Genomic DNA, 72089 nt, shown 5'->3' with positions numbered 1-72089 from the left:
GAACGTTAAGACTCTGTGTGGATTACAGAGGTCTCAACCAGCTGACAATTAAGAATAAATATCCTATCCCCAGAATTGATGAGCTTCTGGGGGACAGGCTGAATGGAGCCCAGATCTTCACAAAGATAGATCTCAAATCAGGGTATTACCAGATCAAATCAGGATTAATGAGCAAGATATCCCGAAGACAGCCATCAATACTCGCTATGGGCATTATGAATTCACTGTCATGCCGTTTGGATTGACCAATGCCCTAGCTACATTCAATCGCCTAATGCAGGACATTCTCAGGGAATACTTGGATGATTTTGTCCTTGTTTTCTTTGATGATATTCTGATTTACTCAAAGAATGCAGCTGACCATGAAGCTCATGTCCGAAAAGTTCTTGAGATTCTAAGGAAGCACCAACTCTTTGCAAAAAAGAGCAAATGCACTTTCTCTGTCGACCATGTTGAATACTTGTGTAAAACAGAAAGGGTAAACCAAGTAATCAAAGATATACTTCGGTCATGCTGTGGGGCAGGGAACCCAAGACAGAAGCAGTGTGTGCAAATAAGAAGAGGACAGATAGAAAATTCGAAGAAGCAAATATGGTCTTCATTCGAGTACGTCCCAAAAGAAGTTCTCTATCTCTTGGGAAGTACAAGAAGTTATCCCCCAGGTATTGTGGGCCATATCTGATTACAAAGAAAGTAGGTGACTTAGCCTACGAGATTTTTCTGCCTCCTCATCTCAAAGTACATAATGTATTTCATGTCAGCCTTCTTAAAAAGTATGTACCAAGCCCGAATCATGTGCTTGATGATGAAATCTTAACTTCTTCAACCCAAGGGCAAATGGAACTCCAACCTGAAGAAATCCTTGATGTGTGAGAGAAGATTCTCAGGAACAGAATTCTGAGAGAATTATTGGTCAAATGGAAGTTCTATCCTTTTGAAGATACCACCTGGGAGAGAAAGAAGCCGAACTGTTGCGGGATTACCCCCAGTTTGCGAGATGAGGACATCTCACGTTTTTCAAGTGGGAGAGAGTGTAAGATTCCTCCCCAGCCCTCAAGATGTCCAGTATCTTTCCCTGTAATCAAACCCCTCTTCAGAATAATAAAAGATCTTGTTTCTACCTGTTTTGGCCTAGAGAGAGAAAATGTTCTAGAGGGAGGTTATTCAGATTTTAGATATTTTTGGATGGAAAAATATCTCTTCTTATTAAAATAAATTCCCCCAAAATAGAAATTCAAAAAAAAAATCAAAAGGTGCATTAGGAATAAATTATAATCTATTCAAAAGGCCTTATCCTAAGGGTCCAGATTTTTTGAAAATTTTAGATTAAGGTTCTGAGGGGCCAATCAGATTAATCCAAATGTAGGGAGGAGATAAATTGAAGAAATAAAGAAAATCCCCCCAAAAATGAGTAAATACTCACATAAGATGAAGAGTGGACTAAGGACCAAAGGAAATACTAAAAAAATGAATTTTTGACACCTCAGAGTGGGGATTTCCCCTCATGAAGGAGGCGCCTGTGTGGTGGACTTTTAAATTCTCAAATAATGATATATTTCATCTCTCCTCTCTCCTAATTCAAGTCTAGTTCCAAAAAGTAAGCTAAACTAACCCAAAAATGGTCAAAAATTGACCAAACTGATCTAGAAAATTCTAGAATCAGTTTGCTTGGTTAGAGGCTCACTTTTTCCTATAAATAGAAGCCTCCCCCTTTGTAGAAGCTTAATAGTGTTTTATGCACTGTTACTCTACTCCTCCCCCCCCCCCCCCCCCAGAGCCAAAAACATTGAATTCTTTGATAATTCACTTGTTTTTTACTATTTCCTCTACAAAGAATTGATGGCCACTCTTGATCCAAGCAAGAGTAGAACCCTCAACCATCAAGCCAAAGGATAGCTCACAAATCTCCATGTAAGTTAGAAATTCTACTTTTTTCTAATTCTATTCTATGGTTTTATGATTTCTTGCTTCTTTTAAATTAAAAATTGATGTTATGCCTTGATGGAAAGTCTTTCCCCTTTTCATTGAATTCAGCCCTTTTTTATCCAAGATGTGTAATCAATTAACTAGAGTTAAACTTTTCGTATTGTTCTCTCTTAAAAAAATGAGAATTGATTAGATTAGAGTGCTAAATTGGGTTAAATTCTAAGTAGAATTAGAATGTAAAAATTGAAAAATGGTCAGCCATACAAAGGAGGTTATGGCAAAATTTTCTTAAATTTTGTAGAAATAAGTTTTATCTTTATGTTATTCAAAAAGAGTAATTCCCTTCGTTTGTGTATTCTAAAAGTGTTATTTTCATTCTATGCATAGAAAGATGCATATTAGAAAATTTTTATTGTAAAAGCGTTATTTTCATTAAAATTAATTTCTATGCATAGAAAAATGCATACTAGAAATATTTTTATTGTAAAAGCGTTATTTTCATTAATTTAAATTCTATGCATAGAAAGATGCCTATTGGATATATTTTTATTATAAAAGTGTGATTTTCATTAGATTTAAATTCTATGCATAGAAAGATGCATATTGGATATTTTTTTATTATAAAAGTGTGATTTTCATTAGATTCAAATTCTATGCATAGAAAGATGCATATTGGATATTTTTTATTATAAAAGTGTGATTTTCATTAGATTTAAATTCTATGCATAGAAAGATGCATATTGGATATTTTTTTATTATAAAAGTGTGATTTTCATTAGATTCAAATTCTATGCATAGAAAGATGCATATTGGATATTTTTTTATTATAAAAGTGTGATTTTCATTAGATTTAAATTCTATGCATAGAAAGATGCATATTGGATATTTTTTATTATAAAAGTGTGATTTTTATTAGATTTAAATTCTATGAATAGAAAGATGCATATTGGATATTTTTTTAATTATAAAATGTGATTTTCATTAGATTTAAACTCTATGCATAGAAAGATACATATTGGATATTTTTTATTATAAAAGTGTGATTTTCATTAGATTGAAATTCTATGCATGGAAAGATGCATATTGGATTTTTTTTTAATAAAAGTATGATTTTCATTAGATTTGAATTCCAAGCATAGAAAGATGCTATTGGATATTTTTTTATTATAAAAGTGTGATTTTCATTAGATTTATATTCTATGCATAGAAAGATGCATATTTGGAAATATTTTTATTATAAAAGTGTTACTTTCATCAAAATTGATTTTTATGCATAAAAGATTTTTTTTTTATAAAAGTGTTACTTTCATCAATATTGATTTTTATGCATAAAGTGATGCATAAAAGAATTTTTTATTATAAAAGTGTTACTTTCACCAATATTGATTTTTATGCATAAAGTGATGCATAAAAGAATATTTTTTTTTCATAAAAGTGTTACTTTCATCAAAATTGATTTTATGCATTAATTGATACATAAATGATTTTTATATCAAAATTAGAGTTCTCTTTAATTCTATGTTTAATTTCTATGAATAACTGATAAATGAATAAGTAAATACTCTATGAGAGAAAAATTTATCATTTCATATTCACCCGGATGGAACCAATTGTTGATTGGTTGGGGGCCTCTATTGTGAGATCAAAGAATCAAGTAAATTAGAAGGTAAAGTGTGGATTATTATCTTTTTCTTATTGAAACTCCAAATGCTTCTCTTCTCAACCCCTCTCAAGCTTGAGAAACTTTAATTTGAATGGCTTTTGATTACTATTGAAGTTCTTTTATGAATTGTAATAAAGAAACACATAAATTTTCATTTATGCTTAATTTTAATGGTTTTTAAGCATTTCTCTCTCTCCCCCCAAAGAAAGGTCATTCCTATGACCTATTCTCGATCCAAATGAAGCTTCTCACATGAAGCATTTCTCTAATCCAAAAGTAATTTCTATGCTTGTCTAACTGGAGGCCAAAATAATAGCTTTTTAATGCTTTTATGATATTTATTTCACAGAGAAATTATGAATCAATCCATAATTGGATAATGATCCAATTAGTGGTCATTCTAATCATATCAATAATATTAAACTTCATTCTTTCAATTAAATTGAGAATTATCAGTAATAGCAGCAGAGCTATGGTAAAATTTTTGTAAATTAAACACATAAAACATTTTTATTCATAATATGAAAAGAGGACTTCCTACCATATTCTAGGAATTATCATCCTAGACTAATTGAATGATTCTCATTGTAATCATGGAGAAATTGATTTTTATGTTTATGCATAATTAGTAAATTAGAAAAAAAGAGAAATTTCTAGTAATTTATTTTTATGTTAAAAGAGTAATCCCCATGACATTGGAAATCCATGTATTCCAATGATTTAGAAAAAAGAAAATTAGAATACTAAAATAATGTATATTTTATGAAAGATTTTAGTTAAATTTATCTTTTTGTATAGATAAATTTTTATGATGAAAGAGGAATTCCCACCATATTGAAATTCAAATATTTAAATAAGGAAAGTGTAATTCCTAGTGCAAAGGAATTAATGAAGATTTTTATTTAATTTTTAAGAGAAAACATAGTTAAATTTATCTTTTTGTATAGATAAATTTTTATGATGAAAGAGGAATTCCCACCATATTGGAATCCAATTAATTAAATGAAGAAAGTGTAATTCCTAGTGCAAAGGAATTAATGGAGATTTTTATTTAAATTTTAAGAGAAAAATTTAGTTGAATTTATCTTTTTGCATAGATAAGTTTAAATGATAAAAGAGGAATTCCTACTATATTGGAATTCAAATGTTTAGATAAGAAAAGTGGAATTTTTAGCTTAAAGGAATTAATGGTTATTTTTATGTAATTTTAAGAAGAATTTTAATAGATTTAATTTATGGAAACGAGGAATTCCCATGATAATTGGATTGCACTCATTGAAATGAGAAAAAGAAGGATTTCAAGTTTATTCAAAAAAATAGGTATTGATATTTTAGTTAAAAGATGAATTTCCATGATATTTCAGAAAAGATGGATTTGAATTAAATTCTAATGTCAAAAGATAAATTTCCATCATAATTCTACCTAATGAATTAAAAGATAAATTTCCATCATAATGTCAAAAGATAAATTTCCATCATAATTCTACCTAATGAATTAAGGTTGAGAATTTATGTGGGAAAAAGAATATCTTGGATATTTGAATTGGTAAAATCACTAAATGGATATTTACCCAAAAACTAGATGTTTAGTTGAAAGGAATCCTGGTAGAACTAAACTGAATGAATTTAGTTAGACTACATGAGGTCGGACAGTAAACTTAATTGTCCTTCTCTCGAACTGAATCAGACAAAAACTTCGTGGCCAATTCCAGTTACTAAATCCAAAGAATAGACTACCGGAACTAATCTAGTTTTTCCCTGACCAATCTCACCAAGAATCTAGTTGGATAAATGGATAAAATGATGGGTGGATTACCCTCATGAGAGATCAAGGATCCTCATTATGAAAGTGGCAATTATTAGAAAAAGGGTCTTCGGAACCGATCTCAAACTGGAATCTCACTTGCATTGGAAACTCTGTTTTTCATTCAAAGGACTGTTTTATGCCAAAATGCTGGAGGAAGCATTTGGCTTATGTTTTTCTAAGAGGAGGTTCATTGGAACAGCTGGCGGGGAGTCGTCAAGGGACGTCGCCCATGGCAAAGCCTGCCGAGGTCTTGACCAGCCTCGGTACAGTTAAAATGGTACGCTTTCGGTACGATGGGCGAGGACCGACGAAGCGGGCCCTGAGTGAAGTGGTAGGACACCTAAGGAGGATCCTAGAGGGTTCTGACCAGGCGATACACGGGCTCGCAGTTGCTAGGACACCTAGGCGTACGTCGAGGAAGATATCTGATGGACAAAAAGGAAAGGTTTTTGGGAACAAAAATTTGATACTGGATCTCGTTGGTTGGCCAGCTGGTCTTCAACGGAGAGTTTAGAGAATGCATTTTTGTAATACAATGAACTTGAAATTTTGGAAAATGATGATCGAAAAATTTAATGATTTTATTCAAGGATTGTCTTAAAGCCAGTCGAATATGTTATAAATGGCAATTTCATATTGGGTGTGTACGTGGTATGCCTATTTGATTTTTGCATGAATCCCCGGCTAGGGGGCCTGGGAACTCTTTTCCTCGGTACTCGGGCAAAAACCCAATCAAATCTTTATAAAGGAATCCCACCAATTCAGTGGTCGAGTGGTTGGCTAACCCATGGGCCGGATAGGCTGGATCAAAGGATTCCTTAGAAACAACTAGATACGATTAGGTACATTAATCAGTTTAAATCGTGAGAAGACCTTGTTCTGTGGGAAGGGATCATCGGCTGTGCCTCAAAAATTAGGAAAAAAGTGGTGATTCCATGGACCAAGTGCAAGTCTCTTCTTGATCTGACCATGTGACTTCAAGTTTGGTCAGATCAGTTTAATTTAGTCAAGACTTGTAAGATCCCTGTCCCCACCGCGCAACGGATTCAGGGTGCTAGCAGCGGAAGTAGCACATCTTGCACGGGGCAGGGTCCCACACTCGGGGCCTCACCCACGGATATCCGGACAGGTGACTAATTCCTCGATTCTTCCAAACCGAACTCGAAAAAACTTCTCTTGCCCGAAAAGCACAGGCGATTCCACTAGGATAACTTTTCCCTAACGTAGTCAAAAGCCTTAACTAACTGAGCTCATCTGACCGAACCCGTAAGTCCCATAGTCAGATCAGGGAAAAAGACTGTACTTGGATCATAGAGACTAACGCTTTTTTCCTCATTGAGAGGCACAGCCGTTGATTCTTTTCCATAGAACAATTTTTGTCTGGGATTTACTTCATCTATCGAACTAAACAGAAATTGAGTCTCGATTTACGGATCCATCAGTCCAGCCTAACCCCATCCAGTCCCATGGGTTAGCCAACCGCCCAACCACTGTAGTGTAGGATCCAATTAGGAATTTGGTTAGGTTTTGTCCCGGGTACCAGGGAAAAGAGTTCCCAGGCCCCCTAGCCGGAAGTTCATGCAAACATAAATCTAGTCACAACACTTACACACCCAATATGAAATTGTCTTTTTCTCAGCATCAGCTAACTTTAAAATAATCCTTTAATAAAACCATTATGTCACTGATGACAATCCTCAAAATCTCTGGTTGAATCCATATTTCCAATCATTCATTCATCGGTGTACTTATGGCATCATTGGCAACCAGAACGCTCACCACCTTCTTTACTACCATTCATCAATTAACTTCAATAGCATTCAAAAACCATTCCAAAAAAGCATCTCAAGCTTGAGAGGAGTTGAGAAGAGAGAAACATTGAGAATTACCTTTTGGAAATCTTTTTGAACTTCTGTTTCAGGGGAACTTATATTAATAAGATGAGAATTTTTTCTATCCAAAAATATTCAAAATCTAAATAATCTCTCTCTAGAATATTTTCTCTCTCTAGGCCAAAACAGGTAGAAAGAAGATCTTTGATATTTCTGAAGAGGGATTTGACTACAAGGGAAGATACTCGACATCCTGAGAGGCTGGGGAGGAATCTTACATTCTACCCCACTTAAAAAACGTGAGATGTCCTCATCTCGCAAAACTAGAGGAGAATTCTTTTTCTTGAGATCCAACTGATTATGGGTTCCTTATATTTTGGTGAACCCAAATAGAATCCTGGGATAAAGATCCCTTATATAAAACTTATTATTAAATAACAATTCACTCAGATCATAACATTCAATTCCTTATCACAATAATGGTCCATTAGATCGAAATTTCTATCTGAACAGTCCTTCATGGAAATTTTTCATTTATGGAGATTTTAATTTGACCTCCTTTAACTTGATCCACTGGGTCAAGTGTTAATGGCAGCAATCTGCCAGCACAATCCACTAATCTCATAGTGATTTGCTCGAGTTATTAACGTCATTCCAATTATGAACATCATCATAGGGACTCGTCCCATTCATCCTCATTGTGGTTTTGCTCAGCTTATACATTTCAACCAAATTTCAAGAATCATCATTTTTCAATCAAAATCCAAATCAACTCATCAGTTCACAACCAGAATTTAAAAATCATATCAACCACATTTGAATTCGTCATTTGGATAGCATTAATGCTTATGATTTCAAGTCTTAGATTTACTCGTATATACTGCAAGTAAAGAGCTACAGTTATACCCTCGGTATATACGGGTAGTCATGGTTCTTGGAACTATAAGGTAAATACCATCATGTCTAGGCCTCAAGCAAGTCAAGGATTCCATATAATTGCGGTACTTCCATCTGAAGACCCAATTACCAATTTACGAATTTCAGTTTGAATATCAAATTGTATGAATTTTATCACAGAATTACAACCTTTTAGTGCTTCTTGATAAATTTTTAACATATTTGGCTTCTCGGTTGATCCTCATTAGCCAAATTGGCTCTGATACCAACTGTAAGATCCCTGTCTCCACCCCGCAAACAACGGATTCGGGGTGCTAGCAGCAGAAGTAGCACATCTTGCGCGGGGCAGGGTCCCACACTCGGGGCCTCGCCCACGGATATCTGGATAGGTGACTAATTCCTCGATTCTTCCAAACCGTACTCGGAAAAACTTCTCTTGCCCGGAAAGCACGGGCGATTCCACCAGGATAACTTTTCCCTAACGTAGTCAAAAGCCTTAACTAACTGAGCTCATCTGACCGAACCCGTAAGTCCCATAGTCAGATCAGGGAAAAAGACTGTACTTGGATCATAGAGACCAACGCTTTTTTCCTCATTGAGAGGCACAGCCGTTGATTCTTTTCCATAAAATAATTTTTGTCCGGGATTTACTTCATCTATCGAACTTGTAAGATTCCTCCCCCAACCCCCTTTTTGATGTCTAGTATATTCCCCTGTAATCAATTCCTTTTCTGAAATATAAGAGATCTTGTTTGTGGCTGTTTTAACCTAGAGAGAGAAAATATTCTAGAGAGAGAATATTCAGATTTTGAATATTTTTGGATAGAAAAATATCTCTTATAATTCAGATGAGTTTCCCTGAAACAGAAATTTAAAAAGAATTTTCCAATGTGCAATTGGAATTAATTGGAGATAGGTATAAAGAACCTTAGCCTAAGGGTCTAGATTTTCAGAAATCTTTAGACTATGGTCCAATTAAGGTTTCTATGGGCCAATAGCATCAATCCATGTGTAGGGAGGAGATAAATCCAAATTGTAAAAAGAAAATACCCAAAAATGAGTAAATGCTCACATGAGGTGAAGAGTTGAAAATGTACAAGGTTTATTAGTAAAAAAACTATGAGCAAAATTAAAATGATTCCATTATGACACATATGTAAGGAAGGAGGGTTCTTTAAAGGAGGTGCATATTTCACATAAGATGAAGAGTTGAAAATGTACGAGGTTTATTAGTAAATAAACACATATGTAAGGAAGGGGAGTTCTTTAAAGGAGGTGCATATTTCACATAAGATGAAGAGTTGAAAATGTACAAGGTTTATTAGTAAATAAACACATATGTAAGGAAGGGGAGTTCTTTAAAGGAGGTGCATATTTCACATAAGATGAAGAGTTGAAAATGTACAAGGTTTATTAGTAAAAAAACTATGACACATATGTAAGGAAGAGGAGTTCTTTAAAGGAGGTGCATATTTCACATAAGATGAAGAGTTGAAAATGTACAAGGTTTATTAGTAAAAAACTATGAGCAATAAAATTTTGACACATATGTAAGGAAGGGGAATTCTTTAAAGGAGGTGCATATTTCACATGCTTGAATGAGTTTTAAACTCAAAAATAATGTGATATTTTTATCTCTCATCTCTCTTGAACCAAACCAAATCAAAATGGAACCAAACCGAATCAAAAAGTAACCAAACTAGGTCCAAATCTAGTCCAAATTCAACCAAACTGACTTGGAAAATTCTAGAATCAGTTTGTTTGGTTAGGAGCTCAAATTTTCCTATAAATAGAAGCCTCCCCTTGTTGGAAAATACATAGAGTCTTATGCTTTGTTACTCTACTCCACCTAAGCCAAATTAGATAGTGTCTTATGTTTGTTACTCTACTCCACCTAAGCCAAATTAGATAGAGTCTTATGCTTTGTTACTCTACTCCACCTAAGCCAAATTAGATAGTGTCTTATGTTTGTTACTCTACTCCACCTAAGCCAAATTAGATAGTGTCTTATGCCTTGTTACTCTACTCCACCTAAGCCAAAATATAGAGTGTCTTATGCATTGTTACTCTACTCTACCTAAGCCAAGAGTTGTGAATTCTTTAATAATTCACTAGTTTTTGATACTTCTCTCTTTCTTCAATCCCCATTGGTGGCTCCATCAACATACTAAACCAATTGATTGGTTGGGGGCCTCTACCGTGAATAAAGAATCAAGCAAATTATAAGGTAAGTATATTGAATTTTTGATCATTTTCTATAATTACTCAATGATTCTCTCTTCTCAACCCCTCTCAAGCTTGAGAAGTTTAATTGGTATGGTTTTTTAAATGCTATTGAAGTTAATTGGTGAATAGTAGTGAAGAGTTACATAATTTAATAAATGCTATAGAAGTTAATTTTCATTTATATTTAAATTCTAATGCTTTTTATGTAATTTCTCTCTCTCACTCAAGAAATGGTCATACTCATGATCCATTCTCAATCCAAATGAAGCTTTTCATAAAGCCTTTCCTTAATCCAAGATTAAGCTATGCTTGAGGCCAAATTAATGGCTTTTTGCTATGCTTTTAGTTTATGCACATTGATGATTCAATCCATTATGGATTGATGACCCAATTAGAGACCATTCTAATTGTTTTCTTAATGATCCAATTAGAGACCATTATGGATTGATGACCCAATTAGAGACCATTCTAATTGTTTTCTTAATGATCCAATTAGAGACCATTATGGATTGATGACCCAATTAGAGACCATTCTAATTGTTTTCTTAATGATCCAATTAGAGATCATTATGGATTGATGATCCAATTAGAGACCATTCTAATTATTTCTTTAATAATGAGCTTTATCCCTTAGAAAAAAATTGAGATTTATCAGTCATAGTAGCGGAGCTATGGCAAAATTTTTATAGAAATTACGCATAAAATAAATTCATTCAAAGTATGAAAAGAGGAATTCCTACCATATTCTAGGAACTATCATCCTAGATTAATTAAAAGAATTTTATTATGCATGGAGATGTGGATGTTGCATGTAGATGTAGATGTATGGATGTGAGTGTGAATGTGGAGGTGGATGTATGCATGGGACGTGGATGTATGCATGTAGAAATAGACGTGTAGATGAGGATGTAAATGGAGATGTGGATGGATGCATGTAGATGTAGATGTATAGATGTAGATGTGAATGGAGATGTGGATGTATGCATGTAGATGTAGATGTATAGATGTGGATGTGGATGTATACATGTAGATGTAGATGTATAGATACGGATGTGGATGTGGAGGTGGATGTATACATGTAGATGTAGATGTATAGATGTAGATGTGGATGTGGAGGTAGATGGATGCATGTAGATGTAGATGTATAGATATAGATGGGAATGGAGATATGGATGTATGCATGTAGATGTAGATGTATAGATGTAGATGTGAATGGAGATGTGGATGTATACATGTAGATGTAGATGTATAGATGTAGATGTGGATGTGGAGTGGATGGATATAGATGTAGATGTATAGATGTAGATGTGGATGTGGAGGTGGATGGATGCATGTAGATGTAGATGTATAGATGTAGAAGGGAATGGAGATATGGATGTATGCATGTAGATGTAGAGGTATAGATGTCGATGTGAATGTGGAGATGGATGTATGCATGTAGATGTAGAGGTATGGAGGTGAATGTGAATGTGGATGTGGATGTAAGCATAGAGATATAGATGTATGCATGTAGATGTGAATGTACGCATATAGATGTGGATGTGAAAATAGATGTATGGATGTATGGATGTGAATATACGATATGTGATGTGAGGGAATCTGAAGTGATGAGATGGAAATGATGTGATGGGATGAGTATACATATAAATGGAATATGGAGTAAGTAATGTAGATTGAGGAGGGATAATGTGGAAAAATGAGAGTTAAAATAGAAATTGTATTGTAAACTGTTTGTAAATGTTATTTGTAAATGCTGTTTGTAAATGATTGTTTTATGTCAAGAATGCTGGGGGGAGCATTTTGACCGTCTTGTGATTAAGGTCGTGATGAGAAAGTTGCAACTGCTGACGGGGAGTCAATGAAGGACGTCTCGCGTAGCAAGGTCGGCCGAGGTCTTGACCAGCCTCGGTGCGATTAAAATGGTGAGCTTCCGGTACGGTGGATGAGGGGCCAAGGAAGCGGCCTATGCGTGAAGCGCTAGGTTACCTGCGAAGGATCCTAGAGGGTGCTGACCATACGGTGCTCGGGCTCTGGGTCGCCTAGGATACCCACGCGTGCGTCGAGGAAGATATTGGAACAGAGTTGGAGTTGTTTTCTGAAATCGAGCATGGATCTGGTTGATTGACCTTGCTGGTCTTCAATGGATGAGTCCATGGCTCCTTATATGGATCTGTTGGTTGATCTTGCTGATCTTCAACGAGAGTCCATCTTGTTAAGTGATTATATTGCCAAGTATTATGGGCTAGGAACTATCGAAACGGCTCCTGAGCGTTCTAGTTGCCAATGATGCCATAGATACTCTGATGAAGGAATGATGGAAAATTAAGAATCAATTGGATAAATTGGAAGATGGTGATCAATGATACTAGGGTTTTATTAAAGGATTGTTTTAAACTGGTTGAATCTGGTTGAAAAAGGTAATTTCATATTGGGTGTGTGAGTGGTGTGACTAGTTTTATTTTGCATGAACATCTGGCTAGGGGGCCTTGGAACTCTTTTCCTTGGTACCCGGGACAAAACCTAACCAAATTTTTAATTGGATCCCATCACTACAGTGGTTGGGCGGTTGGCTAACCCATGGGATCGGATGGGGTTAGGCTGGACTGATGGATCCGTAAATCGAGACTCAAACTTTTGTTTTTACGATAGAAAAAAAAAATAAATCCCGGACAGAAACTGTTCTATGGATAGGAATCAACGGCTGTGCCTCTTGAATGGGGAAAAAAGCGTTGATCCCAATGATCCAAGTGCAAGTTTCTTCCTTGAACTGACTAAGTATCTTATAGATGTAATCGGATCATCTCGATCAGAAATGATCTTGACTACGTTAGAGTAAAAAGTTATCTTGGTGGAATCGCCCGTGCTTTCCGGTAGAGGAAGTTTTTCCGGGTTCGGTTTTGGAACAACCGACGGATTAGTCTCTTATCCGGATATCCGTGGGCGAGGCCCCGAGTGTGGGACCCCTGTCCCGCGCGAGAAGCGCTACTTCCGCTGCCAGTACCCTGAATCCGTTGCTCGGTGGGAACAGGGATCTTACAGTTGGTAGATGTAAATGGAGATGTGGATGGATGCATGTAGATGTAGATGTATAGATGTAGATGTGAATGGAGATGTGGATGTATGCATGTAGATGTAGATGTATAGATGTGGATGTGGATGTATACATGTAGATGTAGATGTATAGATACGGATGTGGATGTGGAGGTGGATGTATACATGTAGATGTAGATGTATAGATGTAGATGTGGATGTGGAGGTAGATGGATGCATGTAGATGTAGATGTATAGATATAGATGGGAATGGAGATATGGATGTATGCATGTAGATGTAGATGTATAGATGTAGATGTGAATGGAGATGTGGATGTATACATGTAGATGTAGATGTATAGATGTAGATGTGGATGTGGAGTGGATGGATATAGATGTAGATGTATAGATGTAGATGTGGATGTGGAGGTGGATGGATGCATGTAGATGTAGATGTATAGATGTAGAAGGGAATGGAGATATGGATGTATGCATGTAGATGTAGAGGTATAGATGTCGATGTGAATGTGGAGATGGATGTATGCATGTAGATGTAGAGGTATGGAGGTGAATGTGAATGTGGATGTGGATGTAAGCATAGAGATATAGATGTATGCATGTAGATGTGAATGTACGCATATAGATGTGGATGTGAAAATAGATGTATGGATGTATGGATGTGAATATACGATATGTGATGTGAGGGAATCTGAAGTGATGAGATGGAAATGATGTGATGGGATGAGTATACATATAAATGGAATATGGAGTAAGTAATGTAGATTGAGGAGGGATAATGTGGAAAAATGAGAGTTAAAATAGAAATTGTATTGTAAACTGTTTGTAAATGTTATTTGTAAATGCTGTTTGTAAATGATTGTTTTATGTCAAGAATGCTGGGGGGAGCATTTTGACCGTCTTGTGATTAAGGTCGTGATGAGAAAGTTGCAACTGCTGACGGGGAGTCAATGAAGGACGTCTCGCGTAGCAAGGTCGGCCGAGGTCTTGACCAGCCTCGGTGCGATTAAAATGGTGAGCTTCCGGTACGGTGGATGAGGGGCCAAGGAAGCGGCCTATGCGTGAAGCGCTAGGTTACCTGCGAAGGATCCTAGAGGGTGCTGACCATACGGTGCTCGGGCTCTGGGTCACCTAGGATACCCACGCGTGCGTCGAGAAAGATATTGGAACAGAGTTGGAGTTGTTTTCTGAAATCGAGCATGGATCTGGTTGATTGACCTTGCTGGTCTTCAATGGATGAGTCCATGGCTCCTTATATGGATCTGTTGGTTGATCTTGCTGATCTTCAACGAGAGTCCATCTTGTTAAGTGATTATATTGCCAAGTATTATGGGCTAGGAACTATCGAAACGGCTCCTGAGCGTTCTAGTTGCCAATGATGCCATAGATACTCTGATGAAGGAATGATGGAAAATTAAGAATCAATTGGATAAATTGGAAGATGGTGATCAATGATACTAGGGTTTTATTAAAGGATTGTTTTAAACTGGTTGAATCTGGTTGAAAAAGGTAATTTCATATTGGGTGTGTGAGTGGTGTGACTAGTTTTATTTTGCATGAACATCTGGCTAGGGGGCCTTGGAACTCTTTTCCTTGGTACCCGGGACAAAACCTAACCAAATTTTTAATTGGATCCCATCACTACAGTGGTTGGGTGGTTGGCTAACCCATGGGATCGGATGGGGTTAGGCTGGACTGATGGATCCGTAAATCGAGACTCAAACTTTTGTTTTTACGATAGAAAAAAAAAATAAATCCCGGACAGAAACTGTTCTATGGATAGGAATCAACGGCTGTGCCTCTTGAATGGGGAAAAAAGCGTTGATCCCAATGATCCAAGTGCAAGTTTCTTCCTTGAACTGACTAAGTATCTTATAGATGTAATCGGATCATCTCGATCAGAAATGATCTTGACTACGTTAGAGTAAAAAGTTATCCTGGTGGAATCGCCCGTGCTTTCCGGTAGAGGAAGTTTTTCCGGGTTCGGTTTTGGAACAACCGACGGATTAGTCTCTTATCCGGATATCCGTGGGCGAGGCCCCGAGTGTGGGACCCCTGTCCCGCGCGAGAAGCGCTACTTCCGCTGCCAGTACCCTGAATCCGTTGCTCGGTGGGAACAGGGATCTTACAGTTGGTATCAGAGCCTTTGGTTAATAAAGATCAACTGAGAAGACAAATATATCAAAAATTTATCAAGAAACACAAAAGGGTTATAATTGTGTGAGATAATTCATACAATTTGATATTCAAATTGAAACTCGTAATTTGGTAATTGGGTCTTCAGATGGAAGTACCGTAATTATATAGAATCCCTGACTTGCTTGAGGCCTAGACATGATAGTATTGACCTTATAATTCCAAGGGCCGTGACTACCCGTATATACCGAGAGTATACTGCAGTTCTTTATTGACAGTATATACGAGTAAATCTAAGACTTGAAATTATAAGCGTTAATGCTATCTAGATGATGATTTCGAATGTGATTGATATGATTTTAATTCTGTTTGAGAATTGATGAATTGATTTGGATTCTGATTGAAAATGCTGATTGGAAAATGTTGATTTCTAAAAATTAGTTGAAATATAATGTGAGGGGGAATGGGACGAGTCCCTGTGATGATATTCATAACTAGAATGATGATAATGAATTCAGCAAATCACTATGAGATTAGTGGGTTGTGCTGTCAGATTGCTATTGTTAATACTTGATCGGTAGATCAAGTTAAGGAATGTCAAATTGAGGACTAGCTTAACTGAAATTCTCGTGAAGGAATGTTCAGAAGGAAATTTTTCGGTCTAATGGACCATTATCATGTTAAAGATATGAATGATAAGATCTGAATGAATTGTTATTTAATTATGAGTTCTATATAAGGGATATTTATCCCAGTATTCTGTTGGGTTGACCAAATATAAGGAACCCCATAATAAAATTGGATCTTAAGAAAAAGAGTTGTCCTCTACCTTGCGAGATGAGGACATCTCGCACTTTTTAAGTGGGGTAGGATGTAAGATTCCTCCCCAGCCTTCGAGGTATACAGAAGTAAGAATCTCCCTTTTGATCTCATAATTATTCCCTCTTTAAAATAAAAGAAAGTTTCTGTTTAAAAAAAGGAAGACCCTTTCCCTAGAATACTTCTCAGGAGTCCCACCTGTTTTAAGGATTTAGAACAATGAGTTCAAAAGTGAGAATCGGTGTTTTGTATACCAAGGTTTTGGCTTTCATTCGAGTACGGCCCAAAAGAAGTTCTTTATCTCTTGGGGAGTATAAGAAGTTATCCCCCAGATATTGTGACACTTATATCTGAATTCAATGAAAGTAGGTGACTTAGCCTACAAGTTTCTTTTATCTCCTCATCTCAAAATTCTTAATGCCTTCTATAGAAAAATGTGTCAAACACAAATCATGGAAAGACGGTAAAACTTCAGTGGCAAGTTACCGTTGGCTTAGGTTACGCTAGCTCCTTCCTTTATATAAGTCGTAACTTTTACTTGTCGCTCACAGTAATCTTACTCCCATCAATCTCCTTTCTTTCTTAATCTCCTTCATGGCTTGGCAACAGGAATTAGTTTTATCCCTGATGATTTCTCACCTTCAAGACGCAAGAGAGTCTGTGAAGAAAGACTTTATAGAACAGTATGAGCGCTCACTTTTTCCTCACGTAGGAACTTCTGTAGCGCACACCAAATGGCGGACCTATCAAAACATAACTAGGGTAACACCCTGGGGTCAGCAACACTTTCGTAACAATGTCCGCTTGGCCATGGTTATTGAAGCTTTGGGTTTGGGTCCCCGATACTACTGTGTCATGAGATCAAGGCATCTTGGGTTTTCTGAGTGGGTCTTCTTACTGGCATGTTTTCTCCTCATGAGAGGATATGCCTTTACCCCGTTTTTGGCTTGCCTCTCAGAGGTCCTTTTGTTAGATCACCTCATACCACTGAGATAGGTGCGGCAATAACCAGCAGAATCATTCCCATAGATGAGTTACCCTATACTTGTGCAGCTTGTGAGGACTGCTTTTGCGACCATATGATGGACGGGCTTATGGAAGTGTAAACTTGAGTTCTTCTATCTTTACTGTATAAGTCCCGTGAATGAATAAAGTTTAAATCTTGTTCTTATTTTGAATCTTGCTCTCTTTAAGACTTTTCTTGGTGGTTAATCGTGATTAAAATTTTTCTCTAAGTCTCATATTCGTGCATCTTGCGAAATTATTCCAAGTTGCGAGATGAGGACATCTCGCGTTTTTTAAGTGGGGTAGAATGTAAGATTCCTCCCCCAACCCCCTTTTTGATGTCTAGTATATTCCCCTGTAATCAATTCCTTTTCTGAAATATAAGAGATCTTGTTTGTGGCTGTTTTAACCTAGAGAGAGAAAATATTCTAGAGAGAGAATATTCAGATTTTGAATATTTTTGGATAGAAAAATATCTCTTATAATTCAGATGAGTTTCCCTGAAACAGAAATTTAAAAAGAATTTTCCAATGTGCAATTGGAATTAATTGGAGATAGGTATAAAGAACCTTAGCCTAAGGGTCTAGATTTTCAGAAATCTTTAGACTATGGTCCAATTAAGGTTTCTATGGGCCAATAGCATCAATCCATGTGTAGGGAGGAGATAAATCCAAATTGTAAAAAGAAAATACCCAAAAATGAGTAAATGCTCACATGAGGTGAAGAGTTGAAAATGTACAAGGTTTATTAGTAAAAAAACTATGAGCAAAATTAAAATGTTTCCATTATGACACATATGTAAGGAAGGAGGGTTCTTTAAAGGAGGTGCATATTTCACATAAGATGAAGAGTTGAAAATGTACGAGGTTTATTAGTAAATAAACACATATGTAAGGAAGGGGAGTTCTTTAAAGGAGGTGCATATTTCACATAAGATGAAGAGTTGAAAATGTACAAGGTTTATTAGTAAATAAACACATATGTAAGGAAGGGGAGTTCTTTAAAGGAGGTGCATATTTCACATAAGATGAAGAGTTGAAAATGTACAAGGTTTATTAGTAAAAAAACTATGACACATATGTAAGGAAGAGGAGTTCTTTAAAGGAGGTGCATATTTCACATAAGATGAAGAGTTGAAAATGTACAAGGTTTATTAGTAAAAAACTATGAGCAATAAAATTTTGACACATATGTAAGGAAGGGGAATTCTTTAAAGGAGGTGCATATTTCACATGCTTGAATGAGTTTTAAACTCAAAAATAATGTGATATTTTTATCTCTCATCTCTCTTGAACCAAACCAAATCAAAATGGAACCAAACCGAATCAAAAAGTAACCAAACTAGGTCCAAATCTAGTCCAAATTCAACCAAACTGACTTGGAAAATTCTAGAATCAGTTTGTTTGGTTAGGAGCTCAAATTTTCCTATAAATAGAAGCCTCCCCTTGTTGGAAAATACATAGAGTCTTATGCTTTGTTACTCTACTCCACCTAAGCCAAATTAGATAGTGTCTTATGTTTGTTACTCTACTCCACCTAAGCCAAATTAGATAGAGTCTTATGCTTTGTTACTCTACTCCACCTAAGCCAAATTAGATAGTGTCTTATGTTTGTTACTCTACTCCACCTAAGCCAAATTAGATAGTGTCTTATCCCTTGTTACTCTACTCCACCTAAGCCAAAATATAGAGTGTCTTATGCATTGTTACTCTACTCTACCTAAGCCAAGAGTTGTGAATTCTTTAATAATTCACTAGTTTTTGATACTTCTCTCTTTCTTCAATCCCCATTGGTGGCTCCATCAACATACTAAACCAATTGATTGGTTGGGGGCCTCTACCGTGAATAAAGAATCAAGCAAATTATAAGGTAAGTATATTGAATTTTTGATCATTTTCTATAATTACTCAATGATTCTCTCTTCTCAACCCCTCTCAAGCTTGAGAAGTTTAATTGGTATGGTTTTTTAAATGCTATTGAAGTTAATTGGTGAATAGTAGTGAAGAGTTACATAATTTAATAAATGCTATAGAAGTTAATTTTCATTTATATTTAAATTCTAATGCTTTTTATGTAATTTCTCTCTCTCACTCAAGAAATGGTCATACTCATGATCCATTCTCAATCCAAATGAAGCTTTTCATAAAGCCTTTCCTTAATCCAAGATTAAGCTATGCTTGAGGCCAAATTAATGGCTTTTTGCTATGCTTTTAGTTTATGCACATTGATGATTCAATCCATTATGGATTGATGACCCAATTAGAGACCATTCTAATTGTTTTCTTAATGATCCAATTAGAGACCATTATGGATTGATGACCCAATTAGAGACCATTCTAATTGTTTTCTTAATGATCCAATTAGAGACCATTATGGATTGATGACCCAATTAGAGACCATTCTAATTGTTTTCTTAATGATCCAATTAGAGATCATTATGGATTGATGATCCAATTAGAGACCATTCTAATTATTTCTTTAATAATGAGCTTTATCCCTTAGAAAAAAATTGAGATTTATCAGTCATAGTAGCGGAGCTATGGCAAAATTTTTATAGAAATTACGCATAAAATAAATTCATTCAAAGTATGAAAAGAGGAATTCCTACCATATTCTAGGAACTATCATCCTAGATTAATTAAAAGAATTTTATTATGCATGGAGATGTGGATGTTGCATGTAGATGTAGATGTATGGATGTGAGTGTGAATGTGGAGGTGGATGTATGCATGGGACGTGGATGTATGCATGTAGAAATAGACGTGTAGATGAGGATGTAAATGGAGATGTGGATGGATGCATGTAGATGTAGATGTATAGATGTAGATGTGAATGGAGATGTGGATGTATGCATGTAGATGTAGATGTATAGATGTGGATGTGGATGTATACATGTAGATGTAGATGTATAGATACGGATGTGGATGTGGAGGTGGATGTATACATGTAGATGTAGATGTATAGATGTAGATGTGGATGTGGAGGTAGATGGATGCATGTAGATGTAGATGTATAGATATAGATGGGAATGGAGATATGGATGTATGCATGTAGATGTAGATGTATAGATGTAGATGTGAATGGAGATGTGGATGTATACATGTAGATGTAGATGTATAGATGTAGATGTGGATGTGGAGTGGATGGATATAGATGTAGATGTATAGATGTAGATGTGGATGTGGAGGTGGATGGATGCATGTAGATGTAGATGTATAGATGTAGAAGGGAATGGAGATATGGATGTATGCATGTAGATGTAGAGGTATAGATGTCGATGTGAATGTGGAGATGGATGTATGCATGTAGATGTAGAGGTATGGAGGTGAATGTGAATGTGGATGTGGATGTAAGCATAGAGATATAGATGTATGCATGTAGATGTGAATGTACGCATATAGATGTGGATGTGAAAATAGATGTATGGATGTATGGATGTGAATATACGATATGTGATGTGAGGGAATCTGAAGTGATGAGATGGAAATGATGTGATGGGATGAGTATACATATAAATGGAATATGGAGTAAGTAATGTAGATTGAGGAGGGATAATGTGGAAAAATGAGAGTTAAAATAGAAATTGTATTGTAAACTGTTTGTAAATGTTATTTGTAAATGCTGTTTGTAAATGATTGTTTTATGTCAAGAATGCTGGGGGGAGCATTTTGACCGTCTTGTGATTAAGGTCGTGATGAGAAAGTTGCAACTGCTGACGGGGAGTCAATGAAGGACGTCTCGCGTAGCAAGGTCGGCCGAGGTCTTGACCAGCCTCGGTGCGATTAAAATGGTGAGCTTCCGGTATGATGGATGAGGGGCCAAGGAAGCGGCCTATGCGTGAAGCGCTAGGTTACCTGCGAAGGATCCTAGAGGGTGCTGACCATACGGTGCTCGGGCTCTGGGTCGCCTAGGATACCCACGCGTGCGTCGAGGAAGATATTGGAACAGAGTTGGAGTTGTTTTCTGAAATCGAGCATGGATCTGGTTGATTGACCTTGCTGGTCTTCAATGGATGAGTCCATGGCTCCTTATATGGATCTGTTGGTTGATCTTGCTGATCTTCAACGAGAGTCCATCTTGTTAAGTGATTATATTGCCAAGTATTATGGGCTAGGAACTATCGAAACGGCTCCTGAGCGTTCTAGTTGCCAATGATGCCATAGATACTCTGATGAAGGAATGATGGAAAATTAAGAATCAATTGGATAAATTGGAAGATGGTGATCAATGATACTAGGGTTTTATTAAAGGATTGTTTTAAACTGGTTGAATCTGGTTGAAAAAGGTAATTTCATATTGGGTGTGTGAGTGGTGTGACTAGTTTTATTTTGCATGAACATCTGGCTAGGGGGCCTTGGAACTCTTTTCCTTGGTACCCGGGACAAAACCTAACCAAATTTTTAATTGGATCCCATCACTACAGTGGTTGGGCGGTTGGCTAACCCATGGGATCGGATGGGGTTAGGCTGGATTGATGGATCCGTAAATCGAGACTCAAACTTTTGTTTTTACGATAGAAAAAAAATAAATAAATCCCGGACAGAAACTGTTCTATGGATAGGAATCAACGGCTGTGCCTCTTGAATGGGAAAAAGCGTTGATCCCAATGATCCAAGTGCAAGTTTCTTCCTTGAACTGACTAAGTATCTTATAGATGTAATCGGATCATCTCGATCAGAAATGATCTTGACTACGTTAGAGTAAAAAGTTATCCTGGTGGAATCGCCCGTGCTTTCCGGTAGAGGAAGTTTTTCCGGGTTCGGTTTTGGAACAACCGACGGATTAGTCTCTTATCCGGATATCCGTGGGCGAGGCCCCGAGTGTGGGACCCCTGTCCCGCGCGAGAAGCGCTACTTCCGCTGCCAGTACCCTGAATCCATTGCTCGGTGGGAACAGGGATCTTACAGAACTAAACAGAAATTGAGTCTCGATTTATGGATCCATTAGTCCAGCCTAACCCCATCCAGTCCCATGGGTTAGCCAACCGCCCAACCACTGTAGTGATAGGATCCAATTAGGAATTTGGTTAGGTTTTGTCCCGGGTACCAGGGAAAAGAGTTCCCAAGCCCCCTAGCCGGAAGTTCATGCAAACATAAAACTAGTCACACCACTTACACACCCAATATGAAATTGCCTTTTTCTCAGCATAAGCTAACTTTAAAACAATCCTTTAATAAAACCATTATGTCACTGATGACAATCCTCAAAATCTCTGGTTGAATCCATATTTCCAATCATTCATTCATCGGTGTACTTATGGCATCATTGGCAACCAGAACGCTCACCACCTGTTCACTCAGGGGCCTTTTCAATAGTTCCTGGCTCTCATAGTACCCGACAATATTTTCACATATAAAAATCAAGATGGAATCCTCGTTGAAGATCAGCAAGATCAATCAACAGATCCATATAAGAGAGCCATGGACTCATCCGTTGAGAACCAGCAAGGTCAATCAACCATATAAGAGAGCCATGGACTCATCCGTTGAGAGCCAGCAAGGTCAATCAACCAGATCCATGCCCGATTTTAGAAAACAACTCTTACTCCTTGTTCCAATATCTTCCACGATCCACATGTTGGTATCTTCGGCAACCTAAAGCCCGAGCACCGTATCAGCACCCTCTAGGATCCTTCGCAGGTCACCTAGCGCTTCACTCATAGGCCGCTTCCTTGGTCCCTCATCCACCGTACCGGAAGCTCACCATTTAAATCGAACCGAGGCTGGTCAAGACCTCGGCCGACCTTGCTACGCGAGACGTCCTCCATTGGCTCTCCGTTAGCGCAGTTGCAACTTTATCAGTTAGGTCTCCACGACCTTAATCACAAGACGGTCAAAATGCTTCCCCAGCATTCTTGACATAAAACAGTCATTTACAAACAGGTTACAAATACATTTTCTATAATGAACGCATGTCTTTCCAGATTGTTCCACATCAATCCATATTACTTAACCCAATTCCAAATCATATGTGTATCCATTCTTGACCAGATACATCATTTTCCATCCCATCACATCAGATTCATTCACTTCACATAACATCCATTCCTATCTTTCTTAATTTACATTACTTCTCATCACATCCATTTCTCATTACATCTCATTCGTTCACATCTTATATTATTCATTCACATTCTGATTCACATGACATCTCATCTCATCCATTCGCTCATATCGACTTCATATCCATTCACATACATTTTTGCATTCATTATTCCACATACACATCCACATTCCTACATCCACATTCACATCTACATCCAGACATCCATTTTCACATCCACATTCATACATCCATATCCACATCCACATTCACATCTACATCCATACATCCATTTTCACATCCACATTCATACATCCACATTCATACATCCACATCGATACATCCATTTCCACATCCATATTCATACATCCACATCCACATCTACATCCATTTTCACATCTACATCCATACATCCATTTTCACATCTACATCCACATTCTTACATCCACATTCACATCTACATTCATACATACACATCCATATCCACATTCATACATCCATATCCACATCCATACATCCATATCCACATCCACATTCATACATCCACATCCCCATTCACATCCATACATCCACATCCACATCCACATCCACATCCATACATCCATTTCCACATCCATATTCATACATCCACATCCACATCCACATCCACATCGACATCCATACATCCATTTCCACATCCATATTCATACATCCACATCCATACATCCATTTTCACATCTCCACATTCATACATCCACATTCACATCTACATCCATACATCCACATCCATATCCATATCCATACATCTATATCATACATTCACATCCGCGTTCACATTCATACATCCACATCCATACATCCATATCCACATCCATATCCACATTCACACATCTACATTCACATTCACATGCATCCACATTCTTACAACCATATCCACATCCATACATCCATTTCCACATCCATATTCATACATTGCTATATATCATTGGAAAGATCTCGAAGAGTAGTTCCTAATCTACAATCTTTGAAAAAATGTGATTTGATTTGCAAAATTTGAGCCATCTACCCATTTTTTTAGAAAAAGGTGACATGGCATTTCTTAGAGGGCCCTTTTTGAGCTTAGATTTTGCTTAATGACAAGTCCAAACAAGGTAAACATAAGGAGTTAAGAAGCATCAAGAAGGTCAGGCATGCATTAGATGAATCATCAAAATTTAGCTCTAGAAGTTAGGTCCTTGAAGGAATACATCAGTGGCTTCCTGGGGATAAGAGGAGAAGCCCTTTTTAAGTTCATATTTTTCAATGGCAAGTCGATGTAAGCAGTTAAGAAGCATCAAGAAGGTTAGGCATGCATTAGATGAATCATTAGCATTTAGCCATGGAAGTTAGGTCTTTGAAGGAATACCTTAGTAGCTTCCTGGGGATAAGAGGAGAAGCTTGAGTTATGTACCTTGATCAACCTCAGTTCATCAATCATAAGTCAATGCATTCAGGAACAAGGGTATCCATGCAAGGGGAAAACATTGGAACATATGCACAATCATGGAGTGTAATTGAGGTTAAATAGGAGATTTAGTTAAGTTGCCAAGAAGAAGTATGGCAAAGTTGGAATCCCATATCAGTAAAGGGATGATGACACTCATCCAAAGTCAAAGACAAAAAAAGTTAGATTCTTATCATCAACCAAGCTTAGAGCAAGGGGGGATGTCACATGCAAAGACCATACTAGGGAGTTTGGAAAATGCCTATACTTTAGGAATTCCAAATGGTGGAACTTTTGAATATACTTATTATTGTATCTTGAGAACACCAAGTCTAAATTTTTTGAACATTGTATATTTATATCCTACCTCTACTACAGGATGACCATTTCCAACACCTAGTATCGACAGTTTTCACGCCGTCAAAATACTCGTCGATATAAATGTCGAAATATGCTGTTAAAATGATCGTCATAATAACCGCCATCAGAGAAGCATCAAAATAATAGTCGAAAACTGCATCAAAATAAAAGTCAAAAATAAGTGTCAAAAACTATTTATTTTTTATTTTTTATTTTGGACTTTTTTAAAAAAGTAAGTGTGCAAAAAAAGATAACATTGACAAAAACCAAGTATTTATCGGCAAATAAAATTGAAATAAGATGTTATAGATCATCATCGATCATCTCATCCTCAATGAGATCCATCTCATCCTCAACGAGATCCATGGCTCCGAATACATCTACTTCCAAAAATACCTCTCCATCAGCATCTTCATCAATAGGTGTGGCCTCCATATTTTCCTCTTCTATTTCGGCCATTAGAGGTGGTTGTGTTGAAAGTTGTTCTTATATTTCTTCTTCGAATTCTGGATTAGTTGTTGTGTTTTCTTCTGGTTCAAGTGCTAATAATTGTTGAATTACTATACCTTCATTTGATCCTTCTTCTAGTTGTTCAACTCGAATCAATATATGTTTCTTGTGCTTCTTGAGTGGGTTCCTCAACCTCTACTGCATCTAAAATTTCCATATCTTCAAATATTTATTTACTACGTGGATCAATTTGGATTACAAACAACCACCTATGATCTCTCAGGTCCACCATGAAGATGTCCTTCTCGTAATGCTCTGGTAGCACAAATGTGTCCCTTTGGTTTGTCCATATCTTTATGGAGTCTACTTGAACAAATCCGCTCTTATCTCTACACATGGTTTCTTGTGGTCCTTAAGTCACTACCTTGAACCACTTCACATAAAAAATGAACATAGAAAACTTTCTAAACCCAACCTTGATAATGTCTTGTATCATTCCACAGTAATCAAGTGTGCCAACTTCACTACTTAGATCACTTCCACTTGAATGACTTTCTTGCATGAAATTTGCTTTGACACCGCAATCCAATGTTGTTCTCTTCTTATCTATTCGCTCCACTCAAAAGTGACAAGACCGCGTGACCAAAGTGTACAAAATTTGCGATATTACAAGCAAAAGAAGATCATGAAATTGTATGAAGAAAAAAAACATATACAAGACTATGTCTTACGGTTTCTTGTGTACATATAAAAACTCACCTACATGGTAATCACAACCATATACAAGATTCTCCTCCTCGTCACTTATAACCTTGCGACTCTGTTTTTCTTATTGTATGGTTTGTTGTGCTGAAGCCATCTACTAGAAGGAAATTCTTGAAGTTGAGCAAGTGAATCTAGGTATGGCGATGTTCTAGTTGTGACACTTTATAAAATTCAAATGATCTCGCTCTCTTTCCCTCTTTGCTAGGTTATACCTCTTGATCTATTTCTCCATAGCACTTGAGTTGAGGATGCAAAATTTATTAATCTTCTAAAATTCAAATGATCTTGCTCTCTTTCCCTCTTTGCTAGGTTATACCTCTTGATCCATTTCTCCATAGCACTTGAGTTGAGGATGCAAAATTTATTAACCTTCTCTCGCAATGCCATATCCATTGTTCTCTGAAGCCCTTATCTCCTTGAGGATCTTTGCCAATGAGCTGATCATCCTCTTCTTGTATCCATAATCGTGGCATATTTGGGTCTGACGTACTAAGAAAGTATGTTATGTATACAAGAGATTCTTGAACAAGCCATCCCATTGCCATACTACCCTTAAGGAGAGATTTTTGACGAATAAAACCTTTTAGTGTCTTCGTAAATCTCTCAAGGAAAAACATCCATCGACTATGAACAACACTTGCTATACAATCTTGTCAACCACACGAACAAGAAGGTGCAATTGAATGGTGAGGAAACTTGTTGCAAAGAATTTCTCCGCCATTGTAACTACTTCAATGGAGTTTAGACGAGATGCTTCCAACGTATTTCTTCTAATCTCCTTCTTTGATATCCATCATACCACTACACTAATCTTGTATATTGTTGCTCTTATGTCTTCGTTGAGGTAAGCCTTAATGGCTATTGGCAGCACAAACTGTAAGATTTTGTGCCAATCATGAGACTTCAAGCCACTAAGCTCTTCATCTTTTGTGAATTCTCCCTTCAAGTAATGCATACAATTTGTGGGAGTACAAAACTCAATGATGTACTTCTTTACACACCACTGCTCTTCTTTGGTTAAGACCTAAGGTGCTCTAGGGAGAATCACCTTCCCACCATCAGGTTTACTCTATGCCCATAAGTGCTGCATACGATCCACATCTTGTAGATCATCCCTTTGTGCCTTGCTCTCTTTAGCACCTCTGATGGTTTTCCAAATCATATCGGCTATGTTCTTAAAAATGTGCATAGGGTCAAGAAGATGATTGAGTGGAAGATCACTCCAATATGGGTGTAGATGGAAGATCACTCCAATATGGGTGTAGATGGAAGATGGATAGCCGTTTCATTCTAGAGGGTGAACAACTTGGATCCACTTTCCATGCCCTCCTCCAACCACTTGGCTTTAGCACATGAGGAGGCCTCCCTAGAAATCTCTCTCGGAACTCATGGTTGTCAGGGAGATACTTTTTGTGGCCCTTATAGACAACCTTCTTCAAAATTGTTGAGTACCTAATCTAGGCCCACATATAGGGCATGCATTATAACCAGATATTGAAAGCCCTGCCAAACATGCTAATCATTGTGATGAGATGTGCAAATAATACAAAAATACCAAAATACCAAAATCATGAAATTAAATCAGATCAAGAAATCTTAGAATAATTAACTTACCACAGCACTCTTCATAGCTCGATCAATTATGCCATGGTTCACATAAGTATTCCTCACACTGTTGTAGCCCTTTCTCCAAACTGCTTAGACGCATCATGAACTTTGATACCATCCCATAACGTGCGTAGCTCGTCAACAAATGGAGCCAAGTAGGCGTCCATGTTCTTAACCTTGTACTTTCTTGGAACTCTATTAAGGAAAGTAAAAGGTGCCCCTTGTTTATTTTGCTGACCATGGTGGCAGGTTATAATTCACTAGGCAAACGGGCCATGTACTCCATGATGAACTTCCTAAGACAAAAGGATTGACTCCATCCATTTCTAGTCCGAGATGAATATGACGAGGCTCTTCCCCAAATTCCACCCACTCCTCTTTGATATGTCTCCATGCTGGAGAATCAACAGGCATATGCATAACATCATCTATGGATCTGGTGTTTCGATGCCAAGTCATTAAAGATGCAATGGATTTGCATCGTCTGAACATTATTTGAATACGTGAAATAATGCAAAAGTGTCATAAGACTTTAGTAGGGGCCCTTTTTCCTTGGACATCTTGCCTATATCTCGATGAACCACACTGTGGACACTCGTGAAGAGTGGCGTACTCATGCCAAAAGAGAATACAATTATGTGGACAAGCATGGTGTGTGTTATAGTCCATCCCTATAGATTACAACATTTCTTTTGCTCGTGCACGGTCTGAAGGCATCTCACTGTCTTCTGGTAGAATTTGATCCTTCAATAACCTATTACATATAATAGAACGAATAGTAAAAGATAAAGACAAGACATTCATGCAAACATGTAAAACATAGAGAGGGAAAGGGACACATACCCCATAAGTCTTGAAACGCTCATATCAGACCACCCATATATTGATTGTTGCAAGTTTAATATGGACAGGTAAGTGTGGAGAACTGAAACACGTGCTCCATGGTAAAGTGGTAGACTGGCAAGCCTACATAGCTCTTTCTCCTCTCGAGAAGCATGCTCCACACGTTGTCTGATGTCTTCTACTTCATGATCGTCTACTCTATGACTTATGTCATGTAGGGCATCTATCATATCGGGGCCATGTCATGTTTGAAAACTTGATTCGAGTCTGTAAAATCTTGCTCATGTTCCAATCCCATCGAGATTTTCTCTGCCCTTTCTCTTTTGCTCTGCTCAGGTTGGATATCCACCACTTCATTGTGGGGCAAGCATTGAGGCCAGTAAGTAGATGTTGCAAGTTCTCTATTGGAAATACACCCCATTTTTTGGAATGCTCGTTACAAATTCTTCAACATCGAGTGACTTGGTACTTGCAAAATGATTGCATGGGCACAATGTTTTCTCCTTTGAATTGACAAAATTTGGAAGGTTCATAGCACTCACGAGCTCCATGTATGTTAAATATGCATGTGAATTTGGGTCCAAATGAGAGGGAGGTGGAGCTTCTTTTATAGTTCATACATGGCCTGGTTAATATATTCTTATTTTTTATGGAAAAGATGTCAGGCCCCCAAAAAATTCAAAATTTAAATGTGAAAAGGAATAAAAAATAAATTAAGTGGCCATCGAAATAAGCGTCGAAACAATCGTTGAAATAACCATCGAAATAATTGATAAAAATACCTATCCACCTGCATTTTGATGCTTTTTTCGATGCATATTATGACAATTATTTTGACGCATATTTCAAATCCTATTTCGATACTGGGGATTTTCAACAAAAGTGCGATGCCTCACTATTAGCATTTTTTACGTTGGGGTTCTCTTACTAGCTAAAGGCTTATGCATAAGCTTGAGCATTATGCTCAAGCTTTATGCATAAGGCTTAAGATTAGGCAAAGAGATTGAAGCTTATGCATAGAGCTTCAAGTTTATGCAAAGACATTTCTTGTTTTCTTTGCCTTCCCAAGCTCTATTAATGGTAGGATTTGCTTGTTGCTTTGCTTGTGTTGTGTGTATTTATAGGTTTTCCTATCTTTACACAATCTCTTCACGTCTAGAAATGGACTGTAAACCCTTGCTACTTTTATTTTTTTTTTCTTTTTTTACGTGTATACAAGAGGCCCCAAGATGGAGAGGTGGGTAGATAAAGCATGCTGTATAGACTTTTTTCCTTGTATAGAGTTTATGCAAGAAGCTCATGCATAGAGCTTACATAGGATTCTTGCAAGCTCTATGCATAGGCTTCTTACAAGCTTGCATAAAGCTTATGCTGCATAGAGCATGCATAGAGCTTGCATAGCCCTTATGGATAAGCCTTTATTCATAGGCTTCTTGCATAAGCCCTTATAGTTTGGGGTTTTTGCAGTAGGCTTATGGTTTAGGCTTATGCAATAGGCTTATGCATAAGCCCTTATGCATAAGCCCTTATGCACAGCCTTTATGCATATAGGCTTATGCATAAGCCCTTATGAAATAGGCTTATGCATAAGCCTTATGCATAGGCTTATGGGGATAAGCCCTTATTCAAAGACTTATTTCATAAGACCTTATTCAAAGACTTATTTCATAAGCCCTTATGGTTTAGGGTTTTTGAAATAGGCTTAGGGTTTAGGCTAATGAAATAGGCTTATGCATGAACCCTTATGCATATCCTTTATGCACATAGTCTTATGCATAAGCCCTTATGCAATAGGCTTATACACAAGCCTTATGCATAGGCTTATGGATATGCATTAGCCCTTATGGTTTAGGGTTTATGCAATAGGCTTAGGATTTAGGCTTATGCATCAGCCCTTATGCATAGCCTTTATAGACATAGGCTTATGCATCAGCCCTTATGCAATAGACTTATGCATAAGCCTTATGCATAGGCTTATGGATAAGACCTTATGAATTAGCCCTTATGCATTAGCCCTTATGCACATAGGCTTATACATAAGTCCTTATGTTGTAGGCTTATGCATAGGCTTACGGATAAACCCTTATGCATTAGCCCTTATGGTTTAGGGTTTATGCAATAGACTTAAGATTTAGGCTTATGCAATAGGTTTATGCATAAGCCCTTATGCATAGCCTTTATGTACATAGGCTTATGCATAAGCACTTATGTAATAGGCGCCCAATCACTGTAGTGATGAGATCCAATTAAGAATTTGGTTAGGTTTTGTCTCGAGTACCAAGGAGGAAAAGAGTTCCCAGGCCCCCTAGCCAGATATTTATGCAAACTTAAAGCTAGTCACACCACTTACACATCCAATATGAAATTGCCTTTTTTCGCAGATTCAGCTGTCTTTAAAACAATCATTTAATAAAACCATAGTGTCACTGATCATAATCCTCTAAAATATCCGGTTGAAATCTCATTTCCAATCATTCCTTCTTCGGTGTACCTATGGCATCATTGGCAACCAGAACGCTCACCACCTGTCCACTCATCAGGGGCCTTTTCAATAGTTCGTAGCTCATAGTACCTGATAATATTTTTCACTTAAAGAAATCTAGACGGAATCTCCATTGAAGATCAGCAAGATCAACCAACAAATCCATATAAAAGAGCCATGGACTCATCCGTTGAGGACCAGCAAGGTCAATCAACTAGATCCATGCCCAGTTTCAGAAAACAGCTCTTACTCCTTGTTCCAATATCTTCCACGATGCACGTGTGGGTATCTTCGACGACCCAGAGCCCGAGCACCATATGGTCAGCACCCTCTAGGATCCTTCGTCGCAGGTCACCTAGCGCTTCACTCATAGGCCGCTTCCTTGGTCCCTCATCCACCGTACCAGAAGCTCACCATTTAAATCAAACCAAGGCTGGTCAAGACCTCAGCTGACCTCGCTACATGAGACGTCCTCTGTCGTCAGCTGTTGTAACTTTATCAGTTATATCTCCACGACCTCATTCACAAGATGGTCAAAATGCCTCCCTAGCATTCTTGACATAAAACAGTCATTTAAAAACAGGTCATAAATACAGTTTCTATAACGAATTCTTGTCTTTCCACATTGTTCCACATTACTTAATCCACATCCAATTCATATGTATTCCCATTCTCATCTAATCACATCAAATCATTTTCCATCTCATCACATCAATCCACATTACTTAATCCACATCCAATTCATATGTATTCCCATTCTCATCCAATCACATCATTTTCCATCTCATCCAATCACATCATTTTCCATCTCATCACTTCTTTCCTCATTTATCCTCATCAGATCTCATCCACTCGCATCTACCCATATCCACATCCAATTCATATGTATTCCCATTCTCATCCAATCACATCATTTTCCATCTCATCACACTTCTTTCCTCATTTATCCTCATCAGATCTCATCCACTCGCATCTACCCATATCCACATCACATTCATTCACATCTCATCCATTCATATCTACCCCGATCCACATCACCTCACATCACATCCATTTCACCTCACATCTTGTTCATTCACATCTATCCTGATTCATATCCCATCATATCTCATCCATTCACATCACATCTCATTCATTCACATCTATCCCGTTTCACATCACATCTCATCACATACATTCTATCCACATTACATTATATCACATCTATCCACATCATATCTCATTCATCCCATCCACATTACATCACATTCACATCATGTCTCGTTCACACATATCTCATCTCATTCATCCACATCCATCCAATCGTTCACATGTACGACTACCCACATCCATCCATACATTCATATCTATCACTTCACATCCATATATATTCATGTCACATCACATCTCTTTACATCATATCACATTCTTTCACATACACATCCACATTCATTCTTTCACATGCACATCCACATCCATTCTTTCTCATACATCCACATCCATTCTTTCACATACACATCCACATCCATTCTTCACATACACATTCACATCCATTCTTCACATACACATCCACATCCATTCTTCACATACACATTCACATCCATTTTCATCACATACACATCCACATCCATTCTTTCACATACATCCACATCCATTTTCATCACATACACATCCACATCCATTCTTCACATACACATTCATATCCATTTTCATCACATACACATCCACATCCATTCTTTCACATACATCCACATCCATTCTTTCATATACACATCCACATCCATTCTTCACATATACATTCACATCCATTTTCATCACATACACATCCACATCCATTCTTTCACATACACATCCACATCCATTCTTTCTAGAAAAGGTTTGATAATTCAATTACTATTTTACTGCATTTCTTTCTTTGAATATACACTTAATTGATTTCTAAATTAGTTATGAATTCTAATGAGGAATAAATTAATCGTTTATCTAAATAATTAGATCTTGATAGGTTTCTTGATTTTTTTTTTTACAAACCGTGTGAATATAAAACGAAAGAAATTTCTCTCTTAGAGTATTTAACTATTCAGATTACATCAATTACTCATAGAATTTAAACATAGAATTTAAGAGAATTCTAATTTTGATATAAAAATTCTTTATGCATCTATTTATGCATAAAAATCAACTTCAATGGGAATAACACTTTTATATAAAAGAAATTCCTTTTATACATCTATTTATGCCTAAAATCAATTTAATAGGAATAACACTTTTAAAATAAAAAAATTCCTTTATGCATCTTTCTATGCATAAAAATCAAATTTAATGAGAATAACACTTTTATAATAAAAAAATTTCTTTATGCATCTTTCTATGCATAAAAAATAAATTTAATGAGAATAACACTTTTATAATTAAAAAATCTTTTATGCATCGTTCTATGCATAAAAATCAAATTTAATGAGAATAACACTTTTATAATAAAAAAATTTATTTATGCATCTTTCTATGCATAAAAATCAAATTTAATGAGAATAACACTTTTATAATTAAAAAAAATTCCTTTACGCATCTTTCTATGTATAAAAATCAAATTTAATGAGAATAACACTTTTATAATAAAAAAATTTGTAAGAAAGCATTATGGGCCCAAGGCCATGGACAACTAGTAAGTAGGTGTGAACTCTTGGGTGGAGTATAAATACCAATGTAAATGGGATTATGGCTCATTCATGATAATGTTATCTGTTCCAAGAATCAATGGTGAGCTTCTCCCGTGAGATGCTAAGTGGTGACTCCTTCATGAGCCACTCCCTTGGTGAGGGACTAACCCACCCCTGTTACTTTCTTTCATTGGTATTAGAGCACATGGACCTTTTTTTTTTTGAATGAGTGGACCAAATTGGGGAAAATTCACTAATCTTGATTAGCAGTTGTTAATCAAAAACGTTTTTCTGTTTGGGAGCTTTCTTGCAAACCCTAGCCATGGAATCTCAACATGAGCAAAGGGCATTGAGTCTCTCATGTATCTAGCAATGTTTTATGAAGTATTTCACCTATTTTCCATGAGAAATGGGGCTCCCAATGTGGCTGAAAATCACTACCAAAGCTGCCCACGTTTTTCACCAAAGTGACCCTAATCTTCATCTCCTTCAACAAATTCAAGCATTAAGGCTTCCCGGGTGACATTGGTGAGGTGCTCCATCACTTCCTTACAATTTTGAACCATTCTTTCAAGCTATGGAGTGAATTAGGGTTTTATTACACATAAAACCCTAATTTTTAGAAATTGGACTTTAATCATGGCCATTCATGCTGCTCTTTATGCATTATGAATGCTTGAATGCTACACATAGCCATTCAATGCTATGCCTTGCATATTGGCATAAGTGAGCATAGCTTTTGGCACATTTGGGGGATTGAATAAAATGTTTTGGGTTGGAAGCCGCTTTTTGGTGACACCGTTTTCCATTGCCGGTTGCACGTTTTTAGTCATAACTCTCTCATACGAACTCCGTTTTTGGAGTTCTAGTACTCAAAACGACCAGCTCGTCGTCCTCTTCGAGACAAGCTATAGGTCTTGAGGTGCAGGATTCAGCAAGTGCTCTCTGTTTTCACTTTTGTACTGGATTTTCTAGTCCCGAGCGGGAACTCGCACCCAGAACGCGACCCGAGATCACCGCTTCGTGACACTTGGATGTTGTTGATGTATGTGGAAATGTATTGACATTGCCATGAGTGGATGTGATGAAGGAAGCACTATGAACCATGTATTATGATATGAATGAGCATGAGTCATGCTATAAATCAATTGTAGGTCAACTCTACTCATTCATTTGAGCTTGTAACCACATTCCACTCATGATTGTACCCCACTTTATTCCTAGAATCTAGAATGAAGTAAGGGTACCTTGGCATTTGGAGGAGAGGCCAAGGGGAGAATGTCTTGAATCTTCCTTGCCGTTAGTGCCGGGTAACGCGGTAAGGAAGAGGATTAGGTACTTGGTGGTAAAGAAATGGCCTCAACCTTCACCTTGGTGGATGTAAACTTGTTAGTGAAGGGGTGAGAAGTGCTTGGCCGGGAGATCGGCAAGCATCGACGCGCTTCATCGACCACTTCATTCGACTTGAGCAAACAAGTTTATCCTCTACATCGACTTCTTATGCAAAAGGACAAAATTGATGCCATAAGAAGGTCACATGCTCAGATGGAAAAATGATTGAGGATTGATTTGCTTACAGTGGTCAAATGCATAAGGATTTTAATACTTGATTCAGATGCTTTGATTTGATTGAGATTTGGTGCAAAAAGAGGGGAGACTATGGCAAAATTTTTGTAAAATTTGCCTACTTGCAGCCAGGACAAATCCTTGAATTTCTAGGGTTTTTCAAAAGCTTTTCAAATCTATCCTGAAAGCCCTTCAATCTACCCAAAACCCTCTTTCAAACAAGCTAAAGATCACTCAAATCGGAGTAGTATTGAGTGGTCAAAGTCAAGAGTTGACTTTCAGCTAGAACAATTGACTGGTCAAATGCTGTTGACTTTTTCAAATCTGTTTTTGGGGATCCTTACTCGTCTCGTCAAGAGCTTCGCATCGATATAAAGATCACCCAAATCGGATAAGAATTGAGAGGTTAACATCAAGAGTTGACTTTCAGCCCGGTACAGTTGACTGGTCAAAGTCTGTTGACTTTTTTAGATCTGTTTTTGGGGATTCTTATTCGTCTCGTCGAGAGCTTCGCGTTGATATAAAGATCACCCAAATCGGATACCGTTTGAATAGAGAAAAAAAAATCAAGTAAGTGGTCTTTGCAAGGAGGGATCAATTACGCGCATGGAAATGACTAGAGGAGGTCAAAACAAGGGAGCCTGGAATGAAAATGATCAAAGACAACCGGAAGCAATGATGGCAACGAGATCATCAACGAGGAATGAAAAAAGTTCAACCATAAAAGCACCATCTCCAGATGAATCTCAGCCACCAGTGGAAATGCCTCAATCTTTGGGAACTACTCCGCTAACAGTGGACATGATGTTAATGGCTATGGAGAGTATATTTCAAAGGATTGAAAATAACCAAACAAATCGGCAACAACAATTTGGTGAACACCTCATAGAACGGTTCGACAAGCGACACCACTACCTGGATGACGTGATGCAAAGAGGGTTAAAAGACTTGGAGAAAGCCATTAGTGAATTGGCTCCTCTCAAGCTCAATCAAGAAGCCGATATGAATGGAATGGATGGTGTACATTATAATGCCAAACATGATGGAAAGCCTTCTATGCCAGAAGAGAACAAAGTAAGACAAATGATGCCACCTCAAATGATGCCACATTCTTCTTACATGGACAAGGGCAAGAGACCTATGGGTGATGCTTCTTATGAGAGATCAAATGCCAGTATTCCAAGAACTTCATCCTTTATGCAAGATGCAAGAAGAGGGTATGAACAGAAGGGATTTAAAGATGCAGGTGATTGGCAATTGGAAGATGAGCAAATGCATAGACACTTGGGTGAAGGAAGAGGATTTGATGATCCAAAAGCACGGCAGAGGGGTTCAAGAATGCATGGTGATTTTGACAATGCTGTGAAGGACAAAATCATATTTAATAAGTTCAAAGGAGAATCAAATTCTATCGAAGACTTTGAAGAGTGGGCAAACAAGATGGATCTCTACTTCGAAATTAGCCCAAGGAGCGAGATTGCCAAAGTCTACTTCGCCTCACTTCATCTTGAAGGTTTTGCTCACACTTGGTGGAGGAGGAAGCAATCTCATGGTTATGTCATCACTACTTGGGAAGAATTCAAGAATGACATGGCAGAAGAGTTTACTTCTCGCATGCAAAGGGACAATCACATTGTGGAATGGGACAAGCTAGAGCAAATCACTACCGTGAAGGAATATTCTCACAAGTTTCTAAAGCTTCTATTATACTTGGACGACTTTGATGAGCATTATCTTGTTGTCAAGTATATAAGGGGCTTGAAAGCTCCTATTGGTGGTGATGTCAAGTCTCATGAACCCGCCACTTTGAAGAAGGCAATGATGCTTGCAGAAATTCATGAAGAGAAGTACTTGACAAAGTGGGCTAGCAAAGGGAATATCAAAGGGGAAGTGATCACAAGGACTGACATGGGTTCTCATGCAAACACAAGACCTAATCTTCCAAGATTTCCTACCGTGTATGGTAGAGGGTCTAATAGACTTCCATTTAAACCACCATTTATGTCCAACAAAGCTACATACAATGAGTCCAAGCCAGCAAATGGGGGTTCAAAAAGCAAGGTTATCAAGGAGGACCGTTTGCATGAAATGAGGCTCAAAGGTCTATGTTTCAAATGTGGAGAAAAATGGAACAAGGATCACTTCAAAGTATGCAAATCCAAGGATATTTCCATAAGCTACATTATCACTGAGGACAATGCTAATCATGAGGAGGAGGAATTCCTTGAATGCAATGATGCCTTAGGATGGGGAGATCCTCATGAGGGTGGAGGTTCTCATGATGATGGTTTTGATGAAGAAAATCCCGAGTTTCCTTTTGATCCGGGTGGGAAACTAAAGTTTGCTCATGACAAAATGGATGATGGGATGCCTCTATGCGTGTGGAATGAAAACAATAGTGCACATACTACCTTGTGTACAATCTCTCATGATGCTTATGCGAGAAGTAAGGGTGCCAACACATTGAGATTGAAGATCAAGGTGAATGGGAGAACAGCATATGCACTCATTGATACTGGAAGCACGCATAGTTTTGTCAATAAAAGGTCTTTGAACACTCTCAAAATGCAACCAACTTCTTTACCAAACAAGCACATGGTGCAAGTGGCCAATGGTGATTCAATGGGTTGCAATATGAAGTGTCAAAGTACAGAATTGGAGTTGTCCAAGAACTACTCTTGCAAAGTTGATCTTTTGGTGATTGAGTTGGGACCAATTGACATAGTACTTGGATGTGATTGGCTGTCCACTTTGAACTCTTTTACCATGAACTTATCGAAAAGTTTCATGAGTTTTGTGCATCATGGAGGGGTTATTACATTGAATGGAATGCAAGGGTCCAAGCTCTTCATGATCAATGCTACTCAAATGAAGAAAGAGTTCAAGAAAGAGGGCTATGTTTATGTACTACAGCTTTGCAAAGAGGAAGATAATAGCAAAAAGGATTGCATCGAAAATGTGGACATGGTTAAGCTACTCAAGGATTATGAAGATGTGTTTACCATGCCAAAATCAATGCCGCCAAAGAGGAGTGTTGATCATGCTATTGATTTGGAACCAAATGCCAAACCAATCAACAAGCCTCCCTATCGTTTGTCAAAGGTTGAAAAGGAAGAGGTGGCAAAGCAAGTCAAAGAACTCATTGACATGGGATGGGTTGAACCAAGTCAATCTCCTTTTGCTTCTCCGGTGCTACTTGTGAAGAAAAAGAATGGTACTTTCCGCATGTGCATTGATTACCGTGATTTGAATAAGATCACCATCAAAAATCGATTTCCAATACCAAGGGTGGATGATCTTTTGGATGAGTTGAAGGGTGCCACATGCTTTTCAAAGATTGATTTGCATTCCGGATACCATCAAATAAGGATGAAAAGTGGTGACGAGTTCAAAACAGCATTTCGTACAGAAAGGGGTCTTTACCAATTCATGGTTATGCCGTTTGGATTATGCAATGCACCGGCAACTTTTCAAGCATTGATGAACAAAGTGCTTCAACCTTTCCTCTACAAGTTTGTATTGGTCTTTTTCGACGACATACTTATCTATAGCAAAGATGAGGAAGTGCATTTGAAGCACGTGAAAGAGGTTTTGGAGGTCTTGAGGCAAAACAAGTTGTATGTTAAGGAGACAAAATGTACCTTCATGGCACATGAGGTGGAATATTTGGGTCACATTGTGAGCAAGGATGGCATTTGTGTGGATCCAAAGAAAGTGGAATGTATTAGGAATTGGCCGGTTCCTTCAAACACTACTCAATTGAGGGGATTTTTAGGGTTATCTTCATTCTATAGGCGCTTTATTGCCCACTATGCAGAAATTGCAGCCCCAATGACGGATAAATTGAAGAAGGAAACCTTCTTTTGGGATGCCATTGCCAACAAAAGCTTTGAAGATATGAAGAAGATGCTCACATCAGCACCTATTTTGGTATGTCCAGACTTCACCAAACCTTTCACAATAAGGGCGGATGCAAGTGGAAGAGGGATTGGTGCAGTACTTTACCAAGACCATGGAGTCATTGCTTATGAAAGTAGAAGCTGAATGACAAAGAAAAAGAACTCCATGTGTATGAGCAAGAGATGATTGCTATACTCCATGCTATCAAGAAATGGCACCATTACTTATATGGGAGTCATTTTTATGTGAGAAGTGATCATAGGGTGCTGAAGTATTTCCTCACACAATCCAATTTGTCTCCTAAGCAAAGAAGGTGGGTAGCAACACTACAAAACTATGATTTTGAAATCACATACACAAAGAGCAAAGAAAATAAGGTTGCCGATTCCTTGTCTCGTATGTGGGCCTGCTCATTGTATGCTATTTCTGAGGTGCATAAAGATTGGATCATGGAGATACAAGAAGAGTACTTGTTTGATGAAGAAACCTCACAAATAGTGCAGAAATTACAGCAAGGTGTATGTGGGCCTGCTCATTGTATGCTATTTCTGAGGTGCATAAAGATTGGATCATGGAGATACAAGAAGAGTACTTGTTTGATGAAGAAACCTCACAAATAGTGCAAAAATTACAGCAAGGTGTATGTGAAGAGTTACCCCATTATGAGCTGAAAAATGGTCTCCTCTACTACAAAGGAAAAGTCTACTTGGTTCCTACTTCATCATTTATCAAGAAGATCATGGAAGAGATGCATTGTACTCCTATGGCTGGTCATTTGGGTGTCTACAAAACCTTTGATGCAATAAGGAAAAGTTTCTTTTGGAAAGGGATGTGGAAGAGCATTCATGCTTATGTAAGTGGGTGCCGGTCATGTCAATTGAACAAGGATCCTACACATAAACCGGGAGGTTTGCTTCAGCCATTGCCCATTCCCGAAGGCAAATGGAGTCATATATCAATGGATTTCATTACTAACCTTCCGTGCACAAAGAAAGGGTGGGACAGCTTGTATGTTGTGGTGGATAGATTGACCAAAGTGGCCCATTTCATTCCTTCCAAGGTCACATATTCAGCCCAAAATGTTGCCAAGCAATTTGTTGATGGGGTTTTCAAGTTGCATGGTATGCCGTCACAAATTGTGAGTGATCGCGATGTCAAATTCATGAGCACTTTTTGGAGAACATTGTTTGAATATATGGGAACCAAGCTTACTCCAAGCACCGCCTATCATCCCGAAACCGATGGTCAAACAGAAAGAGTAAACAAATGGGTGGAAACATATCTATCACCAAGCTAGCTCATCGCTATTATGGTCCTTATCAAGTGATACGAAGAGTTGGGGAGGTTGCATATCAACTCTTACTTCTATCTACAACAAAGATTCATGATGTGTTTCATGTCTCTCACTTGAAAGGATATGTGGGTATGATCGATCAAATGGTTGATGAGTTACCTCCAATGAATGAAGAGGGAATGATTGAATACATTCCAGAAGCTATCTTGGGTACAAGGAAAAAGGTACTTCACACTCGTACCTTGGTGGAGTATCTTGTTCAATGGAAAGGTTTACCTAAGGAAGAAGCTTCATGGCAACCTATTTCAGCATTGGAGGGATATGAAGCATTGATAGAGCAATATGGGTTGGTGTAAATTCAGCCACATGGAACATTCTTCTCCGAATTTGGGGTATTCATTTGAGGTTTCGAGGACGAAACCATTGGGGAAGGGATGGTTTGTAAGAAAGCATTATGGGCCCAAGGCCATGGACAACTAGTAAGTAGGTGTGAACTCTTGGGTGGAGTATAAATACCAATGTAAATGGGATTATGGCTCATTCATGATAATGTTATCTGTTCCAAGAATCAATGGTGAGCTTCTCCCGTGAGATGCTAAGTGGTGACTCCTTCATGAGCCACTCCCTTGGTGAGGGACTAACCCACCCCTGTTACTTTCTTTCAAAATTTCCTTTATGCATCTTTCTATGCATAAAAATCAAATTTAATGAGAATAACACTTTTATAATTAAAAATTTCCTTTATGCATAAAAATTAAATTTTAATAAGAATAACACTTTTGTAATTAAAAAAATTCCTTTATGCATCTTTCTATACATAAAAATCAATTTTAATAAGAATAACACTTTTGTAATTAAAAAACTTCTTTATGCATCTTTCTATACATAAAAATCAAATTTAATAATTAATATCAGTGATATCCATGCATGTTCATAGGTGAATATGTACATGGAGTAATTAGTATATTTCTTTTAGATGCAAAAATGGTGGGAATTACTCTTTTGGAATAACATAAAAACAAACTTTCTTTTCCACAAAATTTTGAAAATTTTTGCCATAACGTCCTTTGTATGGCTGACCATTTCTCATTTTTATCATTCTTTATTTGACTTAAATTAACCCAAATTAGATTTTTAGAACTCTAATCTACACAATTTTCTAAATTCAAGAGAGTAAACAATAAGAAGAGTTTAATTAATCCCTTAGTTAATCTTTCTAGGATTAAGAAAGGCTAGAATGTAAAGAAGAGAAGGGGGTGGCATTTTCATCAAGGCATAGCATTTGAATTTAATTCAATCAACTGTAAAACATAAAAATCAAGAAAACCATAGATTTAAAAATTATAAATAAGTAAGAAAATTAGCTTACATGGAGTTTGTAAGCTCTCCTTTGGCTTGAGGGATTGAGGGTTCTACTCTTGTTTGAAGCAAGAGTGGCCACCAATTCAAGTTGGAGAGGATTAGGCTAAAAACAATTGAATTATTAAGAAATTCAATGTAGATGGCTCAGGACAGGAGTAGAGTAATAGTGCAAAAACACCATTAAGCTTTTACAAAGGGGGAGGCTTCTATTTACAGGAAAAAGTGAGCCTCTAACCAAGCAAACTGATTCTAGAATTTTCCACATCAGTTTGGTCAATTTTTGACCATTTTTGGGTCAGTTCAGCTTACTTTTTGGATCTAGTTTTGAAATAGAAGAGAGGAGAGATGAAATATCTCATTTTATTGATTGAAAATTGGGGGGTAATGATGAGGAAAAAGGTGCCTCCTTCATGAGGGGAGATCCCCACTCTGAGGTGTCAAAATTCAATTTTTACTCTTTTCTTTGGTCCTTAGTCCACTCTTCATCTTATGTGAGCATTTACTCATTTTTGGGGGGGTTTTCTTTCATTCTTCAATTTATCTCCTTCCTACATTTTGATTAATCTTATTGGTCCATAGGAACCTTAATCCAAAATTTTCAAAAAATCTGGACCCTTAGGCTAAGGTCTTTTATACACATTTTTAATTAATTCCAATTGCACATTGGAAAGTTCTTTTTGAATTTTTGTTTTAAGGGAAACCATTTTAGACATTAGGAGGATTTTTATATCCAAAAATATCTCAATTTTGGATTATCTCTCTCTAGACATTTTCTCTCTCCATGCCAAAACAGGGTAAAACATGATCTTTCTTTTATTTTTGAGAGGAAAATAATTACAAGATCAGAAGGGGAGGTTCTTACTCCTTTACACCTCAAAAGCTAGAGGGAGGAATCTTACAAAGAATATCAGAATTGAGATAAGTGGGATAATTGTTCAATGGAACAAAAGAATTTAAATCTCACTCAATATATAGCTTGCTATAGAGAAATTGTCTTAAAACTTAAGAGCATAGACAATTTTCAAAAAGTAAGAGGCTTCATTAGAGGCCTAAAAATGGAGTACAAGAAGGAAGTTCACTCCAAAAAAGATTTGAAAAATTAATGGTGGAAATTACTCTTTTGGAATAACATAAAAACAAACTTTCTTTTCCACAAAATTTCAAAAAATTTTGCCATAACCTCCTTTGTATGGCTGACCATTTCTCATTTTTATCATTATTTATTTGACTTAAATTAACCCAAATTAGATTGACTTAAATTATTTATTTGACTTAAATTATTTATTTGACTTAAATTATTTATTTGACTTAAATTAACCCAAATTAGATTTTTAGAACTCTAATCTACACAATTTTTTAAATTCAAGAGAGTAAACAATAAGAAGAGTTTAATTAATTCGTTAGTTGTTAACCCATGGCGGACATTGAGACGTATTATGTTTTACGTCATTAATTTAAATATTCTGAGTCATGGGCCGGGCTTGTCGGCACCATATGTTAAGGATGAAGGGATTGGGTGATCGCCGATGAGAGGCGCACCTTGGATATCAGTAGGATAAGGGTTAGGGTCGGCCGGCCATGTATGGGCGCCCAAGTGTGAACGGCCAAGTCACCTATATGAGTCAAATGTAACCCTAAAATCCTCATTCTCATGTGTTGTGAATACAAGAGTGCTCTTGCCTTATCTCCTTGGTTTCCTTCTCCTGCGTGTGTGTGTGTGAGAGAGAGAGAGAGAGAGAGAGAGAGAGCGATCGAGCGCACTGTGTAGCGGCACGGCGGCGGCGGTGAGGCGGTAGAGTGGCGACGGCGACTCCTCCTTCACGGCTGCAATGCGGGAATCCTTCAAGGCGGCAGTTAAGCGGTGAGTGACACACCTGTTGCATTCTGTTTTGAGCTTGCCTTCCTGGTTGTATGCTTGCAGCCATTCGTGGCTCGCATACTGTGTTCGGCAAGTCCCCAGCTACGACCTGTGCGGCAAAAGCGCACATTTTTGGCGCCGCTGCCGGGGAGTTGCCCTGCACCAAGCTCCAGTTGCAGCTCGGCTGCTGCGCGAAGTTTAATCTACACTGTAGGAAAGCGACTGTGTGTTTGTTGTTAAGGTGTTTCTGTGTTTTGCAATCTGTTTCTGCAATCTGTCTGCTGCATTTCTGTTTCTTTTGTTATATTTTCGCTCCGCGTGTGGGCGTGCATTCTGTTATCTAGTTTCTGCGTGTGAGAGGGATTTCTGAATCCCCAGATCTGTGCTGTGTGTGCGAACTACGCCGCGGCTAAGGCTGAACCCCAAGGAAACCATAGAAAACTTACCTCACCAAAAAAAAAACAAAAAATAAAAAACAAAAAAATATAAAAAAGAAAAAAAGAAAAAATTAAATTTTATTTTCAAAGAAAGAACCAAACGTGTGGAGAGGAAAGATTTTCTAATTGGAGAAAAAAATTTTGAAAAGAAAGAACCCCAATTGACCCACGACCCACGACCCCGGCCCCGGCCTCGGCCTCGGCCTCGGTCTGTTGATATATATATATAGGAGAGTGAGCCTCCATAGCTTTCTTTCAAGTGAGAGCTTATGGGAAGTTGTGCCCTATATGTAGCCCACTCCCCAAGGAGTAAAGTGAGCATGTGGGATAAAGCCCTCACCCTTTCCTCCACAAGCAAATAGGCTTTCGCCCCTTCCCCCCAAGGGAAACGGACTGTTTTGAGGACCACGGGAGCTTTGGATAGGCGAACACAGTGCTGTAAAGCACACTAGGACCCTTTGAACAATACGCTCGTTTCGAGCTATCACACGCCCTAGTTCAAGTTCGACTGTAAGTAAGGGGGTCAAAAACGGGTTAAAAACAACACAAATACAAGTAAAAACGGGGTGCGAAACACCTAAGAAACCACTTGTGTGAGTTTCAAGGGTAGTTACCAACGCACGTAGGGTACCCACGTCACATGCATCTACGCTCTGGTCGAGTGCTGGAGTCTGAGCCACTAGAAAGCGTTTCAGTCTACGCAGGCTCACACCATCCCTCCACGTTAGCATCTTGGCCTTCGGCTGGAACCCAAGGGAGTGCAACCCAAGATCCAAGAATAGTGGATAGTGACTCATCTTCTGACTCAGAAGCCATGGAAGGACACCCTACCAAGAACCCTGAGGAGACAAGCCAAAACATGCCAGTGTGGGCCCCACAACCTGGATCTAGCATGTTTAGTCGTCTAATAGAGACTTTTAGTAGAGCTACACGCTCTGAACATGCGACAAGCGAAGTAAATGAAGAAGGAGGGGTAGTGGATTCGCCATTCACATCTTATGTAGACCCTACCCTCCCAAAGAGTGTCCATGTGGATATTCTACCCACTTCGTTTAATGAGGGCCCTACTGAGCTACCAACTTCCGATGCTCTTCCTAAAGTAGAGGTCCCTAGAAGCCAACCCATAAGAAGTGACATTGCGTCCACTTCAAGAGAGCCGTTTGGCACACCAAGTCTGGATGGGATATTTCTCAATGAAAATTGGGAATATGATCTACACACAGAGACTCTAACGGACCTATACACGGGTTACACATACCATGTAGGTTGGTTAGAAGTCCTACGATCTACATCCAGCGCCACTAATCTAGAAGAGCAGCAGCAAATGATATGTGAGATTATTCATAGAATTATCCAAATTGAGAGGCAAAATAGGGGAGTGAACTTAGGTTCCACCGGCCCTATGAGATTTTTGGATACAGGCAAGGCCAAACAACCAACCCTATCACAATTGGAGACTCCCTCGGTGAGTCCCATAGACCCTTCATATGTTGTTTCGCCTGGAGTCTCAATGCAAGTTGAGCCCACGAGTAGTAACTTTAGCTTTCCAACCCTGGCTCAACTTTCCATTAACGAATCCACAATGCCGACCCCAATGATGAGCATGACAGAAAGCGCACCTGTTACCACTGTAGTTAGTACGACACCACTACCTAGTGGAACAGTACCTACAACAGTGCATGGTAGTGCCTATCGGCCTTATGTACCTATTGCTACTCATGCTCATGTAGCTCCTACGCCTCCTAGAATGCCAATGGCGTATGCTCCAAGACCGCCTTATCACCACCCTTATCTAAGAGGAGCTAGGCCTAGCCACATATCATATCCTACGTCATTTGCCAACCTACTCAGACCAACGCCAACTCCTATCCAGGCTATCCCAGAAGTGCCTCCACCAACTATGCCTGCTCACTTAGGTGATCTCGCAGCGTTTGCTCAGACGATCGGACGATCTATTGCGGAAAACATGCGGGGCATGCCTGAGAGAGAACCTAGAAGCAAGGCAGTACAAGTGGCTAAGCTCACTCAAAACTTCAGTGGTAACGAGGATGTTAGGAAGCACATTGAAGTCTTTGAACACGTGTGTGATTCCTTGGAAGAGCACAATGAGCTGCATAAATGTAAAGCCTTAGGCTTAACCTTGAGTGGAAAGGCCGGAGATTGGTATCGAACCTTAAGGGTTGAAGAGCGCACTCACTACCCCACTCTCAAGAGATTGTTCTTGAAAGAATACATACGCGAGGGTGTGCTTTGGGGGGTAGCATCTCAACTTCAAAAAGCCAAACGCGAGGAAGGGGAGTCAGTGAGAGACTTTATAAGTCGATTGAAGCATCTAAATTCTCGCTGCACTCCTGATGAACGCTTCAATAACAACCAACTCCTCGATAGATTCATCCGAGGATTGCGCCACGAGGACATTTACAATGGCCTAGTCATTAGAGGTCTTACAACGTGGGAAGCAGTCACTGCCAATGCAATCCAGTTAGAAGACAACTTGATGATTGCAGGTAAAAAGGTGTCTTCAGAAACAAAATCCGTTAGTTCGCAAGTATCTGGGCATGAGCCAATGACGGTAAAACCTATTGCCAAGGAGCCCAAGATATCTGAAATGTCTGTGACCGACCTTACTAAGGCTCTCCAAGAATACTTTAGGGGTAATCGAGCTCCCCAGAATAGCCATATGTACCCAAGGAGAGAGCAACAATGGTGTTCGGTGTGCTTAGGACCACATAGCACGAGTGAATGTCCCACATTCAGAGTCAAATTCAATGGGAATTGCAATGCATGTGGTAAGTATGGCCATCAATCTAAAGATTGCCTAACACTTAAGCGAATGTTGGCAAACCAGGCACCACTAGCTTGGTCAAACACACCTCAAGTACCCGCGCTAATGCCTGCACAACCTGTCGAGCAACCGTCACAGCACATAGTTCCAAGGAATCCGAATGTAGTCCAGTCTGTGCCGTTACCACCGCCAGTGCTAGGACCACAACCTCCACATCCAAGGATTACTCCAATAAACCAGATGGGTTGTGAGTCACATAGTGCGTGTGGGGATTATGAAGAGGAGATAGACCCTACTGCTCCATACGGGATTGATACGTTTGAAATGATTCCCCAGTACTACATGGAGGATCATTTCGGGCAAGTCAAGCCTGTATATCAAGCGGCTGCTCTCGCCACAAGAGGGCAAAACCTTAATACCTTGGCGAGGAGACCACCTCTTCAATGCTACGATTGTGGTGGACCGCATCGCGTAGCAGAGTGCCCTAATAGGCTACAGAAGATCACTACTCAGATGCAACCAAATCAAGGGAGCACATCGGGAATGCCGGTACTTACATGTAATCGTTGTGGCATAGATCATTTGATCGCTCAATGTCCACATAATCCTAATGCACCCAAGATTACGCCATTGAATTTGGTTGAGGTCACCAACCAAGCACGAGGAACCACACCCGTTGTACCCGCGAATGTAGTTACACGGTCAATGCTTCAAAATCAAAACTACATTCTTGAAGAGAGGGATACTGCATCAATCGCTCAGGCAAAGAAAAAGAAAACACGGTGGAAGAGATCGCTTAATGCCACGAGCTCCAAGCCTAGTTCAAAGACCAACATAGGGACAGGAGACGACCCCGTGTATATGAATGATCCTGAAGATGATTCTGATTCAATAGAAACCATGGGGACCAAAGCCACTACCTTAAGGGAGGAACCCACTCGGGAGCTCAATGAAGGAGAATCAAGCGAATACATGAATAAGGGAAAACAGAAGGAAACTTCCTCGGCCCCACAACCAAGTCAGTTAATGCCCTCTCGACCACCCAAACTGACTGAGACTCCTCAAGACAAGCCACGTGGGCCAAAAACCCTCAAGAAAAAGATTGGAACTTACCGAAACCCAGTTCAGGAGATTGAACAAGTGCAACACTTAAGGGGTTTGGTGGAAGAAACACAAAGAGAACTGGAGCCAAACCCTAGAAAAATCAACATTCCAGACACAGTGTTTCCTACGCAAGTTCAGCCTCACAGGAACCATAAACCGTTAGCTATACCTAGTATCATTCGGGAAGAAAGTGAGGACAGGACATCAGGAAGTGGGCAAACACCCTTCTTGCTGGAAAGAATGTTTAGTGAGGGAATGCCTGACCCCATTGAAGAGGAAGTGATTCCATCTTCACCAGTTCCTAGTCAAGGAGCAATATCTCGAAAAGTACCATTGAATGTGTCCAAGCTAATGGATTTCATGTCCTCTGAGATCAGAACCACGATCATATCCAAATTATACGGAGATCTTGAGCTATTCTTAGCTCTTCGGGCATTTCTCAATGGAGAACTAAAGGCGGGGCTACCACAATTTGCAAATATGGATAGAGCCGACACGCTTCAAGATGAAGGGGAACATTGGGATCTACAACCCAACCTAGATGAAGATTCGATCGTTGAAATACCTGTGAACAAGTTGGGTCAGTACTTTGAAGGGGACGAATCTAATGCCACCCTTCCCATTACTACCAAGGGATTAACTCTAAAGGGAATCCTTGATGGTGGTGCTGGAGTGAGCATTGTGACTAAAAACTGTTGGGAATCTATGGGAAGGCCTCACCTCGAAGTCACAAATATAGTGGTTAAGATGGCAAACGGAACCATAGCTAAACCTATTGGAGTGTTAAGGGACCTCAAGATCAAGATCCTGGGATACAAGGTAAAACATACCTTCATTGTAATGGATTTCTCCAAGCATCCTATGTCATATCAAATGATCTTAGGACGTCCTTTCATGAGGGAAGCACAAATGGTGCATGACTGGTCGAAAAACCATGTCTATCTACAATTCCAGGACTCTGTCATTCGAGTTGATCTTGAGAATGGTCGTGCGCATCCTTTAGGAAGCAAGGTTATCATCGATAATCGATCGGATACCACTATTCACTCCGCCCCATTAAGGTATTGCTATACATGCAAAAAAGAGACTGATGATGGGAAAGATTCTCCTTACATGGATGTCCTACCGGGTATGACTGAGTCGGATAACGTGGATTGGGTACACCTAGCGGCAACCATAGACACATGGGGGAATAGAGGCACAAGCTAGGTAACACCTGAGGGGCAAGATATGCCACCGTTAGTGCCAATAAACATGATAGGTGTTATGCACTTGATCCCTGATGGCGAGAAAGTGGCAAACTCCACCGACACTGAAAGTAGCAAAGACTCTGACCAATGTAACTCTGAGTATGAATCTCAAGAAGAAACTGACCCTGAGCCTGATGGGAAAAATGAATCAAATATTCACCCAAATGTGGAAGCAAGGTGCTCAAGGCCTAGGACAGTGGCCTCCTGCAGTTCATCCGAAAGTGAAGATCGACCAAGTGAGTCCAAATCGGATAGAAACAAAAATCAAAAACTTGGTAAGAAGAAAACGAGACATAAGCGCCAACGATATCGAGCTAATGTACGCACTGCAATAAACAAGGAAAGATCCACTGCAGAATGGCTTAGTTATGTAGGAGCCATTGATGCTCATCGGAAGATAGCGGATAATTGGGGACAATACCTCCAAAGTGTCATGTGGTGTATTCCGCAACCTCATGACGTCGCCCAATTAGAAATCGAAGAGAAGCCAAAACTAAGTCGTACTGCAAGAAGGCGGCAAAACCAAGAGTTGGCTCAACAACAAAAGGAGGCGGAATTAAAAGAAAAAAACCGGGCACAACAAGAACCAGTAGACTTACACCCCGCACCCGAGCATTTCAAATCGTTCACCACAGGGGAACGTAAAGTAGTCTACACAAAAGCCCAACGAACGCCTACCAATGGGAGTAGCGGTGTCTACGATGGCCCTGCGGTAGTCAAGGAGATAGACTTAGCAGATCCGGGTGAGGAGTCTAAACCAGTTTTTATTGCTCAAGACCTCACCAAGGCGGAAGAAGTTGCACTTACGAAGCTTCTTAAAGAATTCAAGGACATATTTGCTTGGACATATCATGATATGAAGGGTGTTCCACCCTCGGTGGTGCAACACACGATTCCAATGATTAGCACTGCTAAACTAGTCCAACAACGTCCCTACCCAATGAATCCTAAGTATGCAAAGATTGTACAAGAGGAAATTGAAAAGCTGGTAAAATGTGGATTCATATACCCAATTGAGCACTCAGAATGGGTTTCTCCGATAGTCATCGTGCCAAAGAAGAATGGGAAACTCAGAGTGTGCGTTGATCTCAAAAAGGTTAATGCAGCCACCAGAAGGGATCATTACCCCTTGCCATATTCTGAACATGTGCTTGAAAGAGTGGCAGGCAAGGAGGCATATAGCTTTTTAGATGGGTACTCGGGTTACAATCAGATCACAATTGCAGTCGAGGACCAAGCTAAAACAGCATTTATCACGGAGTTTGGAGTGTTTGCCTTCCGCGTCATGGCCTTTGGCTTGACCAATGCACCTGCAACATTCCAACGATTGATAAACACGGCCTTTAAGGAATATCTAAGGGACTTCTGTGAAGCTTTCTTAGACGATCTTTGTGTTCATTCCTCTTGGGATGAGCACTTGATGTGTTTACGAAAAATATTTGAAAGGTGTAGATTATATCGCATCTCCTTGAATCCTTTCAAATGCCAATTCTGGGTTAAACACGGAGTTATCTTAGGGCATATAGTGTCCAAAAATGGGATTTCCACTGACGAGAGTAAAATCAAGGTCATTCTGGAATTACCCCCACCCACCAACTACAAGGGAGTCCAACGCTTTATGGGCCACGTTGGTTATTATCGAAGGTTTATTCTCTTCTTCGCCGAGATAGCTCGACCATTGTATAAGCTTCTCATCGAGTTTATTTGGACCGAAGAATGTGACCGTGCCTATGAGCTATTAAAGAAGGCCTTGGCAAGTGCTCCAATCTTGAGAATGCCTAATTGGGATTTACTCTTCCATGTGCATATTGATGCATCAAACTTTGCTATTGGGTGTGTGATAACTCAACCTGGAGAACACAAGCTAGACTACCCCATTAGCTTTGCCAGTCGCCAGTTGAACGATGCTGAGATGAACTACACCACTACGGAGCGAGAAGGGTTGGCAATGATATATGCCGTAAGGAAATTTCGTTATTACCTCCTTGCCACCAAGTTTGTTTTCTATGTAGATCATCAAGCATTGTTGTATTTGGTAAACAAACCATGCTCCACAGGAAGAATCACACGATGGCTATTGATTCTTCTTGAGTTTGATTTCACTGTTGTTGTGAGACCTGGCAAAAAACATGTTATGGCTGATCATTTGTCTCGCATACCTAATGGTGAGGCTCCTACGGGGGTTGATGATGATTTACCAGACACTTCCCTGTTCATGGTGGAGACAATGCCTGAATGGAGTGAGAAGATTGTTAACTTTTTGGTTAATGGCTTTCCACCCAAGGAGCTTCGCAAAGATCTAGCTCGAAAGCTAATCAAAGAATGCGAACCCTATTGCCTGATAGCTGGGACTCTTTATAAAAGAGGAAAGGATGACGTTCTTAGGCGTTGTGCCCGAGAGGATGAGTATCTATACATTTTGCAAGAGGCACATATGGGTGTAGCCGGTGGTCACTTCTCAGGAGACTTAATTGCGCGAAAGATCTTACAATCAGGGTATTGGTGGCCCACTATGTTCCAGGATGCATCACTCTTTGTGAAGGGTTGCGATGAATGCCAACGATATAAGAAACCCCAGAGGAAAGATCAGATGCCCCTACATCCGATCAAAGTAAACCAACCATTTGAAAAGTGGGGTTTAGACTTTGTAGGTCCAATTAGTCCAGCGGCCCGAAACACACAATCTCGCTATATTATTGTGGCCACTGACTATATGACCAAATGGGCTGAAGCGAAAGCGACACGTAAGGCAGATGCGAGGACAACAGCCAAGTTCCTCTTTGAAAATATAATCACACGCTTCGGTTGTCCTTTTGAACTTGTGAGCGACAATGGTACGCATTTTATAAATGAAGTGATTAAGGAGCTCACAACAAATTTCATGATATCCCATCATAAATCTACTCCTTATTATCCGCAAGTGAATGGCCAAGCCGAGAGTACAAACAAGACATTAATCTCTGTTTTGACAAAGACAGTTGAAGTTCATCGCACGGATTGGGATCTAAAGCTCACGACAGCTTTATGGGCCTATCGTACTGCGTACAAAGTGGCTATTAATTGCACACCATTCAAAATGGTATATGGCCAAGAAGCAGTCATGCCGTGGGAATTTGTCATTCCTAGTCTTCGTGTTGCTACTCAAGAGGGATGGGATGGTAATCCTTTAGCAGAGCGTCTGTATATCCTTGAGCGGCTAAACGAAGAAAGACAATTGGCTGTATACAATGCCCTTGTGGAGAAGGATAGAAGGAAAAAATGGTTTGATCGCAAGTCCTGATGTATGGAGTGCGAAACGAAAAGAAGAAGCTCAAATATGCTGGTAAGGGACCATATAGAGTATGTGAAATTACCCCGCAAGGTACCATCAGAGTGGAGACTCTCGACGGAGTTGAAACCATTGGATTCCTTAATGGGAGTAAATTCAAACGATACTATGACCCCTTGAGCCAGGAGGAGTTATATGCAATCCATCAAAAGAAGGCAGTTAAAGAACAAGCTGAGCTTAAAAAGATACAAGCGAGAGTCGAAGCCAAAGAACGTCAACAGCGTGCTAGGAGACAACGAGAAGCCAACTTGGGAATTACGCAAGTATTTTTCGAGGAAGCAGAAGAGGATGCACTGGAATCTGACCCACCTCTAAGATACCCAATTGAGTTACAGAGTCCTTACGGGGAGGTGCTGTACAATGCATTATTGGATACAGGAGCTCAACACAATTTGCTATCATATGGCGTGTGGTGTCAACTGGGAAAACCACCTCTATCCAAGAGTTCTATCCAAGTTCAAGGAATCAACAAGAAGAAAACCCCTATCTCAGGAATTCTGCACACTCCGGTTGCCTATGACAAGGGAACCATAATTCAAAGCTTTTTGGTTATGCCAGCTGGCACCATGGAAGGGACTGTAATCTTAGGGCGCAAATGGATGATGGCCACCAAGTGCAATATCGATTGGGCAACCAGACAAGTCACAACGCAAGAACCAACACTAGGTCTGACCGCTCAAAATCCCGCACCTAAGTCATCCACTCAAATATTAGATAATGAAAAATCACAAAGTCCAGTGGCAAAACCATCTTCGATTGTTGGCCACCCCTCTAACGCTTCAATGCCAAGAGTGGAAACAGGCAAGGTGGTCCCTAAAGCTTCGCTTACTATGCCAAAGAGTACATACAAATGGGTCCCCAAAGCTTCGCTAACAGCTACTTCCCCTGCTCAATCTCGTTTAGCCACCAAGAAGCCTCGTAAAAGGAAAGCAGCCACCCACCCGAGAAAGGGCAATGTAACATCACGATGGATCCCTAAAAAATTATTAGTAGCCCAAGGGTACTACGAGGGGAATGACCAGATTTGGGTCCCTAAACATAAGGTGAATCCCTCTACATCACCTATAAAACCTTGCAAACCAATTGTTGCCACCCCAATGACAATTCAAGACCGTGGTAAGGGAAAGGTAACAGAGTGCTCCGCACCACTTCTTCCAGAGTTAGTTTGGATTCCCAAACGATATCGATCATTACCACCTAGCTCAGGAAGGGGGGGACCACATGAAGCTTCTAGCTCCTCATGCCAGGCACACGCTGATATAGAAGTTTCTACATGCTCTACACCTACTCTTGCCAACACCCAACAAAAAACCGATGAGTCTACGTCTCCCCTTGTAATAGTATCGTCGGAAACCATTTCCTCCATTCATCAATGGGAGCGTACCCTACCATCTCTACAATTGGATGTGGCCACAAGGGTCATAAAAAGCTATCTGCCCACATCACAACCTATGACCCGCTGGACAAATTGGTTCCAAGAGGCTGCAACATCATTGCAAATAATATGATCTACCCAAGGAAAGGGGGAGCATGTACTCACGCTCGACATTCTAATGCTTCCTCCTTAGCCTTCTCCCCTGACCATGTAATTGCCAAATTCAAGGGGATGTATATATATAGCTTCATACATTTTTTTTAAAAAAACCAAAGAAAAGAAAAACAAAAAATAGTAAAAAGAGCAAGAGCACAAAACAAGAGAAATATCCGTATACAATCAAGAACTAGATTGACCTGTCTAAACCTACTAATGCTATATCTGTGTTTGCAGATATGGCAGATGCCCGATCATCATACACTTCATCCACTCCTACCTTTGGTGAGAGGTATCATCTGTACCTTTCTCAGATATTCCACATGTGCTATCCTGTAATTGAAACTGAATGGGATCATATAGATGTACTAGCCAGAGAGGAAAATGTTGAGGAATTAGAATGGTTAATTCGCCTATTGACCATGACTGACCCCTACTCCGTAGAGGACATATCCCCGATAGCCCAATACTTTCCTTTTCCACAAGATGACTATCCTCGCATGGTTACATTTTTGATGAGTTTATGTGGATGGGAAAATGAAAAGGAAATATCTGACAGTGATGAATGGACGGATGAAACTCATGGCACTACTGAGGTTGACTTTATTTGTTTGGATGATGCGGATAGAGGCTTAGCCTTAGGGCTAGAGCCAGGACTCTACAACATCCTCTTACCGTATCCTCAGTAGTAGTGTGGTGACTGGTAGGTAGGTTAGCGTTTTCAAGTTTTTTCTAGTTTAGATTCCTTAAACAAGTCTTGAAATTTTCACACTGATGTGCCTCTCGAGGTATGTGCTTGTTAGTTGATTGTACAGGTTGAAAAGTTTGAGGTGGGTTTGCTTTCAAGTCCTGAGACTGCCGCAACATTCATCAAAATATATCTCATCAAATTGCAAGCTGTCTCGTCAAATCAAGGAGATCTCCAATTATAGGTGTAATTCTTCCATACCCACTCTCTTTCGTTTTTACTGTTCAATCAATTGCATAAACTATAATGCATGACCACATGGAAATTATCAATGTACTACTTAGTTTTTGAAGTTGCTTGCATGCTAGTGTAAATCATTAATGAGCTTAACTTTATTGGAAATATTCCTAGGCAGCATGACGTCTTTAGTTAACCTTGGAATACGATTGTCTTAGGTCTAGGATCAAACCATCTTAATGTTTGACACTTGGCCATGTGTGTGTTGACCTCTAGGACATAGCTATTACCCCTTTGTCGAAAGGATGCAAGACAAATTATAGTTCAGGAGCAAAGATAAAAAAGAAATAGATTTTTTTTCAAAAAAAAGCCTACAATAAATGGCAATACAAGTCTATGATGTGCTTTAATGTTGGCCTATCGCCTTATTGATACTTGGTAGGCGAGGAGTATTCTACTCCAGACCGATGCCTTGGTTGGTAGGGGGTAGCCTTGCCTAAAGTGAGCTAATAGATTCCTGGATAATGCCTTGTGTTAAACATGGTACCAGGATCGATGTTAGTTTTGCCTTAGGAAGGTCGCCATTGTGTGTAAAAATTGTCATGTGCATTTTTTTTTAAAAAAAGGCAAAAGGCTCCTGTAACTCTGATGTTTCTTGTGTCCCTAGACGCGTGGTATTAACTTGTTCTTAGAGTAAACACAGTGTGGTCATCTGTTTATTTATTAAGCTTGGTTATTTTCCTTGACTTAGGCCAGTTATAAACCTTGATTAACCTTTGACACCTTGCTAACACCTAAATTCCTTTCAATAATTTTAAACTCCTATTAATTTGCTACACTAGCTCACTCATGTGACCCTTAAACTAAGTTCTCATAGCAACATCCATTGTGGTCTCACATGCTTGAATTTATACACTTCATATCTTTTGAATTCCAGCATACCTTCACTCTACTTCCCTGTTTTGCAGACGGTCTACCACAACAACCCTCTCGAGCTTACCATACCATAGCTTCCGAGGACGGAATCTACATCAGGAAGGGGGGCATGTTAACCCATGGCGGACATTGAGACGTATTATGTTTTACGTCATTAATTTAAATATTCTGAGTCATGGGCCGGGCTTGTCGGCACCATATGTTAAGGATGAAGGGATTGGGTGATCGCCGATGAGAGGCGCACCTTGGATATCAGTAGGATAAGGGTTAGGGTCGGCCGGCCATGTATGGGCGCCCAAGTGTGAACGGCCAAGTCACCTATATGAGTCAAATGTAACCCTAAAATCCTCATTCTCATGTGTTGTGAATACAAGAGTGCTCTTGCCTTATCTCCTTGGTTTCCTTCTCCTGCGTGTGAGAGAGAGAGAGAGAGAGAGAGAGAGTGAGTGAGAGAGCGATCGAGCGCACTGTGTAGTGGCACGGCGGCGGCGGTGAGGCGGTAGAGTGGCGACGGCGGCTCCTCCTTCACGGCTGCAACGCGGGAATCCTTCAAGGCGGCAGTTAAGCGGTGAGTGACACACCTGTTGCATTCTGTTTTGAGCTTGCCTTCCTGGTTGTATGCTTGCAGCCATTCGTGGCTCGCATACGGTGTTCGGCAAGTCCCCAGCTACGACCTGTGCGGCAAAAGCGCACATTAGTTAATCTTTCTAGGATTAAGAAAGGCTGGAATGTAAAGAAGAGAAGGGGGTGGCATTTTCATCAAGGCATAGCATTTGAATTTAATTCAATCAATTGTAAAACATAAAAATCAAGAAAACCATAGATTTAAAATTTGTAAATAAGTAAGAAAATTAGCTTACATGGAGTTTGTAAGCTCTCCTTTGGCTTGAGGGATTGAGGGTTCTACTCTTGTTTGAAGCAAGAGTGGCCACCAATTCACTTTGGAGAGGATTAGGCTAAAAACAATTGAATTATTAAGAAATTCAATGTAGATGGCTCAGGAGGACAAGAGTAGAGTAACAGTGCAAAAACACCATTAAGCTTTTACAAAGAGGGAGGCTTCTATTTACAGGAAAAAGTGAGCCTCTAACCAAGAAAACTGATTATAGAATTTTCCAGATCAGTTTGGTCAATTTTTGACCATTTTTGGGTCAGTTCAGCTTACTTTTTAGATCTAGTTTTGAAATAGGAGAGAGGAGAGATGAAATATCTCATTTTATTTATTTAAAATTGGGGGTAATGATGAGGAAAAAGGCGCCTCCTTCATGAGGGGAGATCCTGACTCTGAGGTGTCAAAATTCAATTTTTACTCTTTTCTTTGGTCCTTAGTCCACTCTTCATCTTATGTGAGCATTTACTCATTTTTGGGGGGTTTTTCTTTTATTCTTCAATTTATCTCCTCCCTACATTTTGATTAATCTTATTGGTTCATAGGAACCTTAATTCAAAATTTTCAGAAAATCTGGACCCTTAGGCTAAGGTCTTTTATACACATTTTCAATTAATTCCAATTGCACATTGGAAAGTTCTTTTTGAATTTTTGTTTCAAGGGAAACTATTTTAGACATTAGGAGGATTTTTATATCCAAAAATATCTTAATTTTGGATTACCTCTCTCTAGACATTTTCTCTCTCCATGCCAAAACAGGGTAAAACATGATTTTTCTTTTATTTTTGAGAGGGGAATAATTATAAGATCAAAAGGGGAGGTTCTTTCTCCTCTACACCTCAAAAGCTAGAGGGAGGAATCTTACAAAGAAGATCAGAATTGAGATAAGTGGGATAATTGTTTAATGGAAAAAAAGAATTTAAATCTCACTCAATATATAGCTTGCTATAGAGAAATTGTCTTAAAACTTAAGGGCATAGACAATTTTCAAAAAGTAAGAGGCTTCATTAGAGGCCTAAAAATGGAGTACAAGAAGGAAGTTCACTCCAAAAAAGATTTGAAAATTTTTTTACAATACCATGGGTAATGGTAATTGTAAAGAAAAAGATAAGAATAAGCCTCGTGGTGGAGAAAATTTTGGCTCTCGAAAAAGAAGGGTTTTTTCTTTAAAAGAGATGAACCTTCAAAAAAGCAAAAATCCAATCCTAGTAAGTTTCTAATGTGGCAACTTCAACTCTAAGAGAAACCTCCTTTGCCTCTTCAATGATGCCGAAATCTCTCTATATCCCAATGGTTGTTGCTGCTTTCACCTCTAGTATGTTCTTATCTACAAGGTCTACCGCTTGGCATGTTTTGAGCTTCTTATAGAGCTCATGCACTTTAGACGTTGTTTGTGCTTCTAAAAAAACGACATCCGATCTGGGTTTCTTTTCCACCCACATAGCAATCCCCAGGTGCTCTGCACATAAAGTGCACACCATAGTGCCATTGGCTTGTAGGAACTCTGCATTAAGAACAAAAGCTGACTCCACAAGTACCTCCCTAAAAAAATTCCATCAAGGAACCACAAAATTGTCCTTGTGGAGATACATATCCATAGGAAAATTAGCCCACACCAAGCGCAGGCCTCCAAGGCTATCGAAGGCATCCATGCTTCCCCATCTCATTTCAGAGATCCCATGAATCTTTGCAATACTGCAAGATTCCTGGAACAACAAAGCATGAAGGGGAGTGTAAACGCTATAATGACGATGAATGGAGAGAGTCACTAGCATGCCTGAGAGATCGTACCTGAGTTTTCGCTTTCCCAAAAGCATAAGACAGAGGTGATCAATGTTGGAGCTCAAAGCTAAGTGCAAGGGGACCCCACAACAGGGCAGAAGTCTTCATTTACACAACACCAAATACATATTATGAGCGTTGATGAATAAATGATCTAATGAATGTACAAACATGTTAAGTTCACTTACTAGATCCCAAGAGGTCTGCCTCATCATCTTTTAAACTCTCTGACCCCTTGACTTGGGTCTTACCATGAGAAGGGGTCACTTGCTCTTTGCCCTATGTGTGGGATTGCCACTCATCTTCATGCTCATCGTCCTTGTGTTGGGATGGTTGTTCTAAGATTCCTCATCAAAGTCATCCCCTTCCCACTCTGGTCGTGACCTTTTTTGGGACAATGGAAGCTCCTTAATTGTGGATTTCTTACCCTTTTTCTTCTCGGGGGCCAATTGTTTCTCAGTGGTAGGCTTCTTGCCCTTTCTGGCTACTACATTCAACCAAAATAAAAACTTTATATTCTCAAAAAACAAGCTTCATACTTCATACAAATTAAATATTGTACACAAGGAAACGTACTCTGAAACTGCTCTGCCTCCCCCCTCTGAGTAGTCTAACCACCATGGGAAAAGTATCCATGTGTCCTTGCCCTGAAGCTCATTGATCCACTCTTTGGGGTACAATCATGTGTCCTCTACCTCAGATAGCACCCATGCATCTAAAGGGTGCTCGAGAATGTAGACCCAGTCACGTACACTACTTCTCCACCACCTAATAAATAAACATTAAAGAAGTCTGTTAACTATGGCGAACATTGAGACGTATTACTTTTTACGTCATATAATTATTTTATGTATTCTGAGTCATGGGCCGGGCTTGTCGACACCACATGTAAAGGGTAAGGGGATTGGGTGATCGCCGATGAGAGGCGCACCTCGAATTTCATCAAGATAAGGGTTAGGATCGACCGGCCATGGGCGCCCACCATGTGTGAACGGCCAGGTCACATATAAAAGTCAAATGTAACCTAAAACCTGTCATTCTGTAAGTGTTGAAGGAGTGCTCTTGCTTCATCTTCTCCATCTCCTTCTCTAACGTGTGTGTGTGTGTGTGTATGTGTGTGTGTGTGTGTGTGTGTGTGTGAGAGAGAGAGAGAGAGAGAGAGAGAGTGACGATCGAGCATTACGTGGTGACATGAGTGCCGACGAGGCGACAGAGTGGCGGCGATGGCTCCTTCATCGTGGCGCGAGAATCCTTCACGATGATAGTCTGAGCAGTGAGTGTAACGATCGAGCATTACGTTGGCGGCACGACTACGACGAGGCGACAGAGCGCCGGCGGCGGCTCCTTCTTCATCACAGCACGAGAATCCTTCACGACGATAGTTTGAGTGGTGAGTGACACACCATTGCTCCCTGTTTTGAGCTTGCTGGTTTCCTGGTCGTGTGCTTGCAGCCATTCATGGCTCGCACACGATGCTTGGCAAGTCCCTAGCTCTGACACGTGTGGCAAAAGCGCACATTTTTGGCATCGCTGCTGCTGGGGAATTGCCCTGCAACACCAAGCTCCAGATGCAGCTTGGGCTGCTGTTTGAAGTCTATTTTATCCTGCAAGAAAGGCAAAGAGAGGCGTGTTTGTGTGTTTGCTGCTGCTGTTCTTCAGACATTTTTCTGTTCTGTTTTCTTCATTTTCTGCACATTTCAATTCTGTTTTCTTCATTTTTTGTGTGTTAGCTGTTAGAGCAGTAAGTTAGTAAGTTAGTTAGTGCTATTTTTCTCTAAAAACATTTTTTAAGTTCAAAAAAATCAAAAAAAATTCAAAAAATTCAAAAATTTTAAAAAATTTAAAAAAAACAACCCAACCCGCGTGGAAATAAATTTTTCATTGAAAAAATTTTGAAAAAGAAAAAACCCCCAATCAACCCGGGCCTCGGTCTCGATATTTTGATATATATATATATATAGGAGAGTGAGCCTCCATAGCTTTCTCTCAAGTGAATTAGGGGAGTGAAGCTCTATATATAGTATACCTCCCAAGGAGTGGAAAAGTGGGCATGTGGGACAAAGCCTTCACCTTTCCCCCCACAGGCACAAATAGAGTGTTCTGAGGGCCACGGGAGCTCCGGATAGGCAAACACTGTGATGTAAAGCACGCTAGGACCCCTTGAACGATACGCTCGTCCTTGAGCATGCTTCATGGAGTCCATTCCTCCCATGGTTGGTGGGAACTCAAATGCAACATCACCATTATATTGTCTAGGAATCTCCATGACCTTGATAACCTCTTTGACATTCAACAAAATATTTGTTAATGTGTTTCCCTTCTTCATGCTGAAAAGGTATTCTAAAATGCTCTTACCATGTCCTCTTGCAACATTGGATGAGCCTAATGCATCAGTTTTGTTGTTATCTTGAAAGGGACTGCATAAATCTATCACATTCTTCTGAGTTGGAAGACCTTTGGGCGGGGGCTATGTAAGATGGCTATTGGTCGTCGGTTTGAGTTCAATGAAGAATCAACTATTGCCGAGTAATTGGCTAAAAGAGAGTCCTCAAGTATGTAGAAATTCTCCCCCTCGTGAGTAGAGATTGCCTCGAGAGGAATATGCAACTCTTGGGACCCAATATTTACGATGGCTTGCAATCCATAAAATGAGTGGGGAGCTACTTGCTCATGTAAAAACTTTGCACTCACCCCAAGAACCTGTCCATTGTTGAATTTTAGATTTTTCTTAGAAGATGGGAATGTGATTGTACAACTCATTGTAAAGAGGAGCAAAAATGAAGTACACAAGAACAAAAAAATGGCACAAGAGGTAGGGAGTGCACAAGTATTGAATGGTGATTAACACCCTTAAAAAAGTTGGCCATTTTTAATTCGATCGTTATAATTTAATTATAATTTTTTATTTTTTTTAAAATAATTTCAAAAAAATCCATATATATATATATATTATATTTATTTTTTTCAAAAATTAGCATCCGTACATATCTCTCCCTCATCTCTCTCCTCTCTCTCCTTCATCATGGTTTACTAGACCAACATCAAAAAACATAATCGTCATTAAGCTATAAAAAACTTGACAAATACATTAAAGAAGTTGGCACTATGAAGTAGTGTCAACATTATTACTACATCAAAGAAGTTGGCATTATGAAGTAGTGCCAACATTATTACTACATCAAAGAAGTTGGCATTATAGAGTAGTGCCAACATTATTACTACATCAAAGAAGTTGGCATGATGAAGTAATGCCAGCATTATTACTACGCTCAATACTTAGGAAACACACTCATTAGGCTCTATGATGCACAGCCATTAATTGGGCCGAATTTCTAATTAGTTGCTCGTTCTCATCGTTGATGACTTTGTATATCCTCCAGTAAGCAATTGCACTTGAGATTCTGAGCTCGAACATATCTATTGTTGTTGCAAGGCCATTCTCTTTTGCTTTGATTATTTACTTCAATTTCCATAGTAAACTCCTTGAAATCTCTCTAGCTTGGTACAAGTTTGGATTGTTTGAGTCCTTCTTGTACATCTCATCAAGCGCCATGTATCCTTGCAAGATGATACACTCCATGGTAAGCTCCTCTAATGATGGCATGGCCATGAGGCGTTAAAAAAAACAAAAGCGTGTTGATGGAAGAGAAGTGGGCATCTGCACGCTGATGGAGAATGAGGAGAGTTTCGGCCTTCATAGATTGTAGGGATAGGAGGGGATGCTTGGGATGATGCAAGAGACATGGGCATAAATATAGCATGTAGGGATAGGGGTCGATAGGAGAGGGATAGGAGAGGGGCGCTTGGGAGGAGGGATTTTGTGGGCCCTCTTCTAGCGCAGCCTATGGCATGTAGGACATGTGGCCTACATGCCACCACCCATGCCGACGAGTGGCCGGTGGCATGCATGCCATGCAGCCATGCCATGCGTGGCTGCCACACACATGTAATGCCCACATGCGGGAATTACAGGTGGCAGTCATGTGTAGTGAGTAGTGCACTTGGCACCTTGTGCACTCCACATGGCACCTACTAATTGACGCCACGTGTAATTCACAGCCACGTGCGTCACCATCGGTGACACACGTGGCTATACGTGGCACACCACGTGGATTGTCTAGTCCACGTGGCCTTGCCATGTGTAATGCTCGAGTGTGGGCATTACAAGTGGCATGGCCACGTGGACTACATAGTACACGTGGCAACGTAGCTTATGGCCTGCCAGCCGTGTGGCCACGTGGCTTGCGTGGTGGCCAGCCATGCAGGCCATGTGGCTATGCAATGGATTTAAAAGCCATTGCACAGCCAACGTTGAGGGCTCACAAAAGAACTCTCTCCATCTCATCGGCGGACTTGCCCTATCAATCAACTCCACCTCTCAAGCTCGCCCTCTGTTGTCCTCTCTTGCCCTCTCAATCAAGCTCGCCCTCTCAAAGCTCTCAAGCGCCTTCATCAACGCCCGTCCTCAAGCACCTTCAATATCAAGCGGCCCTCAAGCGGTAGCAGTCTCAATGCTCTCAAGCTTAAGTGGTCCTCACTTGGCCTCAACGCCCAAGAGTTCTCAATCATCCAAATTCTCGAGGTAAACTTCTTTTGATTAATATAAATGGCATAATAATTTCTAAAATTTAAGAGATAGTGCATCACATGTTATTTGAATCAATAATTAATGAGGGTAATTTAAAATAATTGCATCACATCTTAATGATTAAAGACTAATTTAAGAACTATTCTTAAATATGGATGCATATTCAAGATAAAATGCCTCCCCCCACGCACTTGTTTGCAATCAAAGGGGTTCACCGGATCACAAGACGTGGACATATCACAAGTGGCCACATCAAGTGAGATGACAAACACCTCATAATTGCAGTTGATTATGGGAGCTGGTTCTGCAATGCCCGTCAGCAATTGTGTGGCTAGTAATAGTGCCACAATTGTAGAAGAAGAGAAGTCTATGAAATAGATTTTTGGCTAAGTGGTTGATCGACACATCTCTACGAATTGGGTGGAGGACCACTTGGTCAACCAAAACCGCCTTCCTAGAGTGCCACTTTGTCGCCTCCTTGCAAACCCGACAATATGATGCACGAACAAGGATTCTATTAAGGGGCTGATTAGAAGCATCAAGGAGAGAAAATACCAATAGACAATGGTGGCATTCATTGTCTCAAAGGGATTCCTAGGCAAAGCACCCGTTCCATTCGGCCGTCAAAGTGTAGTTGGCCACGACCTATCATTGTCAGGTGAATTTGACATGATATATTAGAGGAGACCGAAGGATGGCAACACATGGTCGGGAATATGTTTGCTGTTTGGGATGGCAAACATTGACTAAAAGCTTGGCAAGGATGGGTGAATACCAATTTAGTCAAGAAAGAGAGGATTCCCAAGGTGAATTGTAGAGTGGTCTGGTTCCTTGAGGAAGAGGAGATGAAGTTCTTGTTGTGCTGCGCATGATCAACAACAAGTAAGTGCATTGTACAATGTTTTTTTGTGTATGAAATGAACAAACACTGTGTATGTCATCATTTTCCTTGTTTAAAATGCATGCAAATTTTTCAGGGTCACTACCATTCATGTGCCGAACACAATGACGCATCATATATTTATGATGCAGCGTGTGGATCTTACCGATCCACAATCATTATTGTCAAAGTTTAGTGATGTTGATCATGCATGGGCCCAGAAAGCGCTTACTCATCAGGGATCCACAGATCCAAGTGGTTGAAGCTTCCCATTGCACTCTTGTCACAATTAGTTTTCAAGGAGTGTGTGCATTGCAGTATGTTTTGATTTCGAAGTATGTTTCTTAAATAAATATAAACGCATTGCAGTCAGACTTTGATGCCATGTTCCAAGCAAAGATCAGTGACTTGCCTGAGCGAAGGACTAGAGAAAACATGATGAATGTAGAAATATTCGACAAGAACTATAAGGATGCCCTAAAGGAGACAAACACACTTTTCACTAAGAGGGGACATGAGTTGGCACAAATTGCCAACTCTGACTGTGGGAAAGAGTTTTTTAAAAAGTGATCTCGTACCAAGGCTGGGGTGAAAAGACTAGCAAATTCAGTACTCCAAAGCTAGCAAAGATTGCTTAAGCACATGTTTCAAATGAAGAGTAAGTCCTCCAACTCTCTTGATGTATTACATTTTTTTAAAAAAGTAAGTAGAAACCTAATGCTTGTTTATAATGTAGGAAATGTAGGTTGCTTGACATATTGGCTGGTGGTGAGTTCTCTATGAGGGATGCGCAGATTCTACCGTCTGCAAAATAGAGAGTTCTTCATGTGGATCCATTGTCATATGTACTGGTTCTAATTGACCGAGTACACGCTAAAATTGTATACGAAGCTAGAGGCGGGCTCACCTATAGTGGGCATGTACGAGAGAGCCACAATAGACTTTGGAGTAGTTATCACACGGATGCCCTGAAATCTTACAGGAAGTCTCATTTTGAGAAGGCATTCATTAGGTGGAAAGAACAAATGCGTGCCACCTTGGATCTTGACTAGAAACCACACCTGCTGTGCACATCACGACGCCTCTTGTATGTACAGGTATACAGTACCACAACTCTTTTTTCTTTTCTTTCTTGCCTTGCATGGTGGAGAAGTTTTCATAGCCCTTGTATTTGTTTCTTAGACTTTGTGCGCTTTTGCTGCACGTGTCGGAGCTAGGGACTTGCCAAGCACCGTGTGCGAGCCACGAATGACTGCCAAGCACACAACCAAGAAACTAGCAAGCTCAAAATAGGGAGCAATGGTGTGTCACTCACCGCTCAGACCACCGTCATGAAGGATTCTCGTGCTGCAATGAAGAAGGAGCCGCCGTCGTCGCTCTGCCGCCTCACCGCAGTCGCGTGTCGCCACGCAATGCTCGATCGTTACACACACTCTTTCTCTCTCTCTCTCTCTCTCTCTCTCTCTCTCTCACACACACACACACACACACACTGGAGAAGGAGATGGAGAAGATGAAGCAAGAGCACTCCTTATATATTCAACACTTACAGAATGAGAGATTTTAGATTACATTTGACTTTTATATGTGACCTGGCCATTCACACATGGGCGCCCACACATGGCTGGCCGATCCTAACCCTTATCATCCTGATGAAATTCGAGGTGCGCCTCTCATCGGCAATCACCCAATGCCCTTACCCTTTACATGTGGTGTCGACAAGCCCGGCCCATGACTCAGAATACGTAAAATAATTATATGATGTAAAAAGTAATATGTCTCAATGACCGCCATAGGTTAACATGCCCCCCTTTCCTGATGTAGATTCCGTCCTTGGAAGAAGCTATGGTATGGTAAGCTCGACAGAGTTTGTTGTGGTAGACTGTATCTGCAAAATAGGGAAGTAGAGTGAAAGCATGCTTGGTATTCAAAAGATATAGTGTATCAAAAATAAAATCAAACCAATGAGCGCTAGTTTAACTGTTAGAGTGTGCCATACCCGAGGGGGGTGCCTTCCACCATACGGGGGTTGGGGGTGTGTGTGAGTATTTCTACAAAATTTCCTGTATCTGCTAAAAAATAAATAAATAAAATCAAGCATGTTAGACGGAAGAAGCTATGGTATGGTAAGCTCGACAGAGTTTGTTGTGGTAGACTGTATCTGCAAAATAGGGAAGTAGAGTGAAAGCATGCTTGGTATTCAAAAGATATAGTGTATCAAAAATAAAATCAACATGTTAGACCACAATGGAAGTATGCCATGAGAACCTAGTTTAAGAGGTCACATTAAGGAGCTAGCGTAGCAAATTAACAGGAGTTTAAAATTATTGAAAGTAATTCAAGAGTTAGTTCATGCGTCTATTCTAAGAACAATCTAATCCCAAGAGCCTAAGGACACAAGAAATATCAGAGTCATAGGAGTCTTTTGCCTTTATTTCTTTTATGCTGTGATAATTTTTACAAACAATGGCGACCTCCCTAAAGCAAAACTAGCAGAGCGACCCTGGTGCCATGTTTACCACAAGGCCTTCTCCAGGAATCTACTAGCTCACCTTAGGCAAGGCTACCCCCTACCAACCCTAGGCATCGGTCTGGAGTGGAATACTCCTCTCCTACCAAGTGTCAATAGGGCGATAGGCCAACATGAAAGCACATAACAGACATACATTGCCATTTTTTGTAGGCCTTTCTTTTTATTTTTTATTTATCTCTTTGGATTTTTGCTCCCAAATTATCACATGCATTCTTACATCCTTTCGACAAAGGGGTAGAAGCTATGTCTTAGAGGTCAACACCCACGGCCAGGTTGTTCAAGCATTAAGATGGTTTTAACCCTAGACCTAAGACAACCATATTCCAAGGTTAACTAGACCTAAGGGGTAGAAGCTATGTCTTAGAGGTCAACACCCACGGCCAGGTTGTTCAAGCATTAAGATGGTTTTAATCCTAGACCTAAGACAACCATATTCCAAGGTTAACTAAAGACATTATGCATTCCCAAGAATTTCTAAAATAAGGTTAAACTCAATTAATGATTTACACTAACACCTTAGGCAACTTCAAAAACTAAGTAGTGCTTGACAAATTCCATGTGGTCATGCATTATAGTTCATGCAATTAATTGAACAGTAAAAATGAAAGAGAGTGGGCATGGAAGAATTACACCTGTATTTTTGAGATCTCATTGATTCGATGAGAAATTCCCGCAATTTGATGTAGATATCCATGTATGAACATTGCGGCAGTCCCAGGACTATGAAAGCGAACCCACCTCAAACTTTTCAACCTGTACAATTAACTAACAAGCACTATACCTCGAGAGGCACATCAGTGAAATAAAGACTCGTTTAAGGACACAAAACTAGAAACAACTTGAAAACACTAACCTACCTACCAGTCACCACACTAATACTGAGGATCAAGGTAAGAGGATATTGTAGATTCCTGGCTGTAGCTCTAAGGCTAAGCCTCTATCCGCATCATCCAAATAAATAAAATCAGCCTCACTAGTGCCATGAGTCTCATCCATCCATTCATCGTTAGATATATCTTCTTCATCCTCCCATCCACATAGACTCATCAAGAATGTAACAATGCGAGGATAGTCATCTTGTGGAAAAGTAAAGACTTGGGCTATCGGGGATACGTCCTCTACGGAGTAGGGGTCAGTCGTGTGGTCAATAGGCGAATTAGCCATTCTAATTCCTCAACATTTCCCTCGCTGGCTAGTACATCTATATGACACAAGCCACACAATAGCAACATTTCACCGAGGAAGCTGCCTAGGGCATCTACAACGACTGTTTCACCCCCGTGATGATGAAGCTGCCTCAGGATAGATTTGAAGCTCCCGAGCTTGTCTTCTAGCGAGCTGTGCCACGTTGTTGCCACATTGGCATTTCCACCTTATTTAATTGGAATTTCTACGAGTTTCCACCAGTTAATTTGCGACTGCTGGCAACAACCACACCGCTTCTCCGCCTTTACTAGAGCATGCGCCGCGAACGTTTGCACAACTGTGAATGTTGGGATGAGTTGGTACAATGAGAGCAGAGGAATGGCTTGCGATGAGCAGCTGGTCATTGTGACGCTGAGCTGAGAGGATTCTCAAAGGAGTTTCATCGCTGAAAGCTATAAGGACTCAAAGCAGAAAGCGGTAAAGCTCTTGCTGAACACTGATACTCGTCCTGGGCTTCCAGTTTTGATTCTCACAATCATTCATTCAGGCTACCGTGAGGTTAGGAGAATGAAATTTAAGATGTAATTTGTATCAATATTGTCTATTACCACCACAATAATATGTGCATTGAGGGCGGCCCCTTTACTCGCATGCATGTGTGTGTTTATTTTTTTACTCATATTATATAATCTTGAATATTAATGACTATGGCCTTGAAAACACACACATACATAGTTACATAACTGGTTTCAAGATAGTCTTGAGATAGATCAAAATATGAAGTTACCCTCTCTCCCTAGCCAAAAAATAGATGAGTTTAATTTCTTGATGCATAGAAGAGAGAGAGAGAGAGAGAGAGAGAGAGAGAGAGAGAGGAATTTTGTGGTTGCTACAAGGTGGTGTAGTAGCTTTCCTTGTGTGGGGTGCGGGAATCCGAACCATCTTACTTGCTGCTATGAGTCTAGTTTCGCTTTTGAAGAGTCAACCTCCGACCTCACGTGCTCACAAGCTCAACGTTGTTTTAAAGAGTCTAGTTTTGCTTTTGAAGAGTCAACCTCCAACCTCTAGTTTTGCTTTTGAAGAGCAAAAAATACAACAAATTGTTAGTGAAACCCTCTTGATTTGCAGTATGTGTGGATGCTTTATTTGATCGACTGTCTCCATACATAACATATGAATGAACTAAACCCATGTGTGTTGTTTCAGATGGTGATAATTATCTTCTAGCATTAACTAAGCACTTGGCTCTCCAATGCAAGCGTATGTGCAACAAGCCAAAGCATCAAGGGCCTTGTTGGCGACATACCCACCCCATGAGTTACGGGCTCGAGAAAACGGGTTTGGGAATTCACTTGCCTGCGCGAAGCCGTTCTTTGAGGCTAGTCGTCGTAAGAAGGTTCATAGAAGGAAAGAAGAGGTTAGAGCCTTGCCCAAATTCCCAAAGGGGGCAAAGAAAAAGAGGGTGATGATGCAAGCGAAGCTTGACCATGCTTGTGCCAATGAGAACTCCGATGCAAGCAAAGCTTGACCATGCTTTGTATTCTTTTTTGAAGATTAAAATTCTTCTTGGAACCATGCATTTTAAGTTACAAGAAATTAACGTTGTCAATTATCCTCCATAACTATAGCTTCATTCTTTTCAAATAATCAAGAAGAAGATAAATAAAGCAACTATGCACGACAAAAAGAGTGGGTTCAATCCCCCCATGCATGAGTGAGCACGCTTCCTTATGCATGTATTTATGTATTAGCAAAAATCAAGTGCTCACAAATATAGCTTGATACATTCCACTTTAGGCCATTAATATCAAAAAGTAACTTGGTCCCCAAGCTAGTCTATTTACATTAACATTGTAGCAATTTAATTAAATGAAACTATGGGCGGGCAACCATCGTTGCACATCAAAATACGACAACCATGCACCGGCCAAAATCTATCGCACCCACGCTACCCGTGCACTAATCTTCTCACCAAAAACATAAGACACATTAAATCTCGCTTATCTGCCCAACACAATGCGACCACTGCTCCACGCTCTCGCATGTAGCCAGTCTCACGACCATGTGACAAATGAGCATACCATAAATATCAAATAATTCACAATTCTCATTTCCATAGCATACCACGGGGTTAAAAAGCAACTGTCCTCAGTTGTGTGAAATAAACAAAAGCAAGGGTGGCCAACCTCATGCTAACGTGATGCCTCAATCAGCAAATTGGCACTCAATCCATGTACTGCCTCAATCGACGAATTGGCACTAAATGAATGTGTTGCCTCGATCATGAATCGACACTAAATCAATGTGCTACCTCAATCGGCGAATCGGCACTAAATGAATGTGTTGCCTTAGTCAGCGAATCGGCACTAAATCAACGTGCTGTCTCAGTCGGTGAATCGGCAGCACTAAATGAATGTGCTGCCTCAGTCGACGAATCGACAATAAATGAATGTGTTGCCTCAATCGGAGAATCAGCACCAAAATATTTGGAGGAACTATGTCATTGCCTCAGTCGGCGAATCGGTGTCCATAAAAGAATCAATGTGAATGTGAGTGGTATGCCAGAATCAAGTGTCGATAGTGTAGGGTAAGCAATGTTTCAAGAATCCATTGTGATTCCTCAATAGAATGATTCTTATAGTTCACCAAGTTAATGATGATACACAGTGCCAGTACGAGTGGTTGTTTGGTCATGGTCAATAATACTTCCAGGTACTAGAATTTCAGTGTCATCCTCGAGGAGAGGTGGATCGTCAATAACAGAGTTAACAAGAGTGGGGCCTTTAAAGAGTCTCAATAAATTAATGTGGAATGAGTTATGTATCTTCTAGTGAGTGGGAATGCCCAAGCGGAATGCATTTTCATTGATTTGTTGGATAATTGTGAACGGTTTATAAAATCTAGGAGACAACTTAATCTTAGGATGCTTAGCAATATTCTTTAAGCATCTTTTCTCTATGCAAAGCCAAACTATACCATTTTCTTTATTGGTTTGTCATTTCTTATTAGCTTGAGCGGTGTATTTCAATTGTGCTCGTTTAATAGATTCAGTGACTTCAGAAAAATAGTGGTATGGTCATGAGCTAAAGTGTCAGTAGTAGCTTGAACATCACTAATTATGGTAGAGACAGGAATGGGAAGTTTCTTGCCATAGACACTTTCAAAGGGAGCTCTACCAGTAGCCGAATGTATTGTTGTATGTAAATTGAAGTAGAGGCAAATGTTGATCCCAATTAGAGGGTCGGTCAATAGTGTAGGATCTAAGAAGATCCATAATAGTGATGTTGGTAGCTTCAGTCTGGCCATTGCTTTCTAGGTGGAAAGTGGATGTAAAGTCCATTTTAGAACCTAAGTTCTTGAATAAAGCAACCCAAAAATGATTGCAAAAGCGGCCATCTCAGTTAGAGAGCATGACTTTGGGAAAGCCATGGTGAGGAAAGATGGTCTTAATGAATATCTTAGCAGCTTCTTGAGGGGCAGACAAGGTCTTCTTGCAAGGTACAAAGTATGCTTGCTTGCTAAATCTATCAACTATGGTCCATATCATGTCATTATAAGAGGAGGTAGTCGGCAAGCCAGTAATAAAATCCATTGAAATCTCTTCCCATAGACCTTTGGGAATAGGTATGGGCATTAAAAGACCAAAGGGTTTACCATGATGGCGTTTAATTCTTTGACAAACAATACATTCAGACACAAATTTTGCAATGTCATTTTTCATGTCAGGCCAAAAGAAATATTCTTTACATGCAGCTAATGTGGATTGAATTCCTCTATGTCCCATATATGCAAGAGCATGCATCTCAGTTATTGCTAGTTCTCTAAATGGTGTAGTGATGTAAAGTCTCTTTTAAAAGAATACAAATCCATTTGCATAAGAGTAATCATGTAGTTGCAAAGTCTCTTTTGAAAGTATAAAAATCCATTTGCATAAGAGTAATCATGTAGTTGCAAAGAATTGTTAGCTTGAATGGCATTCCATGCA

The sequence above is a fragment of the Cibotium barometz genome, chromosome 3 (genome assembly GCF_041138505.1).
Source record: "Cibotium barometz isolate CiBa-2024 chromosome 3, ASM4113850v1, whole genome shotgun sequence".
Taxonomy (NCBI): Eukaryota; Viridiplantae; Streptophyta; class Polypodiopsida; order Cyatheales; family Cibotiaceae; genus Cibotium; species Cibotium barometz.
Note: the sequence above shows the minus strand (reverse complement) of the source record.